This window comes from Vicia villosa, linkage group LG1 (genome assembly GCF_029867415.1).
Source record: "Vicia villosa cultivar HV-30 ecotype Madison, WI linkage group LG1, Vvil1.0, whole genome shotgun sequence".
In the NCBI taxonomy this organism is placed as follows: domain Eukaryota; kingdom Viridiplantae; phylum Streptophyta; class Magnoliopsida; order Fabales; family Fabaceae; genus Vicia; species Vicia villosa.
In genome coordinates, this window is record NC_081180.1 from 91,134,416 (window position 1) to 91,206,504 (window position 72,089).

Sequence of the window (72,089 nt, forward strand, 5' to 3'; positions counted from 1 at the left end):
ATTAATGTAATAGAGAAGAACAATTTAAATAGTTTAAATAGTTTGGATATATCTTCTTTTCTTTTCTTAATTATATGTAGTTGAGTCCATCAATGTGACAATAATTCCTAAGCATTATGAAGTAGACACTATTCAATGTTTTAGGGCATATATCACTTGCAAATTTTTAATTTAAGATCGCCACTGAGATCATTGTAGATAAACTTGCAACCATGGCTCACTGTTTCATAATATCAAAGATGTTATATTTTCTAAAGGGATTATTTTGTAAAATGCCATAAGATCATCATCTAAAAATGTATGATGTAGAATTATGGTATTTTGTAAAGCTACAAGGAGAAATGCAATTTCGAGTAATAATCCTACTTCAAGAATATGCTCAAAGTTCTGGCCAACAGATTAGCCCTAACAAATGCAAGATTTTTGGAGGTGCCATATTAAGAATTAGGGGTGTTCGTGGTGTGGTTTGAACGGAAAAAAATCATCTGAACCGTAAAAGAAAAAAATTGTGCGGTTTGGTTTGATTCGGTTGACTTTAAAAAAAAACGAACCAAAACAAACCAAACCAATGTTGTTTGGTTCGGTTCGGTTGGTTCAATTTTTTACAAATATTTTATTGAGTCATACATACACATATAGATGACAACATAAATTTGTATTTAGTCATTCATACACTATCAAATAACAACAAAGCTTGTCATATTTTGACAACAACTTTTCATTTAATATGTAAAAATTAAATTAGACAAAAGTGGAATAATAAACATAAAATATTAGCATAAAACAATATAAAATTATTATAATGAAACAAAAAAAAATAGAAGAGACGAGAGGTTAGTGAAGATGAAAAAGAAAAAAACAAAAGAGTTGAGATATTAGAGAAGAAGATGTGCGATAAAAACGAAATTGAAATATGGAACATTTGCATAAAAATGAGAAGGTGAAAAAGAAAGAATATAAGAGAGTAGAAATTAGAGAAGAAGAGGGAAGATGTATGTGACAAAGAAGACGCGATAATGCTATTAGAGATTTGAGAAGATCGAGACTGAAATCATATGTGTAAGGATGAGAAAGTTGTTCGTAATCATTAGGCTAAGGTATAATAGGTTTAAGTTTGAGTCGTATGCGAGTTAAGTAAAAGTTAGGTTGTAACATAATGCAGTTTGATTCGGTTAAGTTCGGTTTACAAAATACAAACCGCAAATCGAAATCGAACCGTGCATTTTGTTAAAAGATGACCCAAACAAATCTGAACCAAATGCGGTTTTTTTGTGGTTTCAGTTTGGTTTGATTTAGTTTGCGGTTTTCAATTGGATTGGTTTGGTTTTGAACACCCCTATTAGGAACCAGGCTCAAACATGTTGCAACAATTCTTGAATTCAAATTTGGACATGCTACCTTTGATTACTTGTGTCTACCAATATTCAAATGCAAGCCAATGGCACATCACTTTTATTCCATTGCATACCTGGGTGTGTATGGTTGGTTATTTTTAAAAACCAAACCATAACTATTTTCAAACAATTATATAAGTTTGGATTTAAAACCATAACCACATTTCAATTAAAACTGATTATAAAACTGGTTATAAATTTGATTATCATTATATAACCGATTTTTAAAAAAAAAATCCAATTTTAAAAATATTTATTATTTTGAAAAATAAAAAATTTATAATTGGATTAAAATATTTTGATTGATTTTGGTTTTTGGATAATAACTGGATTATAACTGAATCAAAAAATAACTTAACCGGTTAATAATTATTTAATTATATCCGAATTATATAAATAGATAACCAAATCATTAATAACTAAACCGGCTAATAATCATTTAATTATATTCGGATATTTAAAACAGATTTGAATTTGGTTATGGATTTGGGCCTCACAACCGGATATTTTGCACACCCATAATATCAGATCATGGTTAAGCTAGAAATTGTGAAATGGCGTCTATTGTCTATGATGGGAAGAGTCCAACTAGTAAATTTTTTATACTTGGAATGCTCCTATAAGTTGGTTGTTTATATATGTATTGAAAGATCACCTTAACACGTTTCATCCTAACAAATATTAAAAGAAAGGCACGATTTGCCTCATAACAGGGAACACAATCAAAAGTCCAAAATGGCACCATAATTGTCTAAGTACCTCACTAGGACTAATTATCCACCCTTAAGATGAATGAACCCTTAAGATGAATGAACCCTTGTAGAAGTCCACTATGGGTTAGGAATTCCCTCACAAGCAGATACATAGAAATACGAAAACACATAAAATAAAAAGAAATCCGGAATGACATATACAAAAAAATCGGGACAACATTAATGATATAATGTTCAAATTACAATGAGAGGATAGAGAATAAGTTACACGCCCTACAAAACAGATACACATTATAGAAGACCGAGCATAGTCATCCATAAATTCAAGGCCACAACCAGTTGTTGAGATTGTAATCCTTATGTCGAAATAGCCGTGTGTCAAAGTTGTGTAGTTATCGAAATGTCGAAGTAGTGTTTCTCGACCAAGATTTAGACTTAGGCCTAAATATGTAGGGTTAGAAGAATTGGGTATTTTGGGTTTTTCTTATGGAGCAAGCAAATCCAAAATCTATAAAAAGGGAGTAACCCCTATTGTTGTAATATATAGACTCACTTGCAATTGCAAAGAATAAAATTCAGTTTTTGAGAGCATAGAGAAACTCTATAGAAATTTTTCTTCTTCCCCTTATTTTGTTCAAACCCTAATTCATCTTTCTTCCCAATTCATCTTTCTTCCCAATTCATCTTTTTATTTTCTTCTTCCTCCATTAGTATTGTTCAACAAGAATCATCTTGCAATCAAGGTTGATTGAATCACTTGAGTGAAGAGTAAAGAACAAAAGGGGATTAGATCTATTGATTGAATCTTGTTCATCAAGATTGACTCAGAATTCTCCATAGATTTTGGGGAGATTCCAAAATCTGATATCTAGAGCACTGGATGATCAATTCGTGGGAAGAAAAACACGGTGGCGATGAATCACCCGAACGAACATTTTCCAGCGAGTCTTCCAATTCTGAAAGTTGACAACTATGAGAATTGGTGCAAGCAGATGCATATCATTTTCTATTATCAAGATCTTTGGGATCTTATGAAAGAAGGGGTAGAACCGTTTGCAGAAGACGCGACGGATGAAGAAAAGGCTGAACAAAAATAATTGAAGAAGAAGAATTATAAAGCTCTCTTTATAATTCATCAATGTGTTAGTCCAAATAATTTCGAAAAGGTGAGTGATGTAGAATCTGCAAAAGAAGCATGGGAAATTCTCAAAAAATCATTTGGAGGCGCGAAAAAGGTAAAAGAGGTGAGATTACAAACTCACAAAAGAACATAAGAATTTCTTCAGATGGAAGAAAGTGAAAGCATAACTGATTCCTTCACAAGGATTACAAAACTGGTGAATCAAATCAAGGTATATGAAGAAGTGTTGACATCAGGATCAGTTGTTGCAAGGATCTTGAGGTCATTGGCTCCAAGGTTCGACCACGTGGTAATTTCCATAGAAGAGTCGAAAGATTTAACAAAATTAACAAAGGAAGAACTTTATGGGACGCTTGAATCTCATGAACAAAGAGTGGTTAAAATAGTTGCAGGCAAGTTGAAGAGTGATTTGGCTTTGCAGGCACAATAAAAAAAAGAAAATAAAGGCAAAATAAAGTAGTTCGACAACAAAGGAAGAGGAGGCTACAACAATTCGACCGGTAGAGGAAACCACCAAGAAAGAATTTTGTCGAACCAGAGAAGACCATCTTACCAAAGAACCCAAAGATGTGGTGTTGTTGGTAGAGGAAGAGGTGGTGGTCGAAAACCTGACAAAAGTCACATTCAATGTTCCAATTATCAGAAGTATGTTCATTATTCTAGTGATCGTCCAAAATAACAGAAGAATCAAGAAAGTGATGCAAAGTTTACAAAATGCGAAGAAGAAAAGATGATATTGATGGTTACAACAACAAATGAAGAAAGATTCAAGGATCAATAGTACTTGGACTTAGGATGCTCATCACACATGCGTGGAAGGAAATATTGGTTTGTCAACATAAAGCCCTCGATAAAGAACATGGTGAAATTTGCAAATGACAATACTCTAGCAGCTGGAGGTATTGGCGATGTTCTGATTATGAGGAAAGATGGCAAAAGGTTAGTAATTTTCAATGTATTATCCATACTAGGTATGAAAAATAATTTTCTCAGCATATGGCAGATGGTTGAAAAGAACTACTAGGTGTCAATTGAAGACAAGATGATGAGATTTGTGGAATCAAGTGGAAAGTTAATCTTGAAGGCTCCTATGTCTCAAAATAGAACCTTCAAGATTGAACTTAATGTGATGGAGCACAAGTTCCTTGCAACTACAGCTAGCAGGGATGAATGGATATTACACTATAGACTTGGCCATCTCAACTTTAAAGGCACCATAGATTTGAAAAGAAGAAATGTGGTTTCAGGATTACTAGAAATCGATATTCCAAATGAGCTATGTGAGGAATGTATGCAGGCGAAGCATCACAGGAAAAGCTTCAACAAGGATGGAGGAAGCAAGTCGAAGACAAATGAAGTGATAGAGGTATTTTCCAAGTTTAAATTTATGGTCAAATGACACAGTGGTCGAAAGCTTAATATTCAGAGGACTGATGGTGGTGGAGAGTACGTGTAGAAAGAATTCTACATGTTATGTGAGAAATAAAAGATTATGCATGAGATGGTGCCACCCTACACTCCACAACAAAATGGAGCTCCCAAAAGGAAGAATAGCACCATCATAAATATGGTGAGAAGTGTGTTAAAAGTCAAGCATTTACCTAAAGAAAATTGGGGTGAAACTATGTCGACAATAACATACATTTTGAACAAGTGTCCGACGGATAAGCTAGAAGGAATCATGCTAGAAAAATGTTGGTATGGTGTCAAACCTAGCTTGAGTCGTCTGAAAGTATTTGGATCTATAGCACATAGACATGTGACAGATTAGTTGAGAAGAAACTTGATGACAAGTCGAGTCAAATGATCCTAATAGGATATCATTCGACTAGTGGATACAAATTGTTCGAACGAGTGAACAAGCAAGTTGTGATCAATAAGGACGTGATCATAGCTGAGCTTAAGGAATGGGATTGGACTAAGAATGTCAATAAGGATTCAGTGAGAATCTTATATGAAGAACTAGCTGATGAAGTCGAAAGAGAAGTTTAATAAGAAGAAGTCAGAGGTAAAGCAGGCCCAAGAAGACCTCAGAGAACAAGACACATGCCCTTAAGGTTACAAGAATGTGTGATTACATCAAATGATGCAGTCGAAAATGAAGGTGAGCTAGTACACTATGCTTTCTATGCAGAGGTAGAACTATTCAATGCAGTTGAGGCATTGAAAGACTCAAAGTGGGTCAAAACTATGAATGAGGAATTGAAGTCCATCGAAGTCAATAACACTTGGTCACTTCTTGAATTGTCTCATGGTAAGAAGGCAATTGATGTGAAGTGGGTATACAAGGAGAATTCGAATCCCAAAGGGGAAGTAACTCGACACAAGGTAATACTTGTGGCGATAGGTTTTCTTCAGAAAGAAGGAATCGACTTCAATGAGGTTTTTGCACCTGTTGTTAGAATCAAAACAATCAGGTTAGTTATTGGTCTAGAAAACATGAACAATTGACACATGTGTCAAATGAATGTGAAATGTGCATTATGAATGACCCCTTAGACGGAGAAGTTTATGTTGCACAACCAGTTTGATTTGTGAAATAAGAGGAAGAAAGAAAGGTGTACAGGCTGCATAAAGCCCTGTATGGACTCAAACAAGCTCCAAGATCTTGGAATAAGAAGATAGACAATTTCCTAAGGGATAAGAAATTTGTGAAATGCAAAATTGAGCATGGAGTGTGTCATACCCCAAAATTTGCCCGCATATATTTGTGTATGTCCTTTCATTTCGAATGGTTGACATAGCCCGGTCGGTAAGGAAGTAAGATTTACAAATGCAGGGTCCCGGGTCTGAAGCCCAGTTCTAACATTTTTTCCTGTTATTTAGTTCTAACTTTTTTTTTTACTTATTTCTAACTTTATTTTATTAATCTTTTATTAAAAAAAAATCACAAAAATAATTTTTTTTATCATGTTATTATTAATTTTCGTATTTAATAATTAGGTATTTTTAAAAAATATTTATTTTTCATTTTTTGCCTTTTTAGTCCAAAAATCCTAAAAAAAGAAAATTTTAAATTTTGATTTGTTATTTCAAGCATCTTTTTAGACAATCAAGCAATTTTTGTGATTAATCAAATATGGTAACAAATCAAAATCAAATTATATTTGATTTAATTTTTTATTATATTTGATCAATTACTTTATTTACTTGACCTAATTTTTGTGTGTATAAATAGGCCCTCATTCTAACACTTAAAGGAGGAGGAACAAAAACCCTATTTCTAACCCTTCTCCACCTCTCTCACGAAAACACACATTACCAATCCTAATTTCATACACTCTCTCCACTCACATTCAAAAGTGATCAACCCAATTTCTAACTTCTCTCTAACATCTAACAATTGTCCATTCCACAAACTTTGACTCATTCGCGTTATTACACGCTTTGTACATACTTCTAACCAAATATCATCATCTACATGACAAAGAACCTGTAACATTCATCAACCATAACAATTTCACAGAACCACCATCATCACCATCATTCATATAATCTTACGCCATTAACACTACACTCATGTAACCTTTAATTACCATCTTCAAATTCACCATCCAAACTATGGAATTTCACTACATCAATCCAACACCATGTAACCTGTGAATTGAACATATCACATCAAAACAAAAACTCACAAAGAACTACTAACAATATCAATATATTTTGAGTTTTGTTTTTACAGGTGGAGAAAAGAAGAACAGAATCGGAAATCGACGTTGTACCAAACACCTTCAGCCGCCGGAACCAACAACAGCGTTCACGCTCATCGCACCAAACTGCAACATTGACGTCAACCTTTCCAAACCGCACCTTTGATCGCATCTTCATCAGCAACGTGGGGCCTCCGCCGTGAATCTTCCTAACGAGCCTCCCTCTTCGTGTTTCCGATCTGACGGCAAGCTCCGACCGTCATGATCAGCATGGATGTCACCACCTCTTCAAAACCGCCGCGGATCCACTGTGAAATCAACAACACCCATCGCAACTCCGAATCTGCAAACAACGCAACAACATCATCATGACTCAACAGCGAATCGACATCAATGAATCGCTACAGTAAATTCCTAGAAACACTTTCAACAACCGACGATCTCACCAGACACCACACTCGCGCCAGATGCCAACACCGGACGATGACTCCAAGCGCAACAACGTGTCACAGATCCAGTTCACGTCACCTGCGACCTTACGGAACGACGCACCGATTCGTCAACACCATAGCTTCATCAACGAACAACGTCGGAGAAAAAGAAGAAGAAGAGGGGTGCTTCGCCGAAGAATCATCACATCCACCGAGAAATCATGAAAGAACAGAGAGGTTGTGCATCTGCGTAAAAAAAAAGAGGAGAGATCTAAGTAATTGGTTTCTCTCTAATATGTTATATTTATTCTTTTTTTTTATTACTTTAATTAAATTGCCACATGTCATCATTTAAGTGGTTCCCTTTTTTTTTAGAATAAGTGAAATGTGTTGGTACCGATTTCTCACGTACAACACTTATTAGATACTGTTCTTTTCATTTAAACTTGCTTTTTAGTATTAATAAGTTTTCCTTAAAATTCTAATCATAAAAAACAAATATATACCAAAATATTATGCTTTTAATTGTACATGGTTATTTCTTTTCTTTTATAAATTTCCTTATCAATATTTGTTATTGTTTTGTCATTTTCTCATTCATATTTTTATGTTTTATTACTACTATTTTTTTTTTACTCTTTGCGAGCTACATTCGAGTTGTTTATCTATTCCGTGGATATTCGCAAATTCATCCTCAATCTCCTCCACTGGATCCCGCTAATTCCATATCTAAAGGACTGGAACGCGCTGCTCCACCATAGACCTCCACTACACTAAATCAGTATTAGCCAACCGCCAACCCTATCAGATCAAATGCAAAGCTAAGTTTCTTTTTTATTGATTTATTTAAATCCTTTTTCTTTTTGCTTTATTTAGGGTTAACTGTCTTTTCCTTCGAACCGATAATGCACTCACCCCTTTCTGTTTATTCTATCTTTTTCAATTTTCAGGGTTTGTCGACTGCCAAAGCTACGAGTACTGGTAACCCTAAACCCTGATATCTCTTGTCTTTTATTACTTATGCCAAACCCTATTAGGGATCCGCTGGTTTCATTGTCCCCTTCCCCATATTGCTATTATTACTGTTAATATTAATTGTTGTGGTTAGTAATCTTAGGGAGTGCAAGTCTTGAACTGAATTAGGATAACTAATTATAAGATAATATAATGAATTAACCACGTGATTGGTGCCCACACACCTTTAGGGTAATCCCTCTCGTTGCCTTATTATTGCCTTATTATTGTTGCCTGTTGCCTTGTTGCCTTTAAGTGTACTAAATAGTCAAAAGTCCCTCGATTCCGAGGATACCTAAGCAAAACAAACGTTGCCCTAAGTTCATTATCATCATCAATTATGTCCCTCAATGTTGCCTTATAAGATGATTGTCCTATTGCTAAGGTATCCTCGCATGATGCCTTAAAATGACTATTTTATCCTTCCCTTAGACTACCTGCCCCTCTATGGCATGGGACAGTCTTATGGCAAAGGATGCTTCGACGACCCTTCAACCTCCAAACGAAAGGCTTCCTGCCCTCTTATGGCAAGGATAGACCCTTTCATTCTGAAAGGCTAAAAAGAGACCTATCATCTGAGTTTAAGGTAATTGCCCCTAATTGCTTTGCAATGCTCAAACTTTCATTATATTCTTTCTCATAATTTTTCAAAAGGGCAACGCTCATTTACGAGCTAAAGTCCCTATCTCTTTCATCTACTTTTTCTAAACAAACGAGCAAGCAAAGCAATTAAGAGCCCATGGAAAACCATGGATGCAAAGGGTGCCTTACACCTTCCCTTTGCATAAATTACCCCCCGAACTTAGATTTCTTTTAAAAGGTTTTTTTCTGTTTCTTTTTGCCTTTCCGAATCTGTTTGGATAAAATAAAAGTCGGTGGCGACTCTTGCTTAACCGCGACATTTTCGATTATAAAAAGTCAGTTCACCGTATTACAGAACTGGCGACTCTGCTGGGGACCAAATTTCGATAAAAGAGGGGTTACCTTAAAAGTTTAGGAATCACATAATTGTTTTCTATTGTTTGCTTTGTTTGTTTTATTTTTCAGGGGCGTTTTGGGAAAATTGAAGGACGAATCCTATTCCCGGATTCAAGAACACCTAAGTTTAGGAGTGGCATAGTCATGGCGACCTCTTTCACATATGTGGGAGATGAGTCAATATGAAGTTCACGCTTGAGTTAGGACTCCATAGCATATGCACACCTTTCTCAAATGAGGGGGGTCTATGTATGTGTCTGTGGGTGCGCCGGAGCTCAAGGACCTTTAGTTACCCTTTAACCCATCCTGGCCTTTAGGAACGTAGTGGGGGGACTACTCTTGACAAATGTTGAGAACTAGTCGCTACCCGATGCTACAATTCAGATAGGTCCTCTCTCAAAGTATCATTGCATGATGCAAATGCATCATGTCCGAGGGTGCTTTAGAAGGGCTGACAATTCTGGATAACTTGTAGAACCCGTTGCTGAAATCTCCTTATCCATAGAAATACCCTTGGGAAGGACACCTGATCAGACTCCATGCAAGCCTTAAGCCAAAAAATTGTGTGACTTGTGTGACTTGTTTGTGTTGCTACTAACCTTTGTTCTTTGCAGGTTTTGTTAAAAGGACGTGTGCCCTTACTATCTCACACTATGCCTAATGAACTGCATTCGCATAACATCATGACATCATAAGCATAACATGATTTAACTAACCCTTTCAAGGATCTTAGGAATTTAGGGCGCACAGTTTCAGGTGCTCTTATCAAGGACTGAATTCCTATCTAGGGGCAAGAGGATTTATTTTCCTCTAGCCACATACCTTTCAATTCAGAGACTCAGTACCTATCAAGGGGCAAGAGGATTTATTTTCCTCTAGCCATACACTTTCAAATTACAAGTATCCCGAATCAGAGGCTATGACCTACTCGATATGGTGAGCTTGATTCTCAAAGAAAGACGTTCAAAGACAAAGTTCAGATTTCTTCAGACAAAGGCGCGACCGAATCATTTTCTAATGTTGCTAACTAAATGCCCAAAGATCCTTGAAAATATTGCATTTGCATTCATAACATCGCATAACAGGTTTCTCACAACAGGTATCTCATCCTCTCTTGTTGTTTACTTCAGCATAAGTGGATTTCGAGCGATCAGTCAAACACCTCCAGGCTCGGAATGCCCGATCCCAGACTTTGATTCTGAACTCACCCAAGGGGCAAGAAGAATTGAAGGCACTCCTATTCTTAGGGTACAACTACAATGCGAGATGCGCCTATTATTCGAACAATCCTGGTTATGGTATAAAGGATGGTAGACCGTTAAAGCGTGCGATTAAAGATTTAATCATGACATTCAAATCAGAAAAAACCACGATAATGGAATCACGACAACTGAGTCACGACAACAAAGTCACGACAACTGAGTCACGATAATGGAATCACGACAACTGAACCACGACAATGAAGTCACGACAACTGAACCACGACAATGAAGTCACGACAACTGAGTCACGATAATAGAATCACGACAACTGAGTCACGATAATGGAATCACGACAACTGAGTCACGATAATGGAATCACGACAACTGAGTCACAACAATCAATTCACTCATATGATCCAGACGCTCAGGGCAATCGAGCCAACGAATTCTAACACCTACTATAAACCCAATGCGAGGCGCGCGTACCATTCCAACAGTCTTGGACATTACCCAAACAATTGTTGGACATTAAAGAATAAGATTCAAGATCTGATCAATGACGGAGAAATCAAATCCAACCCTCCTGAAACCCCTGTGGTAATCACCGCTCCTATGCCTAGTCATGGCATGACTGATTAACGTCTCGACGGACGAACTTTTGGATCATTAGTTCTACTTTCATTTGCAAGTTTCTTTTCTGTTTGTTTAAACATTTGACTCATGATAGACATTATCTGTTTTAATAATCATCATCAGTGCATTGCATATGTTTGTCTTGAATAAATTATTTCGCTATCACTCATTTTAAATTATGCCTTTACTTTGCATGTGTTTTGTGATATTCAACTCCTGCTAAAGTTGTATGCCTTTTGAGGGAGGATGACGAAAACGATACCACAACCTCATACAGTATGCTTTTGAGCGGACTATGCTGACGATGTACAGGCATTGTTTCAATTCCTAAACAGTGGAGATATAAGGATGTTAATCCCTCGTCAACCCCTTTGAGCCAAAGAAGTAGAAGTTTCTTTCTTGTACTAATTAAAACCCTTGATCATAACCTGGGGCAGGGTAGTTCTCAGTTAATTTGGCTGTGCATTCTATTTTAAGAGAATCATTCAGTACACCTTTCAACAAAGGTTTCAATCACAAGCGTTCATCCGCACACATACAAGAAGCGTTGGAGATGTCAATCAAAAGCCAATAATGGCTCATCAATCATTAAGCAAGGCAGTCAATATCTTTCAAAAAAAAAACGAATGGATGGAAGAAACATATATACAAAGAAAAGCCTGCTAAGTCAAAAAAGACTTAGGCAAAAATCAAGGCGTCCCGCTGACTGTAAGCTCAAAAGAGACAGTTCAGGCAAAAGTTAGGGATATCAAAAAGATGAAAAAAGAAGTCAATAAATTCTTGAACAACTCAAAGTTATGACTACCAAAAGGAAGAAGTGACTGCCATCTCAAAAGTTCTCTCTGCTTGTGAACCATCATCATTATCAAAGGTGCAAATCCAAAAGTCTCTTGGAACCTGAATGCGTAAGTTGAATTAACTGAGCTTAGGACTGAAGATCATCACGAAGAGGGGTGGGTACAATCAAATTTTGAGCCTTTATCCTTTGTTTCTTAAACCGTGAACCAAGCCACGTTACGACCCTTGAAAGTCCTAACTGAAGCATGGTTAGTTCGAAAGCATACTGTCACGACAAAGGCATCCTGACTCCTTAAGGTTTACCACAAATGCCGAGTTGATATCACGTTTTTACAAACATCACATTGTTACAAATATCATGTTTTTACAAATATCACGCCTTTACATCTCCTGTTTTAACGTTCTTCAAAAAACTCAAGACAAACGTATGCATTGCATCTCATGAATTCATTATTAAACATATTCTGCTACATAATTTCAAATGTTAGCATCAGAAAGAACTTGCACAGGGTACAACTAATGACTGAAAGTTATCCCGACAGACAAGATTACGCCGAGAAGCAATGTATCCTACGTATACAAGGGGCATGACACGTTTTGCCCAATCAATCTGGGGCAATCCAGTCAAGATTATAAGAATCTCTCAAAAGCCAAACAATCAAAGGCATACACCTCAAGTGGGTTTCAAACTATTTGTCCAAACAATCTGGGGCAATCAAGTCAAGTTTCTGAGAATCTCACAAGGATGCCAAAATAATCAGGGGCACGCATCCAAGAAGATCTGAAGCTACTTCTCAACCAACATAGGACATCAGATTGGGCATATGATTACTAGGGGCATGTCTCCTAAAATGCACATCTTATAAAGGCCTCGCAAGGCGAATCTTTCCAAAGTTCCTGCTAACTAGGGGCAAATCTATACAAGTCCAGTTTGACATTTTAAGTGACGTGTCCTAAATCAAGCAGTAGTTACTATAATACTGGGGGCAACTTTCACCCATGTCTCCCCACAAAGCCGGGTTCACAAGATCATATCCCCACAGAGTAATCATTAAGAAGATATCTTCAAACGCTCCCGATAGAGACATGGCTGCCCAACAGAGTTTACATCTTCAACACTGTCGCTCTCCTCCAACATGATTTATCAATATCTTTTATTCCCAATCAGGGTAGATCAAGTTACTGATCATCCCCAAGCAAGAATCATAAATTCCCAGCTGAGCATCTTCAAGACAAGATCAAAACATCAAACTCACAATGACATAGAGATTTATCTTCTCAATCAAGATGCTTCGAGTAACATAAATCATAGCCATACATCATATACATCACATGCATATTCATACATTGTATGCGGTTGTAATTCATGCATAACATACAAAGCGTCCCATTTATTTTTGAGAACTCCATCTCATTCATTACATACATTGCATAAAACTGACATTGTTACCAAGTGAATATGTGACAGGTACATTACAAAGATTCGAATCTTATTCAAAGCAAAGCCTAACGCACGGTTTTCCAGACATCTGAGGATGCAATTGAGAATAGTCTAACGCATGATTTATTCTTCAGCCTAACGCACGGCTCTCCAGACATCTACGGATGCAAATCGGATTAGTCTAACGCACGACTTATCCATCAACCTAACGCACGGTTTTCCAGACATCTACGGATGCAAATCGGATTAGTCTAACGCACGACTTATCCATCAACCTAACGCACGGTTTTCCAGACATCTGAGGATGCAATTGAGAATAGTCTAACGCATGATTTATTCTTCAGCCTAACGCACGGCTCTCCAGACATCTACGGATGCAAATCGGATTAGTCTAACGCACGACTTATCCATCAACCTAACGCACGGTTTTCCAGACATCTACGGATGCAAATCGGAATAGTCTAACGCACGACTTATCCATCAACCTAACGCACGGTTTTCCAGACATCTGAGGATGCAATTGAGAATAGTCTAACGCACGATTTATTCTTCAGCCTAACGCACGGCCCTCCAGACATCTACGAATGCAAATTGAATTTAGTCCAACATACGACTCAACCTAAGTTTATTCCTCAGAAACAGTCCAGCGTACGACGCATTCTGACTCTCAAGCATATCAAGACGGATGACATCTTCAAGCCCATCTCCGACTAAAGTCCCTACTTCAGCTAGGGCAAATTTCTTGGTATTCTAGTGTTCAATCTTCTTCCACCTTCAGATACCGAATGGCATACAAACCACTCTACATCTTCAGGTTTAAGAAGATTGAACAGGGGCAGCTGTCATACCCCAAAATTTGCCCGCATATATTTGTGTATGTCCTTTCATTTCGAATGGTTGACATAGCCCGGTCGGTAAGGAAGTAAGATTTACAAATACAGGGTCCCGGGTCTGAAGCCCAGTTCTAACATTTTTTCCTGTTATTTAGTTCTAACTTTTTTTTTTACTTATTTCTAACTTTATTTTATTAATCTTTTATTAAAAAAAAATCACAAAAATAATTTTTTTTATCATGTTATTATTAATTTTCGTATTTAATAATTAGGTATTTTTAAAAAATATTTATTTTTCATTTTTTGCCTTTTTAGTCCAAAAATCCTAAAAAAAGAAAATTTTAAATTTTGATTTGTTATTTCAAGCATCTTTTTAGACAATCAAGCAATTTTTGTGATTAATCAAATATGGTAACAAATCAAAATCAAATTATATTTGATTTAATTTTTTATTATATTTGATCAATTACTTTATTTACTTGACCTAATTTTTGTGTGTATAAATAGGCCCTCATTCTAACACTTAAAGGAGGAGGAACAAAAACCCTATTTCTAACCCTTCTCCACCTCTCTCACGAAAACACACATTACCAATCCTAATTTCATACACTCTCTCCACTCACATTCAAAAGTGATCAACCCAATTTCTAACTTCTCTCTAACATCTAACAATTGTCCATTCCACAAACTTTGACTCATTCGCGTTATTACACGCTTTGTACATACTTCTAACCAAATATCATCATCTACATGACAAAGAACCTGTAACATTCATCAACCATAACAATTTCACAGAACCACCATCATCACCATCATTCATATAATCTTACGCCATTAACACTACACTCATGTAACCTTTAATTACCATCTTCAAATTCACCATCCAAACTATGGAATTTCACTACATCAATCCAACACCATGTAACCTGTGAATTGAACATATCACATCAAAACAAAAACTCACAAAGAACTACTAACAATATCAATATATTTTGAGTTTTGTTTTTACAGGTGGAGAAAAGAAGAACAGAATCGGAAATCGACGTTGTACCAAACACCTTCAGCCGCCGGAACCAACAACAGCGTTCACGCTCATCGCACCAAACTGCAACATTGACGTCAACCTTTCCAAACCGCACCTTTGATCGCATCTTCATCAGCAACGTGGGGCCTCCGCCGTGAATCTTCCTAACGAGCCTCCCTCTTCGTGTTTCCGATCTGACGGCAAGCTCCGACCGTCATGATCAGCATGGATGTCACCACCTCTTCAAAACCGCCGCGGATCCACTGTGAAATCAACAACACCCATCGCAACTCCGAATCTGCAAACAACGCAACAACATCATCATGACTCAACAGCGAATCGACATCAATGAATCGCTACAGTAAATTCCTAGAAACACTTTCAACAACCGACGATCTCACCAGACACCACACTCGCGCCAGATGCCAACACCGGACGATGACTCCAAGCGCAACAACGTGTCACAGATCCAGTTCACGTCACCTGCGACCTTACGGAACGACGCACCGATTCGTCAACACCATAGCTTCATCAACGAACAACGTCGGAGAAAAAGAAGAAGAAGAGGGGTGCTTCGCCGAAGAATCATCACATCCACCGAGAAATCATGAAAGAACAGAGAGGTTGTGCATCTGCGTAAAAAAAAAGAGGAGAGATCTAAGTAATTGGTTTCTCTCTAATATGTTATATTTATTCTTTTTTTTTATTACTTTAATTAAATTGCCACATGTCATCATTTAAGTGGTTCCCTTTTTTTTTAGAATAAGTGAAATGTGTTGGTACCGATTTCTCACGTACAACACTTATTAGATACTGTTCTTTTCATTTAAACTTGCTTTTTAGTATTAATAAGTTTTCCTTAAAATTCTAATCATAAAAAACAAATATATACCAAAATATTATGCTTTTAATTGTACATGGTTATTTCTTTTCTTTTATAAATTTCCTTATCAATATTTGTTATTGTTTTGTCATTTTCTCATTCATATTTTTATGTTTTATTACTACTATTTTTTTTTTACTCTTTGCGAGCTACATTCGAGTTGTTTATCTATTCCGTGGATATTCGCAAATTCATCCTCAATCTCCTCCACTGGATCCCGCTAATTCCATATCTAAAGGACTGGAACGCGCTGCTCCACCATAGACCTCCACTACACTAAATCAGTATTAGCCAACCGCCAACCCTATCAGATCAAATGCAAAGCTAAGTTTCTTTTTTATTGATTTATTTAAATCCTTTTTCTTTTTGCTTTATTTAGGGTTAACTGTCTTTTCCTTCGAACCGATAATGCACTCACCCCTTTCTGTTTATTCTATCTTTTTCAATTTTCAGGGTTTGTCGACTGCCAAAGCTACGAGTACTGGTAACCCTAAACCCTGATATCTCTTGTCTTTTATTACTTATGCCAAACCCTATTAGGGATCCGCTGGTTTCATTGTCCCCTTCCCCATATTGCTATTATTACTGTTAATATTAATTGTTGTGGTTAGTAATCTTAGGGAGTGCAAGTCTTGAACTGAATTAGGATAACTAATTATAAGATAATATAATGAATTAACCACGTGATTGGTGCCCACACACCTTTAGGGTAATCCCTCTCGTTGCCTTATTATTGCCTTATTATTGTTGCCTGTTGCCTTGTTGCCTTTAAGTGTACTAAATAGTCAAAAGTCCCTCGATTCCGAGGATACCTAAGCAAAACAAACGTTGCCCTAAGTTCATTATCATCATCAATTATGTCCCTCAATGTTGCCTTATAAGATGATTGTCCTATTGCTAAGGTATCCTCGCATGATGCCTTAAAATGACTATTTTATCCTTCCCTTAGACTACCTGCCCCTCTATGGCATGGGACAGTCTTATGGCAAAGGATGCTTCGACGACCCTTCAACCTCCAAACGAAAGGCTTCCTGCCCTCTTATGGCAAGGATAGACCCTTTCATTCTGAAAGGCTAAAAAGAGACCTATCATCTGAGTTTAAGGTAATTGCCCCTAATTGCTTTGCAATGCTCAAACTTTCATTATATTCTTTCTCATAATTTTTCAAAAGGGCAACGCTCATTTACGAGCTAAAGTCCCTATCTCTTTCATCTACTTTTTCTAAACAAACGAGCAAGCAAAGCAATTAAGAGCCCATGGAAAACCATGGATGCAAAGGGTGCCTTACACCTTCCCTTTGCATAAATTACCCCCCGAACTTAGATTTCTTTTAAAAGGTTTTTTTCTGTTTCTTTTTGCCTTTCCGAATCTGTTTGGATAAAATAAAAGTCGGTGGCGACTCTTGCTTAACCGCGACATTTTCGATTATAAAAAGTCAGTTCACCGTATTACAGAACTGGCGACTCTGCTGGGGACCAAATTTCGATAAAAGAGGGGTTACCTTAAAAGTTTAGGAATCACATAATTGTTTTCTATTGTTTGCTTTGTTTGTTTTATTTTTCAGGGGCGTTTTGGGAAAATTGAAGGACGAATCCTATTCCCGGATTCAAGAACACCTAAGTTTAGGAGTGGCATAGTCATGGCGACCTCTTTCACATATGTGGGAGATGAGTCAATATGAAGTTCACGCTTGAGTTAGGACTCCATAGCATATGCACACCTTTCTCAAATGAGGGGGGTCTATGTATGTGTCTGTGGGTGCGCCGGAGCTCAAGGACCTTTAGTTACCCTTTAACCCATCCTGGCCTTTAGGAACGTAGTGGGGGGACTACTCTTGACAAATGTTGAGAACTAGTCGCTACCCGATGCTACAATTCAGATAGGTCCTCTCTCAAAGTATCATTGCATGATGCAAATGCATCATGTCCGAGGGTGCTTTAGAAGGGCTGACAATTCTGGATAACTTGTAGAACCCGTTGCTGAAATCTCCTTATCCATAGAAATACCCTTGGGAAGGACACCTGATCAGACTCCATGCAAGCCTTAAGCCAAAAAATTGTGTGACTTGTGTGACTTGTTTGTGTTGCTACTAACCTTTGTTCTTTGCAGGTTTTGTTAAAAGGACGTGTGCCCTTACTATCTCACACTATGCCTAATGAACTGCATTCGCATAACATCATGACATCATAAGCATAACATGATTTAACTAACCCTTTCAAGGATCTTAGGAATTTAGGGCGCACAGTTTCAGGTGCTCTTATCAAGGACTGAATTCCTATCTAGGGGCAAGAGGATTTATTTTCCTCTAGCCACATACCTTTCAATTCAGAGACTCAGTACCTATCAAGGGGCAAGAGGATTTATTTTCCTCTAGCCATACACTTTCAAATTACAAGTATCCCGAATCAGAGGCTATGACCTACTCGATATGGTGAGCTTGATTCTCAAAGAAAGACGTTCAAAGACAAAGTTCAGATTTCTTCAGACAAAGGCGCGACCGAATCATTTTCTAATGTTGCTAACTAAATGCCCAAAGATCCTTGAAAATATTGCATTTGCATTCATAACATCGCATAACAGGTTTCTCACAACAGGTATCTCATCCTCTCTTGTTGTTTACTTCAGCATAAGTGGATTTCGAGCGATCAGTCAAACACCTCCAGGCTCGGAATGCCCGATCCCAGACTTTGATTCTGAACTCACCCAAGGGGCAAGAAGAATTGAAGGCACTCCTATTCTTAGGGTACAACTACAATGCGAGATGCGCCTATTATTCGAACAATCCTGGTTATGGTATAAAGGATGGTAGACCGTTAAAGCGTGCGATTAAAGATTTAATCATGACATTCAAATCAGAAAAAACCACGATAATGGAATCACGACAACTGAGTCACGACAACAAAGTCACGACAACTGAGTCACGATAATGGAATCACGACAACTGAACCACAACAATGAAGTCACGACAACTGAACCACGACAATGAAGTCACGACAACTGAGTCACGATAATAGAATCACGACAACTGAGTCACGATAATGGAATCACGACAACTGAGTCACGATAATGGAATCACGACAACTGAGTCACAACAATCAATTCACTCATATGATCCAGACGCTCAGGGCAATCGAGCCAACGAATTCTAACACCTACTATAAACCCAATGCGAGGCGCGCGTACCATTCCAACAGTCTTGGACATTACCCAAACAATTGTTGGACATTAAAGAATAAGATTCAAGATCTGATCAATGACGGAGAAATCAAATCCAACCCTCCTGAAACCCCTGTGGTAATCACCGCTCCTATGCCTAGTCATGGCATGACTGATTAACGTCTCGACGGACGAACTTTTGGATCATTAGTTCTACTTTCATTTGCAAGTTTCTTTTCTGTTTGTTTAAACATTTGACTCATGATAGACATTATCTGTTTTAATAATCATCATCAGTGCATTGCATATGTTTGTCTTGAATAAATTATTTCGCTATCACTCATTTTAAATTATGCCTTTACTTTGCATGTGTTTTGTGATATTCAACTCCTGCTAAAGTTGTATGCCTTTTGAGGGAGGATGACGAAAACGATACCACAACCTCATACAGTATGCTTTTGAGCGGACTATGCTGACGATGTACAGGCATTGTTTCAATTCCTAAACAGTGGAGATATAAGGATGTTAATCCCTCGTCAACCCCTTTGAGCCAAAGAAGTAGAAGTTTCTTTCTTGTACTAATTAAAACCCTTGATCATAACCTGGGGCAGGGTAGTTCTCAGTTAATTTGGCTGTGCATTCTATTTTAAGAGAATCATTCAGTACACCTTTCAACAAAGGTTTCAATCACAAGCGTTCATCCGCACACATACAAGAAGCGTTGGAGATGTCAATCAAAAGCCAATAATGGCTCATCAATCATTAAGCAAGGCAGTCAATATCTTTCAAAAAAAAAACGAATGGATGGAAGAAACATATATACAAAGAAAAGCCTGCTAAGTCAAAAAAGACTTAGGCAAAAATCAAGGCGTCCCGCTGACTGTAAGCTCAAAAGAGACAGTTCAGGCAAAAGTTAGGGATATCAAAAAGATGAAAAAAGAAGTCAATAAATTCTTGAACAACTCAAAGTTATGACTACCAAAAGGAAGAAGTGACTGCCATCTCAAAAGTTCTCTCTGCTTGTGAACCATCATCATTATCAAAGGTGCAAATCCAAAAGTCTCTTGGAACCTGAATGCGTAAGTTGAATTAACTGAGCTTAGGACTGAAGATCATCACGAAGAGGGGTGGGTACAATCAAATTTTGAGCCTTTATCCTTTGTTTCTTAAACCGTGAACCAAGCCACGTTACGACCCTTGAAAGTCCTAACTGAAGCATGGTTAGTTCGAAAGCATACTGTCACGACAAAGGCATCCTGACTCCTTAAGGTTTACCACAAATGCCGAGTTGATATCACGTTTTTACAAACATCACATTGTTACAAATATCATGTTTTTACAAATATCACGCCTTTACATCTCCTGTTTTAACGTTCTTCAAAAAACTCAAGACAAACGTATGCATTGCATCTCATGAAAACACACATTACCAATCCTAATTTCATACACTCTCTCCACTCACATTCAAAAGTGATCAACCCAATTTCTAACTTCTCTCTAACATCTAACAATTGTCCATTCCACAAACTTTGACTCATTCGCGTTATTACACGCTTTGTACATACTTCTAACCAAATATCATCATCTACATGACAAAGAACCTGTAACATTCATCAACCATAACAATTTCACAGAACCACCATCATCACCATCATTCATATAATCTTACGCCATTAACACTACACTCATGTAACCTTTAATTACCATCTTCAAATTCACCATCCAAACTATGGAATTTCACTACATCAATCCAACACCATGTAACCTGTGAATTGAACATATCACATCAAAACAAAAACTCACAAAGAACTACTAACAATATCAATATATTTTGAGTTTTGTTTTTACAGGTGGAGAAAAGAAGAACAGAATCGGAAATCGACGTTGTACCAAACACCTTCAGCCGCCGGAACCAACAACAGCGTTCACGCTCATCGCACCAAACTGCAACATTGACGTCAACCTTTCCAAACCGCACCTTTGATCGCATCTTCATCAGCAACGTGGGGCCTCCGCCGTGAATCTTCCTAACGAGCCTCCCTCTTCGTGTTTCCGATCTGACGGCAAGCTCCGACCGTCATGATCAGCATGGATGTCACCACCTCTTCAAAACCGCCGCGGATCCACTGTGAAATCAACAACACCCATCGCAACTCCGAATCTGCAAACAACGCAACAACATCATCATGACTCAACAGCGAATCGACATCAATGAATCGCTACAGTAAATTCCTAGAAACACTTTCAACAACCGACGATCTCACCAGACACCACACTCGCGCCAGATGCCAACACCGGACGATGACTCCAAGCGCAACAACGTGTCACAGATCCAGTTCACGTCACCTGCGACCTTACGGAACGACGCACCGATTCGTCAACACCATAGCTTCATCAACGAACAACGTCGGAGAAAAAGAAGAAGAAGAGGGGTGCTTCGCCGAAGAATCATCACATCCACCGAGAAATCATGAAAGAACAGAGAGGTTGTGCATCTGCGTAAAAAAAAAGAGGAGAGATCTAAGTAATTGGTTTCTCTCTAATATGTTATATTTATTCTTTTTTTTATTACTTTAATTAAATTGCCACATGTCATCATTTAAGTGGTTCCCTTTTTTTTTAGAATAAGTGAAATGTGTTGGTACCGATTTCTCACGTACAACACTTATTAGATACTGTTCTTTTCATTTAAACTTGCTTTTTAGTATTAATAAGTTTTCCTTAAAATTCTAATCATAAAAAACAAATATATACCAAAATATTATGCTTTTAATTGTACATGGTTATTTCTTTTCTTTTATAAATTTCCTTATCAATATTTGTTATTGTTTTGTCATTTTCTCATTCATATTTTTATGTTTTATTACTACTATTTTTTTTTTACTCTTTGCGAGCTACATTCGAGTTGTTTATCTATTCCGTGGATATTCGCAAATTCATCCTCAATCTCCTCCACTGGATCCCGCTAATTCCATATCTAAAGGACTGGAACGCGCTGCTCCACCATAGACCTCCACTACACTAAATCAGTATTAGCCAACCGCCAACCCTATCAGATCAAATGCAAAGCTAAGTTTCTTTTTTATTGATTTATTTAAATCCTTTTTCTTTTTGCTTTATTTAGGGTTAACTGTCTTTTCCTTCGAACCGATAATGCACTCACCCCTTTCTGTTTATTCTATCTTTTTCAATTTTCAGGGTTTGTCGACTGCCAAAGCTACGAGTACTGGTAACCCTAAACCCTGATATCTCTTGTCTTTTATTACTTATGCCAAACCCTATTAGGGATCCGCTGGTTTCATTGTCCCCTTCCCCATATTGCTATTATTACTGTTAATATTAATTGTTGTGGTTAGTAATCTTAGGGAGTGCAAGTCTTGAACTGAATTAGGATAACTAATTATAAGATAATATAATGAATTAACCACGTGATTGGTGCCCACACACCTTTAGGGTAATCCCTCTCGTTGCCTTATTATTGCCTTATTATTGTTGCCTGTTGCCTTGTTGCCTTTAAGTGTACTAAATAGTCAAAAGTCCCTCGATTCCGAGGATACCTAAGCAAAACAAACGTTGCCCTAAGTTCATTATCATCATCAATTATGTCCCTCAATGTTGCCTTATAAGATGATTGTCCTATTGCTAAGGTATCCTCGCATGATGCCTTAAAATGACTATTTTATCCTTCCCTTAGACTACCTGCCCCTCTATGGCATGGGACAGTCTTATGGCAAAGGATGCTTCGACGACCCTTCAACCTCCAAACGAAAGGCTTCCTGCCCTCTTATGGCAAGGATAGACCCTTTCATTCTGAAAGGCTAAAAAGAGACCTATCATCTGAGTTTAAGGTAATTGCCCCTAATTGCTTTGCAATGCTCAAACTTTCATTATATTCTTTCTCATAATTTTTCAAAAGGGCAACGCTCATTTACGAGCTAAAGTCCCTATCTCTTTCATCTACTTTTTCTAAACAAACGAGCAAGCAAAGCAATTAAGAGCCCATGGAAAACCATGGATGCAAAGGGTGCCTTACACCTTCCCTTTGCATAAATTACCCCCCGAACTTAGATTTCTTTTAAAAGGTTTTTTTCTGTTTCTTTTTGCCTTTCCGAATCTGTTTGGATAAAATAAAAGTCGGTGGCGACTCTTGCTTAACCGCGACATTTTCGATTATAAAAAGTCAGTTCACCGTATTACAGAGTGTATGTAAGAACAAGTAAGAGTGAATTGCTTATACTATGTCTCTATGTCGATGACTTGTTGATAATAGGTAGCTGCAAGAAAGAGATCAAAGACTTCAAATGTGATCTTATCAAGGAGTTCAAAATGCATGATCTGAGCTACATTTCATACTTCCTTGGCATAAAATTCTACAAGAGTAGTATAGGATTGATGATGCATCAAAGAAGATATGCAAGTGAAATACTCAAGAGATTTGAGATGGAAGACTGCAATGCGGCTTCAACACCTACTGAACCAAGACTGCAACTGTAGAAAGACTCAGTTGAAGATGATATCGACCCAATACAATACAGAAGACTTATTGAGTCATTAAGATACCTTTGTCACACAAGGTCTGACTTGTCATTAAGTAGACTCATGCAGAAGCCAAATGTATCACATTAATTAGCGACAAAGAGGATACAAAGGTATCTAAAAGAAACTCTCAATTATAGCATTTTGTTTCCTACAGCTGATGAAAGAAAAGAATGTAAGTTAGTGAGTTACACTAACGCAGGTTGGTGTAGTGATGCTGAGGATTAAAAATCCACAGCTAGTTATATGTTTATGCTAAGTGGTGCACCAGTTGCTTGGAGTTTGAGAAAAGAACCAGCATTGACACTATCGTCGTGTGAAGTAGAATACATAGCTTCTTCTCTTTGTGCATGTCAAACAACATTGATGGTGATTCTGGTCGAAGAGATTACTGGGAAGAATCATGGAGCAATTACCATGAAGATCGATAGCATGTCAGCTATCAATATGGCAAAGAATTCGATAGCACATGGAAGAAATAAGCACATCGAAATGAGGTTCCAGTATCTTCGAGAGCATGCAGCAAATGAGAACCTGAACTTGGAACACTACATAGCTGAGATTCAGATTGCAGACATCATGACGAAATAAGTGCAGGTCGAAGTGTTAAAGAAATTAAGATTTATGATGAATGTAGATAGCTTAGACACAATGAATTAGGTGGCATGTTGAAATTTTAATTCCTTGTGTAGAAGTAGGTTGCTCGACAGAAACAAGGTAGTGTCAAAATAACCTAGTATGTGTCAAAGTTGTGTAGTTGTCGAAATATTGAAGTTGTGTAACTTGACAAGAATTTCGACTTAGGCATAATTTTTGTGGTGTTACCAGAATTGAATATTTTTGGCTTTGTATTTTGGGCTTTGTTTAAGCAAACCCAAAAATTCTATAAATACGGAGTAACCCCTATTGTTATAACATATAGACTCACTTGCAGTTGCAAGGAATAAACTTCAGTTTTTGAGAGCAGAGTGTTAGGAGTGAATTATTAGTATTTTCATGTGTTAAAATAACTACCTTTTGATCTGAAGTTGAGCATATCGTATGATTTTTGGTGAGTTTATGGTTAGAATTGAACTCTAGAGGTTTGATTCTAATTGTAGAGCAAATTGAATCACTTTGGGTCTTAGTTGTGCAGATATTAAGGCTGAAAAGTAAGGACGAGGAAACATGAAGGCGTAAGGACACTGGAGACGCAAAATCACAAAAAAGTGGGATAAAGCAGAGGCCGAATCGGAGCAGAATTGGGCGAGACGCGCCAAACCTTCTGGTCCCAGTTCGCGCCTCGCTCCTCCATGCCGCGCCGCGGTTGCTTCGTAAAAAGAAATAGGGCTATAAATAGAAGCCCTAATCCTCATAAGTGAAATATCTTTTGTGAGCAAAGTTCAGAGAGCAGTCTTATTCCAGAGCATAAAACAACATTCAACGGAGAATTCAACATCAATCGAAGACATTCCCTTGATTAAGATGAATCCCTCTATGAAGTTTTGTGTGTTCTTCATGTCTATGGAGAGCTAAACCCCATTGTGTTGAGTTTAAGGTAGTAGTTGACCTATGAAGATGCAATAACTTTAATTAATTCCTGTGAACAATTGTTAAGTTTTATTATCAATAAAGAACCTTGCTTTTAATTTTATATCATTGTTGAGCTATTAATCAAGAGATAGAGTTCATACTTTTGCCCTAGGTTTTTATATTGACTTGTTCTTAATTCACAGAGATGGGATTGTGAATAGGTTTTCATAAATCATCGTGTCTAATTCCCTTTATCTTTATTGTTATTCTGAGAGATCGAATATCATACCGGTAGAGGTGGCTCTAAATTGATCTTAGATATAATATCTGTTTTGAGGATGAATGAAGATAATAGCTTATATAATGGTTCACTTGTGGATTAATTGATCAATTGCATATGAATAGGTTGATGAACCCTAGAACTCAACATATTCATCACCATTGTTACTCACTTTTTAAGCTTTCAGTTTAATTACTTATTACTTTCTTATACGCACTTTTAGAATAAACAATCAAAACCAATGCTTTTTACCACTCATTATAATTCGACTATAGAACGGCAGTAATATTGACTCAATCTCTGTGGATACGATATATTAGAAAATATTTACCCAAAATACTTTCAACACAGAGATAAACTTTGCAAAAATCCTTCTTTTTCCCCTTATTTTTGTCAAACTCTAATTCATCTTTCTTCACAATTAAGTTTTTTTTCTTTTCTTTTTCCTACATTATTATTGTGCAACAAGAGTTATTTTGCAATCAAGGTTGATTGATTCAATCGAGTGAAGAGTGAAAACCAAGAGAGAATTCAATCAATTATGAGGATGGGATCGTTATGATTATGATTAGGAGTACTGTTTGTTTTTAGAAATGAACATGTTAGTTCTGGTTGTTCTCTCTATCTTTTTCAGATTTTCATCGGTCCGGTTCACTATGGATCAAGACTTTCTGGCTCATCGGACCATTCTGATTGTTTCAGATTTTGTTGTTTTTGGTGCGGGGCATTGTTGCATTCTTTTCCTAAGAATTATGTCTTTTGACAGTGATCTTTTCAGTCGTAGTGCATCGCTGGGATCAATAGGAGAGTCTTTGATTTGGGAGCAGTTTGTTAGTAATTTTTTCCCTTAGAATCTTGTTTAGGACACTTTAGTTTGTATCTATTTTTTATTTTGATTTTTGGATTAGGAGTAAAGTTATTTGCTACCTAAGTTTCTTATTTAGGTAATAATACCCTTTGGTTGTGAGGTAGTGCATGTCTCTGTTTGGTTTCTTGATGGGCTGTGGTTGTTATGGCATGTTTCATGCTATCTTACTTTCTTTATATAAAGTTTCATTTACTGTTAAAAAAAATCAATCAATTGATTGAATCTTATTCATCAAAATTGATTTGAAATTCTCTAGATTTTGGGGGATTCCAACACCAACCCCATTGTCCATTCTCATCTAGAATGTCAGCTACTCTTACCAAATTTTAGTCTGCAGAATAGTTTGGCTGAAGGTATGGAGTTTTAACCCTGAGGCAATCCAGCAGTCTATCCAGGCTTTTAGTTAAGACCACTCATAATATTCTAGTAAGTCATTGAATCCAACGTTGGCCATACACTTGCCATTTGTTTCCATATACTTGAGTCTTAATCCTTAGCATTAATCTCCATATTGCAATTGTGGTTCCTTGCATATTTTTTCCATTTCTTGCAATCTTCATCCGCTACTAATGGAATTATTAAAATAAATATTTTTTGTATGCAGCGGCATAAAGCCACTATCAATACCAAAAATAACAACAACAAAAAATGCCATTCTATGCGATAATCAAAAGCACACCCTAACGTATACTAATTTATAATATTGACCTTTTGATGACCGTATTTTTGCCAAGGGAAAAACATTTTCGTAAAAAAAAAAAAAAGTCATTATCAGCAGCTTTTGACCATAGCAATACTTTAAAAAATTAATGATTATAATTGAATTGTTTTTTTCTAAAGAATATTAAAAGGGTCCTTTTTTCACAAAAAAAAAAGAGGAGGTCCTTTTTAGTCCCTTAATATCATTTACAAAAAAAAAAAAATTTTATATAATATTTTGCTAACTATTGGCCCAAAATAATTGTTTAAGAATTTTACTAAAAAGGTTAGGTATTTTAACTTACATTACAAAAATACTTATTATCACAAAAACACTTTCAAGTATTTTGAAAATAAAAAAATATTATTTTAAATTATAAGACTAATGCCGACGTTCATCATAATATTTCAAAAACAAAAGTAACACCTTTTTTATCATGTACTAAAACGTAGAAGACTAAAAGCTTGCTCATTAAAAAGAGCAATTAAAAAACTTTCCCTCAATAAACAAAGACAAACGCGTTGTTGTACACTGCACCTTCGCGTTCCTTCCCTTTATTCACACAAAGTCAAATACCCTTCACGTTCCAAAATAAATATCCCAACATAACATAACACAACACAACACAATCCATACACATAACAAAATTCAACTTCCCCGCCGGCGATCCTATGTCCACGTCATCACCACCACCACCACATCCTCCTCCGCCTCAAACAAAGAACAAACAAAGTTCCTCCGTCGTAACTGGTTGCTCTTTCTTTTTCGCTCTTCTCCACTGCCTCCGCAACGAAAAACGAACTACTCCATCCTCCGACTCAGACTCCAATCCTCCTCATCCCTTCTCCTACCCCCTCCTCCGCCGCGCAACGAACTCGTTCTCCAATATCCTCGGTCATGGCGGATTCGGTCCTGTATATTCCGGTACCCTCCCCTCCTCCGGTAAACTAATCGCCGTGAAGCTCATGAACTCTATTAGTTCCTCCGTCGGCTGCCAAGGTGAACGTGAATATCACAACGAACTCTTCTTTGCCGCCAGACTCAATTCCAACCTCCTTGTCCCCGCAATCGGTTTCTCATCCGATCCAAAACGTCGCCGTTTCCTTCTCGTCTATGATCTCATGAAAAACGGTAACCTCCATGACGCGCTTTTCCGTCGTAAATACCCCGAGTTAACGCTATGGAAAACACGGTTTTCGATAATTCTCGACGTCGCGAAAGGAATTCAATATCTTCATTCTTGCGATCCGCCTATCATTCACGGTGATATTAAACCTAGTAATATTCTTCTTGATCATTCCTTTTCCGCTAAGATAGCTGATTTCGGTCTCGCGAGGTTGAAAACCGTTTCTCCTTTCGAGTTCAGAAAAGAGGAGTTTGATAGTGATGAGACAGAAATTGAGAGTGTAAACACTAGCTTTGAAGAATATGAAACAGACATGGTTGGTAGTGTTGGTGGCAGAATGAAGAAGAATGGGAGTGTAAAGGATTATGTAATGAATTGGATTGGTAAAGAAGTGAAGGAGGAAAGTTCAAAGAATGGTGAATTGTTGGATGGAAATGGAAGTGGAAAGGTAGAGAAAAGCAAGAGCAAGAAGAAAATGGAGTGGTGGGAGTCAATGGAAGAGGGAAATGGAAAGGGTGATTTGAAGAAGAAAGAGAAGAGAAGACCGGCAAGGGAGTGGTGGAAGGAAGAGTATTCTAAAGAGCTCGCCAACAAGAACAGGAAGAAAAAGAGTGGAAAAGATGGTGATAGTTGGTGGAAATGGGAGAGAGATCGCGATGATGTTGATGACGATGATGCGAAGAAGAAAAGGAATAGTAAAAACCGTAGCAGAAAGGATCGTGGTAGTGGTGATTCATGGTTGAGTGGCAGTGGTGAGTTAAGGAGAGTTAATTGGAATAGCTATGATTCATGTAATAGCGGAGAAATTCAAAAGAGTGGTGAAATCAGCAGTACAACAAGTATGCGAGGAACTGTTTTTTACGTCGCGCCTGAAAATGGTTATAGTGGTAATGATATAACAGAGAAATGTGATGTTTATAGTTTTGGGGTGTTATTGCTTGTTATTGTTTCTGGGAGGAGGCCTCTTCAGATGAATGATGATGGTGTGCATGTTTCTGAGTTTAAGAGAGCAAATTTGGTGTCTTGGGCTAGACATTGTGGACGGAATGGGAAACTACTTGAACTTGTTGATCCTTGTGTAGAGATGTTGTTAGAGGATGATAAAGAGCAGGCTCTTTTGTGCATTAGAGTTGCATTGATTTGTTTGATGAAATCGCCTAATCGTCGTCCTTCGATGAAACAAGTTGTGGGAATGCTTAGTGGGGAATTGAAACCACCTAAATTGCCACATGAGTGCTCGCAAACTCGATTCCAATTCAAGAATCGGAAAGAAAGTTTGTGAATGTCGGGGTAGTTAGTTTGATAGTCGTCGACATTCTTAAGATTTAGCTGAAGAGAATCTTCAAGTATGTTGACGGCTATCCAAGTAACTATAAGAAATCAGCGTCCCACGTTTGGGGAAGTTGTGTTCACATGAAAATGAGGTTACTATTTTTTTGGACATCATGTAGGCTCCATTTCTTTGTTTCACTTGTCCTTAGGATTGATTTTTATGTACAGAGAACCATGTTCTTTCACACTGACTTTTAGGCGTGTCTTGAAAATAATGCTTTAGTATAGGGTCATTTTTTGTAGTTCATATAACTTTTGATGAAAAAAATGGTTACCTTTTAAATATCTAGTTATTCTTTTAAGTAGTCCATTATAGTTTGCTGCTTGTGCTAACTTTGACTTAGAATTTGGAATATTTAATTTTTATTAGGTATGAAAACATTATATGCAGTCGTAAGAATCTATTTAAATATTTTTTATTTTGGTAGAGTAAAATTCTGTTTTGATCAGATGCGGATGCATTCAAAGTTGAAGAAAATGTTGATATCCGTCACAATTCATTCTCAAACTTATCCAATTAAAAAGCAAGATTATTATTTTATAAAATATATTTATAATTATTCATTTTATTTAATATTTAATTATATATTATAAATAATCCACTCTTAATAAAAAATATAACTTCAGAATGATTTGATTATATTTTTATTTAATGATTATATTTTTTTATATTAACTATAATAAATATAATAATTTAATTTTATAATGTTATATTGAATTCCGTTTGGAAGGAAGGTGAAATTTTAATGATAAGGAACATTTTAGGCTCTCCTGTTTGTCAAATCTACACAACAAATTTACCAATGCGAACCATCGCCACCATACCTTGATAAGAAGTTTTCTCAAGAATTTAGACGTTACAAGAAAAACTTGGAGTATAGGAAACCACTTACCTAGTGAGCAACGTATATAGCCTGATGCACCAATAGAACTTATAATTCTTGACAGAAAGACTATTCATAAAAAAGAAAACATGCAACACGCTACACCAAGGAACATCATTGTGCGGGAGGCAAAATTTTGAGGTAATCAAGCCGATGTACCTGAGCTAGTTTCTATTTACACAATTGTACCACTAGGAGAGTCCCTGGGGTCACAAGCTTGCAACAGATATAAAAGACACATAGAATTGTCACACCCGATTCTGAAGGGGGAGCAGTAGCCATACTTCTTCTAAGGTTCACCACCCTCGTCATTCACCGGCACATCCTCCCCGAAGAAGAGAAAGATATGATAAATATGCTCACATTATAGAGAAAAAAAGGAACCCGTTCTTTTCCCGAATCCTCAACACAAGATCTCGAGGTCTTTAGAGAATCCTCAAAAGTCGTAGAGCTATGACAAAACCGCAGATCCATACGAATATGTTAAGCATGTTTGATTACTACAACGCCCAAGGGCAATAAAGTGCAATATTTTTGCACTAACCCTGTTTGGAGTTGTAATGATACCCTCCTGGATGGGAGCATCAACTCGTGGAAGAACCTTTGTGATGCCTTCACCTCTAAATTTGTGAAGAAGATGTTCTTCATCTATCTTAGCTTAGTTTTGACGAAGAAAAAGCTTATTAATGAAGACAGATCAAGAAGAAAAAGATTGAAATCAAGTATCAAGATTGCATAAGCTTTGAAAATCAAAGGATTGAATTCGAAGATTGAGGTACCAATGGCATTCTATTTGTGTATATATGTTAGGTGCTAAAACATTTTCATCTAAATCATTCATAGCATTTTTGCATGCATTGTTTCAAAGTTGCATCTCTAACTTGGAAAATTTTCAAAGATTTAAGAAGGTCAATCAATTGGCCCCATTAAGTAAATTGACAGACATTGGTTCTCTAAAACAAAATTTTGAAAAATAAAAGAGGTTAGTCGATTTACCTTTTGATCCAATTGATTAACCATTCCAAATCTATCAATTAACTTAGTTCATTTTCTTCAAATTTTTGAACATTGAGGATAGTTCAATCGATTTACCTCCTTGAGTCAATTGATTTATCTCTGTAACATATTTGGGAAAATTCTGAATCAATATCATACCTCTTCATCACAATTGAACATGATACTTTTCCAAAACATTGCAATTTCTTATTATCATTTTCTCAAACATTGTTACTAATTTCTAGAGGTATCTAGCGACTTATAAATAGTAGGATTTTCATAGTTCAAATTACCTCTTCCCATTTTATTTTTCAAATAATTCATCTACTGTTTCGATGTGTTCATAAATTTTGGTGCATAAATTTCATACATTAGATAAAAGTTTCTTAAACATATTGAACACTTAATATATATATATATATATATATATATATATATATATATATATATATATATATACATATATATATATATATATATATATATTCTTGATTTGTATTCAAGTGAAAGAGAAGATCAAAATTGATATATCTTGGAACTCAAGCCAAGTTGAAAAGATTATTCAAAGTTGTATTCATAATTTGTATTTGTTCAACAAGTGTGTGGTGACATTGCCTGTAAGGAAAGTGGTTGTAATTTATATAGTTGTTTGCAAATATAAAGTGGTGTTCTTTCTGTTTTTTTGGAAAAAAGGTCCTTTTAATTGGCTTGATTCAAAGTTCACCGTAGTTTGATGCTTATGTTAGAAGATTGTAAGAGAGGTCTTGGTGTAAGGCTTGTACAAAGAATTAATATAGTGAAATCTTTCACGGGGTGTAAGGGGACTTGACTACTCTTGTTTGGAAAGGGGAACCAGGAAATATCCTAGTGTCAATTTATTTACTTCACTTTATTTCTCCTGCTTATTCATTCATCTTTTCATCATAGATTTATAGAAAAATAAAAAGAACCATAACATCTCTAAAATAATTGAAAAATTCTTAAAACCTAATTCACCCCCTAGGTTTCATTCTACACTTACATTTGGTATCAGAGCAGGTTAAGGTAACTTGATCCTCGATCCAAAAAGACAGCTTCCGCTAATCCTGTTTTTAGAGATGGTGGCAGTAACAACAAACCTCCATGTTTCGTTGATGAATATTATGAATTTTGGAAAATTTGCATGCAAGCATATCTAGAAGCACAAGGAGAAAAAATATGGGATGTTGTTGAAAATGGCCCTTATATTCCCAAGACGGTCATCAATAAAGTAGAATATGTAAAACTAAAAGGCTCTTGGAATGAAGATGACATGAAGAAAATGCTATTTGACAAAAAGGCAAAGAACATTCTTCAATCACATCTTAGTGTAAAACAACCAATGATATTTGGGATACTTTGGAAGTGACTCATGAAGGTACAATAGAAGTAAAGAGTTCCAAACTAAATGCTCTATCATAAGATGACAAGATGTTTAGAATGCAGCTTGGAAAAACAATTCTTGACTTGCTAAAGAGATTTTCACATTTGACAAATCATTTGAAGGATCTTCGAAAAACATTCACAAATGATGATTTAAATCTCAAAGTCCTTAGATCATTGACAAGATCATGAAAACCAAAGGTGACGACAATATTGGAAAACAAAAGTATCTTCCAAATGTTGGATCCCTAAGTGAGATCCCTGCCGCCCATAGAGGCGGTCAAAACACTGGATCCCTAAGTGGGATCCTTGCCACCCATAAAGGCGATCAAAATGTTGGATCCCTAAGTGGGATCCTTGCCACCAATAGAGGTGATCAAAATGATGGATCCCTAAGTGGCATCTTTGCCGCCCATAAAGACGATCAAAATGCTGGATCCGTAGAGCCGGTCAAAATGTTGGATCCCTAAGTGGGATCCTTGTCGCCCATGGAGGCGATAGAAACACTGGATCTCTAAGTAGGATCCTTTCCTCCCATAGAGGCAATCAAAATGTTGGATCTCTAAGTAGGATCCTTTCCGCCCATAGAGGCGATCAAAATGCCAGATCCCTAACAAGATCCTTGCCACCTCTTAGGAAGGATAAAACATTGGGCTTAGATATAAAAAAATGGAAAATCTCAAGTATTTATTGGATACTCTCAAGATCAATTCTCGAGGAGAGGAGTAGGTCCTTTTGATTTGACCGAATCTCTATAATTCTCAGTGTTTTTCTTCTTCCCTTAAACTCTTTAATTTCCGCATTTTATTTCAATATTTATTTTCCGCTGCTTAGATATATATAAGTATCTTTCAAATTCTGATTTTAATCTTGAAAATGTTTCAAAACCATATTTTTCCAAACCACACAATTCACGTCCCCTCTTGTGTATGAAGTCTCAAGTCCAACAAGTTTGTGTTACAAAAGGACGTGGAAAATATAAGCATTCTTTTGGCTTGGAAATGATATCTTTGTAGGTTTATGGAGAAATCTTGTGCTTTCTCGGCCTATCTAGATAACCATATTCAACATCTGGTCCAATAGTGTTGTGAGTGTCCTTGACCTCCTTCTGTCGTGTTCTTGCTACTCAGTGGTGATTAGTGTGGATTTTCGCATGTCTTTGGCTAGGGAGATCTAGCTTGTGTTTTCTTTTGATGCTCTTGGTTTTTGCCTTCCTACAAATTTTCTATCTTTGTATTGATGTTTTTTTCTTCATTTTTTGATCTTGTTATATTGGTGGTTTTCTTCTTTTTGACCAATGTTTTGTTTTGTTTTTCCTGTTGTTTGGTCTTGTGATGTCGATCAACCTCCTATTATATACTATTAGCATTTAATGCCCCATTATTTATATCTAGTTCTATTTTCTTTAAAAAAATATATACTTAATGGTTTTTTTGTCCCAATATTATTTTTTGATAATCTTAAAAAGATAATTGCTTAAATCAATTTTATTTGTTAGAATTGTGAATTGTTTATGATATAAAATCATGTGCATATGCTAATATATATTTCAAAACATTGATATGTTCCTACCAGCATCAAGGAAAAGTAAAAATTCTTGAAAAACCTTTAGTCTCATTGATTTGGACAATGGTTAATCAAGACTAGTATTGACCCAACAGAGGGAGAACCACATAAAATGTACATGTACAACCAATAATGATAAAGGTGATGTCACCACAAAGATATCAAATGCACGTCATCTTTTGAAATATTCAGGGACTTAAAGAGTAGGCGTAGACCTTCCTAAGAAACCATTATATTTGGACTAAATTATTGTATGGACTGTTAGGCCACATAACAAGTAATATCTTGACACTTGACTACAAGAACAATCTGGATAAAGATCAACAAAGGGGGATTTGCAAAAAACTTAATTAAATTATTATAAAAAGGGCCACTAACGTAAAATTAGGAACAAATTCAAAAAAACCAAAAAAATTTGTTCCTTGCCTCAACCAATTACTAACTTAAGCGTTAGAGTGTCTTTGGCAGGTACCAAGCCTTAGCTCTTCTCTCCGGGTGCCTGTATAATACGGGAAGCAACAAAATGATCATCAAAGAAACTCTTTTAAGATATTTATCTTAATCTTAACCTCTTTTGGAATAACTACCAGAACAAATTGTCAAAGTATTTTAGTCTAGACATATCAGTTGCACCGTATGTCAGAAATGTTGTATACACTAGTTCCATTAAAGTTTAAGACAATATGACAATTCTCAATTATAAGGAAAACCTATACAAACTAGAAGTAGAGTTTCTTGAGAACTCCTTTGCTCATTGGACCCTTTACCATTAGGATTACTTAACCACCGTTTAAGGAAAACATGTGTTATCTTTTTTTGATGAAATGAATCTGTAGATTCCAAAAAAAGAATGGCTATCTCTCATGTCACGTCGTGGATAATTTTCACATGTCTAATAATAAATTTTGCATCCTTACACAAGATTATACACCTCACATAGATTTCAAGACCAACGAAAGATCCCCGTTCTCTTTCTATGATAAGGGATTGCCTGACGGGATCCCCAATTCTCAATAGGGAAAATATAGTTGGCTGAGAGGTCAGAAGAGTAAGGGTAGACCAAGGAAGCTCACTTCATATCATATACGTAGAAGCATATCAAAGGCTAAACACCCATTTGATACTCTAATTGTATTACGATGGAAATATAAAAGGTTTTGAAAAAACGACCATGAGGCCACTTGGTTTTGTGGAACTTCTGGTAGCCTTTGGGACCAGTTATGGCATGAAAATAATCTAAATAAAGTTTATGATAATAGAATGTGACTCTGTTTGTAAAAGAATCCTCAAATGTCATTCCCTTGCTAGTTTAGGATTCATCTCGTAAATTGTGCATTTAAAGATCTAATTTCACACTCTAAAAGACTATCCCTCTGTTCACTATTATAAGAAAAAAAAAGACCTTAAATCTTGGTCACTATTATAAGAAAAAGTAATTAACTTTTAGACTAATTAATGCTTGTATTACTATCATACCCTTGATTTAATTCAAAAGCATGTAATGTTGGTAGTTGATTCATTAAATATAACTAAGGATATTATAGTAAATCTTACTTTGATTGTACATGAAATCAAGAAAATTAATTACAATTAACTAACTTTCTTAATATGTACGAAAGTAGTTATTTTGGCTTATAATTATGTCTGGAGGGAATAAGTTATAGTGTCGGAAGATGATGTGATTTCTACCAGAGTCTTCTTCTTAGCCATCCAAGCAAGACATACACACGCCAAGGATACACGAAAAGAGCACAAGGAAGCACTAGAGTTGGATTCTTGGTAGTAAGAAATGTTCTCAGGGAAAAAAAATGAAGTTAAGCCTCCTAAAATTAGGGGTGGCAAACGGGCATGCCCGCCCCGTTTAGGCCCGCCCCGCAAAAGCCCACGAAAATACGGGGCGGGACGGTGCGGGCTTTTTTTAAAGTGCGGGTCTAAAACCTTGCCCCGCCCCGCCAAAAAGTGAGGGCGGGGCGGGGAAAGCCCGCGGGCATTCGGCTTTTTAGGCCTAAAAATAGTGAAATTCTATGAAAAAACAAATGCCCGCAAAAGCCCACAAAAAAACGGGGCGGACACATTAAAGAGAGCGGGCCTAAAATCTTTCCCCGCCCTGCGAAAAAGTGCGGGTAAAACAGGCTTTCCCCGCGGGCCGGGCCCGTTTTGCCACCCCTACCTAAAACTCCCAAAAGAGGAGAGATTAAGACCCTTAAAGAGTACATTTTCATCTACATTAGAGGAGACCCCTCTAAGACTATTAAGATAATGAAAACCTACCAGATCCTATCCTAGGGGATTTAATAAAATGTCCAAATAGGAACCACAAATTGTTTGCATAGTCATCAAAAGAAATGTCAAATATTAGTCTTGAGGAAGCGTGTCAGACCTTAGCCCTCAAAGAAGACATGCTTTACGTAGCCTAATGCAAACATAAGCAATGACCAGAGAAAAAACTGAAGCCACAAAAGTTGTAGATGAGCTCCTTAAATAAGGATTCATAGAAGAAGCAAGATATACAACTTGGATTTCCGACATAGTATTGGGAAAAAAAAGCCAACAATAAGTAGTGCATGTGTGTCAATTATTTACACATGAATAAATCATGCCATAAGGATTCTTATCTATTTGCCTACATAGATTAACTTGTAAGTAATTCGTTGGGTTTTAAGTTATCTTCTTTTATAGATGCATACTTAGGAAAAAAATCTGGTACCTAAGTTGGTGTTTAGTTAATGCATACAGAAGTTTCTATATGTTATATGGAGTGTGTTTGGATGATAATTTTGCAAGAAACTTACAAGGGAAATGAGAATAGAGGCCTCTATATGCTATATTGAGGTGTGTTTTTAAGTATTGTGAGAGCTAATCAGATTTGGAGTTTGGAATTCATGTTTGGTTGAAAATGAACTTGAAGATTTCATGAGTTCTCCATGGTTTCAACGGATAGCTAAGGTGGTTGACACTTTTAGAGGTGTTGCTTCTGGTGCAAAGGAAGTGTATGATCAGAAGAAGCAAAGTATGAGCTTAATGCAAAGTGATTTGTGATTAAAGTGACTTTACCAAAAACGAAAGTCATGACTTTAAGCTTGAAATGGAATGAAGCTTTAGATAATGATCAAATCAACTGGGCAAAGCCCTTTGGATTTGTGTAAACCTCTGATTAAGGAAAGATTTATAAGCAATAGGACCTATAACTAGCTTATATTGCAGATTTGTAATGGTTTGCAACTTGGTTGGGCATGAAAGTGGACCTCAAGAACAACTTCATGGTGACATCTTCCCAAATTCGATTCTCTAAGCTCAAGTATAATAAATTCACGCTCTTGGATATTTTGGAAAGATGAGATCACATAATTCAACTTTCATGCTGGGCACTTGAATAAGTTCAACTTGGATCCTCCTGAAAAATTGGCCATCAACTTTAGAAAAAAATCTATTTTAACACTTAGAAAAATTTCTAAGTGTTGGAACATTTTGACAACTTTGAAACTTCATTTTGATCAATCCATAACTTCCAACCCTTATGAGATTTTTGATTGATTCCTTCTACAATATTGAAGTCTGATGCATCAACTTTGACTAGAGACCTTGGGCATGAAAAATGGTGACTTAAGGAGAAAGTTACAAGCCTTCAAAGTAGGTCACTTGAGCATGAGTTTTGTGGACAGAAAAATTTCCACTTTCTTCGTCTATGCCTTTTTTACAAGTTATCTCAATTTGTGTGATTTATCTAGATCAAATTCAACCATCAACCATGTTTTCATGATATTTGACTTGAGAAGTTCATATTTGACCAAATACCTCAAAAGTCAAACCTTGGCCTTGAGTAGTTGACTTTTTATCAAATGAATTCCAAATCTTCCAATATCAATGGATCAAGCTTATTTAGCCAATTTAAGGAATATGAGTGGGCTACAAGGAAGCATATAAGAACTTTTAATCATGTTTCAAACCATTAGATCATGTCTTTGTCAAAAAGCCAACATTTCAATGATCTTGGTAAACCCTTATTTGGTACATCAGATGAATTGGAGGATGATGATCTTGAATTGATGCACACTTGAACTTGAATATTGATGAAGGGAAATCACTTCATCCTATGAGAAGCTTGAGTCAATTTGAGGGCCAAAAAATCCTAATCACCTGAGCTCCTTGATTCAATATTCCTACCTTGCAAAAGAAGTAAACAAGCAAACACACATCTCTTGTATCTTGGATGTTAGTGATGATGCATGAATGATATTTGGGTGAGATGATGAATGATGATAGTGATTGAATTCAATGTAAATGAGGTGGGATCTTAGGGTAAAAAATTCGGGTATGTCACATTCCTAGTCAAATTATGATTGACCTATGAAATGGTAGCCAAAACAATTATGGTAAAGTCATATTCACTGCTCGCCACCTCACAAGTACGAGGTGAATATCAAAATAAGGATTGCATATGCAGAAAGAGCTGTCTAACGTAAAATCGGCTATGTAAAAATTTGAGTAGGGGAAATGCACCACATTCCGTAGAGGAAAACACTTAAGCACATTTGTTATTAAAATTGGCCAGTTCTAAGACGAGGATTTAGAATAACATTGTCATTCAGTATATGTTTAGAAACCCTAACATAAACGAGGAGATAAACACGATAGAGGAAGAACTTGAAGCTCTGAGGTGAATAACAATAATGAGAAAATACATCACCAATGGAGATCTCCAGATGATTGGTAGAAGGCGAAAAAAGTCAGAAGGAAGTCTTGCTTGTACTAATTAGTCGAGGGACAACTCTACAAAATGGGGTTCACCAATTCCTTATTAAAATGCCTCACCAGGGAGAGAAGGAATAAAGTGTTGGAGGAAATCCTTGAAGGACAAGCATGCCAACATCTAGGATGGTACGCATTATCTAAGAAGACCCTTAGGGTTGGGTATTTTTCGTTGACCATGAAGGAAGATGCCAAAACAAACATTCAAAAGTGCCCAAATTCCAAAAACATTGTGACATTCACCTCACACCCCAAACAAAGAAGAGCATCTTATCTTTTTCACGGCCTTTTGCGTGCACGGAGAGCGGATATTTTAGGCCATTTCCCACCCGAGAAATTTAATTGAAAAAGGAGGGAAATTATGGAATTTTAGTTTTGTTGAATTTTACTATTCTTAATGATCTTCCTGTCTCTCCTTTTTTTAATGATATTTAAAAGTAAACTATTTGAATCCATTTTTTTTATGAGAATTGTGAACATTTTATGATATAAAATCATGAGCACATTCTAATATAGATTTCAAAATATCAGTATGCTCATACTAGGATAATGACAAAGTAAAACTGCTCCAACAACCTTCAGGCCGGGCCTTGGACCCTGGCTAGTCTAGATTGGTCATGGTCCTAGAAAGGGAGAACCGCGTAAACATACATGGACAACCAATAATGATAATATTGATGTCACCACAAAGATGTCACATGTATGTCATCATTTGGAACATTTTGGGGTCTAAAGAGTAGATGTAGACCTACCCTAAGAAAGCATTGGATCAAGGCTTAAAATATCGTATAGAATGTTACATCACAAGACAAGTCATATCTCGACACTCGACTACATTAACAGTCTGGATAAAGATCAATGAAGAGGGATTGGCCAAGTCCTAATGAAATTCCTATAAAAAGGGACGATTAACGTCAAATCATAGACACAATCACATCTCATTCATTCTTATTATCATATGATCTATATAAATACTATAGTGCAAAAGAGAAAAAAGATACCAATCGTTAGTTGGTCCAGTGGTGATTGACGCTAGACTTGGTAGGGAGGATCACGGTTCGATCCCCCGCAATTGCGATCGAGAAGGGACTGAACCCACTTGATGCTATAACTGACCCCCGAACCGGACTATACCGGTGGTAATAAGCCAAAAAAAAGGAAAAAAAAAGATGAATCAAATAAAGATAAATAAGTAGTCAAGTTTTTTTTATAAGAGAGCCTTTAAAATGAAAATAATTTTCTAAATGTCGTCCTTAAAAAATTTCAATCTATCTTACTTTTTCATTTTTTTTAACACAATATTAAAGAGAATGAGTGAAAGTTGTCTTTGCAAGTAGACCATCGCGCATTCACACACACCCCTTTTTTTATTTGTTTTTCAATACACTAAATTAATTAATTTTTATTAATATAATAATAAAATAATTCTTTTAATAATAAAAAGATATTTTAAATTTTGTATTTTAATTTTTTTAGAGTTTTAATATATTTAAAAGAAATAATATTATATTGTTTTAAAAATAATTTAAAAAATAGATAAAAGAATTATAATAATAATAGAGAAATTTTAGTTATATGAAAAACATATTATAATAGAAAAATGATAGAGGGGGTATAATAGAGTTCTAATTTATATTATTAGTTATCAATATTGCTATTGGGCTTTTAGTAGTATTTGGGTCTTTAAGTTATTACCCATTAGAAGTATTATATATTGTAACCTCATTGAGACATTAGGGTATGAATGAAATCAAAACAAAGTTTATCTTTATCTCTATTTTCTTAGCTTAATTTTAATGTCTTTATCTTTTATTGTTGAAACCCTAGTTCTATAGTCTTGGTAGGAATTTCTTCCTATCAATTGGTGCTTTCATTTCGATCTCATTCTCCCAAATTATATGGTTGTTCCAGAGTTCTATGGAGAAGAAGAAGATGTCTATTGGTGGATTCTATGTTTGGAGAAATTTTTCAAGGAGCATGAAACACCCAAGTCATTGAAGGTTTTAAAAGTTGTTGGAGCATTGAGAGGCTCTGCTTTCACATGGTGGATATGGTGGTCTCGTGTTCATCGCAGATATAATTGGGATACATTTACAACATCAATATTATGGCGTTTCAAGCCGGAATGGAGACCCATTTTACCGCTGGATGATGAAGAAGAGGAGCCACACCAGGAGCTTCAACTCCTACATACGGAACAAGAGGAAGATGAACAAGTTGCTGATATAAACTACAAACTTACAATTTGGGATAAATCAGAAGGTGAGTTGCCTCTAATGTTAAATACTTCAGACATAGTCTCATCCAATGTTAGCAATCTCATAAATGCATCTTTACCCAAGCCAGCCTCCTCTGTTCAAAACCCTAATTTCCTAAATTCCCTTCAACATCCCTCGTCAACACCTTCCACGCCCTTTGTCAAGAATTCTTCTCCAAAATCCATTTGCTTTGAAACAAAACAACAATATTTGGATAACCCTATTCTTCTAATCGATAAAGAGAACTCGCCGCTGGAGCCACCCCTAGCAATGCTTGTTGATCAACCTCCGGTACTACCGCCACCCTTGAAACCACCTGATCAAAGTCTTGCTACAGATCTAAGGCGTGCAACCATTGAGGATTTTTTAGAAGAACCATGAAATTTGTGTAGAACACAATCAGAGCAACCCAATTTGTGTGGAACCCAACAGCCTGTATTCGCGGAAGAGTTGAATTCGGAGTTGCAGTCTTGTTCCACTTCTCCATCACCATTAACTCCGATGAGTGTACTGTCATCTTCTCCGACAAAATTTTTGTTGTCTTCTTCTACGAAACAACTGACTCCAATGTCTCCACCTGCTCAACCAAAACCAAGGTCAGATCTGAAACCACATGACAAAATTTCATGTTCACTTATCGTATCGACCTTACTGCTATCTCTTCCGAAACCAAATCATCACACTGAATCATCACACCGACCATACTATACAGATTCCAAACTTCAGAATTGTGCACCTAAGCACAACCTTGCAGCTTGTGATGATGTCGATTATGAAGTCCCACCAAAACCTCCTGATGATATTTCACCACGTCCTCCCAATACTTCCATAAGTAGTGTTGATGGGTTTGTGTGCTGTGGAATAAGAGAATCAAAAAAATATCGTAACAGTGGCTTCTCAGATGTTGCCCACCGCCTGTTTGTTAAAATACCTCCATTAGACATTCCCTCAATTTATTGGTATTCTGCCCCTATGTTACTTGCAAATCTAATTTTCATTGCGTTTGATTTGGCACATCTCTTGGGGTTTGAGAAAAACAAGCTTAATCCAACTTATTCAAGCACTTATTATAATCCTGCTGATTATCAGACTATTGGAGGTTACCATAACAACAATGGATACGCAAATCAAGTGCCGGTGTGGAACAATAGCTCTTATAGTTCTGGTGCTACAGCAACTTCAGTGCAGTATCAGCAACAATACACATAATGGGCAGACTATTACAACCAAACAGAAGTTAGTTGTGCCCCTGTGACAGAGAACCTGTCTGTCCCAAGTTCATCTACTTTAGGATGTCCGATTTCTGCAGCTACTAGTAGTTATGCAACACTTCAAGCATTGGTCAGGTCTGCAGTGGTGACAGGATCAAACAAAAGAATTGGATTTGAGATAGTTAAGCAATTAGCTGAAGCTAGAATCAAAGTGGTGCTTACAGCAAGAGATGAACAAAGAGGTCTTCAAGCATTGGAAACACTGAAAGCTTCTGGTTTATCTGATTTTGTTGTGTTTCATCAATTAGATGTGGCTGATGTTGCAAGTGTAGCTGCTCTTGCACATTTTGTCAAATCCCAATTTGGAAAACTTGATATTCTGGTTGACAATGCTAGGATTGGTGGAGTTGAAATTAAATATAGTAATTTATTCAGTTCAGCACTCATTACGAACGGGCAGGCACTATCTAATGATGAATTGAGAAGTTCAATGACACAAACATATGAGTCAACTAAAGAATGTTTGCAAATAAATTATCATGGAGCTAAAACAACATTTGAATATCTTCTTCCTCTTCTCCAGTTATCAGATTCACCAAGAGTAGTCAATGTTTCATCAGCATTGGGAAAGATAGAGCATGTATCAAATGAATGGGCTAAAGGAGTTTTCGGTGATGTTGAAAACCTTACAGAAAAGAAAATAGACGAAGTGTTAAAGGAATTTATCAAGGAATTTGAAGAAGGGTCTTTGGAAAGAAAAGGTTGGCCTAGGTATCTGGCTGCCTATACTGTTGCTAAAGTTTCAATGCATGCTATTATGGAAACTAATGTTAATTTTGGCAGTGTTTCCAAAGAAATGCTGAACAATAATATATGTGCCAATGATGCTTCACTTTATGTGTATACTGCTTGTTTTTTTGAAGCAGTGACTGAAGATAAATGTCCGGTTATAATTGTTCAGTTTAAGCAATGGAATCCGGGAGTGATTTTAGAACCTTGAGGACAAGGTTCAAGTGAACCCGGCGGCAATGATAGAGGGGGTATAATAGAGTTCTAATTTATATTATTAGTTATCAATATTGCTATTGGGCTTTTACTAGTATTTGGGTCTTTAAGTTATTACCCATTAGAATTATTATATATTGTAACCTCATTGAGACATTAGGGTATGAATGAAATCAAAACAAAGTTTATCTTTATCTCTATTTTCTTAGCTTAATTTTAATGTCTTTATCTTTTATTGTTGAAACCCTAGTTCTATAGTCTTGGTAGGAATTTCTTCCTATCAAACCAAATCAACAATGTTGTTGAAATAGATGATCGCCCATATCACACGAGCGAGGTTTGGGTTGAAGTTTACCAAACTTAAATTTCGAGTTGAAGGAAATGGTTTAGTGTTCGACAATGAATCTTGGTCATATTATGATGTGTTAGACAATGTATTAATATTATCAAATTCAGATAAAAGATATGGTGCATAATTCAAAACACCATCATCCATGTCTACAAATTGATTTTCGGATTATGTTGGTGTTTGGGCTACTTGATTCAACAGAAAGAATATAATATTCATCATGTGTGGGTGTTGTAGTGTATTGAGAGAATGAATGGTTAAAGTTGTGTTATTGGAGTTGGGTATTTAAGAATATAATATTCATCATGTGTGGGTGTTGTAGTGTATTGAGAGAATGAATGGTTAAAGTTGTGTTATTGGAGTTGGGTATTTGAGTAGTTAAAGTTTTGTTGAGAGATTGGAGTGTATCGAAGGGATGACCGAATTGAGATTTATTGTTGTGGTTGTTGGTAGTTTGTTTGAGGGGTTGAGGTATAAGAAATTTGTTGTTGAAACTAAATGGTATAGAATTTTGTTTGTGTGGTGTTGGAGTAGGGGTGGACAAATTTTATCCGTCCGATTCAAACCGACCGATCCGTTGGTTATTTTGTGTAATCGGATCAGGTCGAATTGGGTGTCGGATTGATTTAGTTGTTTAATTTGAGTATTGTAGGGTTGTTTTGGTCGGGCTCAGATGATTATTTTAAATCCGTCAAAAACCAAATCCGACCGAACTCAATTAATATTTAGTTTATTTATTTTTATTACTATAAAACTAACATATTATAAAAATAAAAGTCACAATATTGTCAAATTTTTAAAATTTTATAATTTAACGATATCGTTGTGTTATCACACTAATATAAGAACATGTCCTATAAAATTTTAAATGTTATTTAGCGTTATCACACTAATATAAGAACAATATAAGAACATGTCCTATAAAATTTTAAATGTTATTTAGCTTGTAGTTTAAAGTGTGATAATGGTTAAAATAATTTCAATAATATTAAAAATGTTATCACATAATAATAATCAATAATAAAAATTGTTATTCATTAATTATTCTAAATGTTTGTTTATTTTGTTACAATTAAAAAATGAATATGTGAAATTTTATAAAAAAATGGTCATTTTAATGAGTTTATTCCAATAAATATTAAATAGATGAAATCCACCTGATTTACCCACTTAACCGATTTAACCCAAACCGACGATAACCAGACTTTTTCGATCGGAATTGAGTCATTCAAATGAAACCGCAGTTTATGTCGGATTTAAGTTTTAGGCCCGATATTGATCCAAACCGACCGATTGTCCACCTATGTTGGTGTATGTTGGCGTCCTTGGAATTTGTTATCCATAAATTATAGGCAATGGAGGAATTTAGTCTAAGTTGTCAAAGAGAAATAAAATAGGTTTGTAAACCTAATGATCTTAGGCATGATCAGGCTAAGGCATGAAATTACGTTCATTACATTCAACTTAACTGAACGCACGCAGCTTGAGAAACCTAATCATAGTCACACATATTAACTTCAGTAAGATTTTTTTTGGCATCAAAAGCACTGACATTACAAGTACAAGTATATATATATATATATATATATATATATATATATATATATATATATATAGTCCTGATATCATAAATTGCACTTGGTTCTCTTCTCATAACATGAAATATATGACTACCTCGACAATAAGATTGCATGATCCAATTTCTTTTGGAGCCTAGCAAGATCAAGTTGTGTCAAGTCTTCCACCTATTCAACAATAATTCATATATACATATTAAACTTTTTTCACTTAAGTAAAATTGTCCAAACTCAGATTAATATACCCTAGAGTAGAGATTTAAGTTTAACACACAGATTAAAATTAATTAAGTAGCTTAAAAACTTAATTAGCTAGGTACTGTACCTCAGACTTAATAGTATGAAATATCTTCCCATTAACATGGTTGGTAACACAGTGAACAACATCACATCCTTCTTGAACTATTATTTTCATTAAATCTGATAAACGCGAACGGCTATCCTCGAAACCAAGGCATATAACAATTTCCACAATAGAAGAATGTGCATCATTGTAGAGACACTACAATAGAATTGTGTTACTGGTAAAAAAGTTATGCGCGAGAACGGAAACGGACGGCGACAGCCGGCCTGAAATTCCCTTGTTCAGGCAGGTTACGGTGGGGTTTTTTGGGGGTTTTGTTTAGGGTTAACTCCCATCTCTTCTTCTTCGGTTTAAATTCCTGGCTTTAGGGTCAGGGACCTTGTTGGAGAGTTGGATTGGTTTTCTCTACCAAAGCCTCGCGAGCTCCATCTTTTTCTTCTCCGATCCGCTTTCTGTTTCTGGTTACGTGCGCAGGTTTTTTAGGGTCTGTTCCAGTTTTGTTTCTTCAGCTGGGTTGGTTCGGTTCCAAATGCAGCGCGGTGGTTGGACGAAAGTTTCGTACAGAAAGCGTTTTGCTCCGAGGTGGGATACGTTTCCTTTCGGTGGGCGTAATCGCAACGCTTCTGACAGGAACGGAGAGGTAACTTCTTTGTTCGTTTCTGAGTTTCCGGAGGCGACTACTGCAAGGGATTTGTTTGAACTTTTTGGTTGTTATGGGACTGTGGTTGAGGTAGCGATCTCCCCGAGGCGAAATTCTTTGGGGAAAAGGTTCGGGTTCGCACGTTTTGTGGAGGTTACAGATGGTAGAATGTTGGCGGTTCGATTGGATAATGTTATTATGGATGGAAAGAAGATTCATGTTAATTTGCCTAGGTTTAGCAGGGATCAATTTAGGGTATCAAAGTTTTCTGGCGGTCCAGTTAGGGGCAACCTGGGATCTTACGGGGCTCGGGATTCAGGTGTGAACAAGCCTCAGGTCAGGCAGGTGTTTGTGAAGAAAAACCGCTCGTTCGCAGAAGCTGTTTGCCCTGTTCTTTCTCCTACCGGCGCGAAGGTGAAGGACAACATTTCTTTGGTTTACCAATCCTCTGCCGACATCAGAGGTAGATTAGCTAAGGCATATGTCGGCAAAGTTTGTGTTCCGGGGTCGGCCCACAGGATTCAAACCTATTTTGAAATGGAAGGTGTGTATGCGATCAAAGTCTCTCCTTTAGGCAGCAACTCTTGTTTGTTAGAGGAATTAGAGGAAGGTTTTATAGAAGACTTAATCGGCGAAGGTGAGGTTTGGTGGAAGAGTTGGTTCTCGGAGATTAAGAAATGGGAGGCGGTTGCGGTGGAAACGAATAGGGACGTCTGGCTTAGTATTTATGGCATTCCGCTTCACGCTTGGAGTCCTAATTTCTTTATCTCTTTAGCGGAATGCTGGGGAAGGTTTATTTGCATTGATGAAGCCACGGCGAAAGGAGATGTCTTCGATGTTGCAAGGATTTTGGTTAGTCTGCCCATCGCTTCTGTGATTCCCGTTTCTATCACTTCTTCTATCGATGGGCAGGATTTCGTGTTGTTTATCAGAGAGGAGGCCCAGGGTCAATTTCGAATTTCGTCCAAGTCTTCGATGGGAAAGTCTTTGGCCAGTAGTTCTTCTGACTCGGGGGATGTTTGGCTGAACGAGAACGACGGTGTGGAGGGAAGCGTGTCTGATAGCATCGAGCAGTTCTCCGTTGAGCATTCTCTGGACGGAAATGGCATTGCTGAAGGTGGAGCGAAGAGGAATTCCGTTGGGGAAAATCATACCGTAGCTGCTGATTTTGTGAATTCGAAGGGCTCTTATGCTGGTAAGGGTGGGCAGTCCGCGACTCAGGCTTTAGGCTTTTTCGATTCTGCTATTAATAATTTCAGGAACCTTCCGCGGGCAGCTGAGCGCCGGAAGGTGTTTTCCGGCAATACAAATCTGTCTTCTAATGGAGTGCAGCCAGCGGTTGCTGCATCTTCTGGTCACAGTGCGAAGGATGAGGAGACGGTTTTGGAACCGTGTTTACCGCTTGTTATGCAGAATGGGCTGAAGGTTCGGGGTAGTGCTAAAGGTGGTTTGGCCAGGGAAACTATTTTCTGTGCTGGTAGTGATGCACAAGCCGGTTTGGGTAATGTTATGGGAGGGCAACCCGAGACTTGTTCTAAGGAGGTGGGGACAATTTTATCTTCTCAATCCAGGGTGCTGTGTTCTTTGGGTGGATTGGGGTTACATTCAGGACATAAAAAGGTGCGGTACAGGCGGGTGGAAGATATTGGGGTCAGCTCTCTGAGATGTAGGCAGGGGGGGCGGAAGTATATTTCAAAACCTTCGGGGCAGCATCTTTGCAAAACAGTAGCGGCTCAGACTGGGACAGTTTTGGTTCGGTGTGCTACGGGAATCATCCGGAGGAATCGGACATTTGTAGGAACAATGGTAGGCAGTGGGATTTCCTTAAAAAGGATGTTGGAGAGAAACTATGGGAGGCTATAGTGGCATTGGGAGTTGTTGATGAGAAGGGAAGGAACAATCTTGTATGTAGAATTGAGGAGTTGGAAAAGGGGCGAGAGGCATTAGTGGATAGAAGGAAGGAGCACACTAAACCGGGACAATGATTATCGGTTCTTTGAATATTAGAGGGGGAGCTAATGCGCTCAAGAGAAGGCGTATTAGTACTTTGATTGAAAAAGGAAATGCGGATATCTTCTTTCTTCAAGAAACAAAAATCACCAATATGGATGAGAACTTGGCCAAGAGTTTGTGGAGACACCCGGAGATAAATTTTTCCTTTTCAAACTCGGTGGGTAGATCGGGCGGCTTGATTACTATGTGGAAGAAGAGTAATATGGACGTTCTTCTTAGCTTTAAAGGTGAAGGCTTTTTGGGTTTGAAGCTTTGTTGGAAGGATGATATTTACTACGTAGTAAATGTTTATTCATCTTGTGATTTACGTAAAAAGAAGGTTTTGTGGGACAATTTACTCGACTTGAAGGATAAGTGTAATGATGGGGAATGGATAATAGGAGGGGACTTCAATGCAACCAAAAATGGTAGAGAAAGAAAAGGGAGAGGAAGTGGTTGTCTCAAGAAGGAGATGGAGCTTTTGAGGAGTTCATCTTCAAGAGTTCTTTGGTTGATATTCCGTGCAAAGGGAAGAAATATTCGTGGTTTAGTGGTGACGGTAAGTCTATGAGCCGGATAGACCGTTTCTTATTATCTAACACCGTGGTGAATAGGTGGGAGGTAGTTGGTCAATTCATAGGGGATAGAGATGTTTCGGATCATTGCCCCATATGGATCATGACGGACAAATATAATTGGGGGCCGAAACCATTCAAATTTAACAATGAATGGTTTTCTTTTGATTCTTTTATCCCTTTTGTTGAAAAAGAGTGGAAATCTTTGAAGGTGGAAGGAAGAGGCGACTTTGTTTTGAAAGAAAAGCTTAGAATCCTAAAAGACAAACTCAAAAGGTGGAATTCCGAAGTATTTGGTAAAATAGATTTGGAGATAGCGGAGGGAGTTGCCGAGATTAACCATGCCGATGATAGGTTAGCCTCTTTATCTAACTCGTTTTCTCCTAATTTTCTTGATGAGAATGTGGACATAAGAAAAAAGGCTACTAGTTGTTTTTGGCGGAACTTGAGAATTAAAGAGAACATGCTTCTCCAAAAATCTAGATTGAAATGGCTTAAGGAAGGGGATTCAAATAGCGGTCTTTTTCACAAAGTCATGAAGAATAGAAGAAGATTTAATCATATTGGTCCGATTTGTGCATCGGGAAGTATGGTGGAGTCGGTGGAGGATGTGAGGGAGGAGGTGTTTAAACACTTCGGGAACAAATTCATTGAAGCGGAGGAGGATAGACCGGTGTTAGAAGGCATTCCTTTCAATTCAATAAGTAGGGAAGAAGCGATGGATATTGAGAAACCTTTTCTTGAAAGCGAGATAAAGGAGGCGGTGTGGGAATGTGGTGATTCTAAGAGCCCGGGGCCGGACGGCTACTCTTTCCTTTTCTTTAAAAAGTGTTGGAATGTTGTCAAAGAAGATTTTATCAAGTTCTTCAACTACTTCTACCTTGGTAGACCCATTGCTAAGGTAATCACTTCATCTTTTTTAACTTTAATTCCGAAATCTAATAATCCTATTGGATTAGACGATTATAGGCCCATTTGCTTAGTGGGATGCCTTTACAAAGTGGTGGCGAAGCTTTTGGCGGGGAGATTAAAAGGGGTGCTTAATTCTATTATTTCACCGTGCCAAAGTGCTTTTGTCCCCGGTAGGTACTTGTTGGACGGTGTGGTGGTGGCTAATGAGGTAGTGGATTATGCGAGAAAGGAAGGAAAAGAGTGCATTTTATTTAAGGTAGATTTTGAAAAAGCATATGATAAGGTGAGTTGGAAATTCTTGAGATTCATGTTAACTAAGATGGGTTTTGGTGAGAGGTGGTTGAAATGGATGGACTCTCTCGTGTTTAAAAGCAACATGTCCGTCTTAGTTAATGGTAGTCCTACGAAGGAGTTCGTGGTGAGTAGAGGGTTGAGACAAGGAGACCCTCTTTCCCCTTTTCTTTTTGTTTTAGTTGCGGAGGGCCTCTCGGGAATTGTTAAAAAATCTATTGAGATGGGGGATTTTCAAAGTTTCAAGATTAATGGTAATTGTCCGGTTGAGTTGCTTCAATTTGCGGATGACACTTTAATTGTGGGTGAGAGTAATTGGAAACACGTGTGGGCTTTAAGAGCGGTGCTTCGGGCTTTCGAGCTTGTGTCGGGTCTTGGAATTAATTACCAAAAAAGCAAGTTGATTGGGATTAATTCTAATCATCACTTTTTGGAAGCGGTTTCTCAATTCTTTTCTTGTAAATTGGAAGAGAGCAATTTTTACTTCCTTGGAATTCCCATTGGAATCAATCCGAGGAAAGAAGCTACTTGGAGTCCTCTTTTGTCTAAGTTAAAGAATCGTTTGGAGGGGTGGTCGAGCCGTTTTTTAAACTTGGGAGGTAGGATTACTCTTCTAAAGTCCGTGCTAAGCTCTTTGGCCATTTTTACCTTATCTTTTTACAAAATTCCGAGAAAAGTGGCAAAGAAGATTACTAGTATTCAAAGTAAATTTTTATGGGGAGGCGTTGAAGAAAGAAGGAAGATTCATTGGGTTAGGTGGGAGGAGGTCACGCTTCCTTTGCATAAAGGGGGTTTAGGAGTCAAAAATATATTCTCTTTCAATTTGGCTCTTCTTAACAAATGGAGATGGCGGATTATCCAAGGGCAAGATACTTTGTGGTTTAAAGTTTTGAACTCTCGGTATGGTGATGTTACTTCCAAAATGTTCGGGAGTGAAGGAGCTAATAAAGCCCTTTCAAAGTGTTCATTTTGGTGGAAGGATATCTTAAAAATTAATTCTTCTTCCTCTCTTGATCCAATTGTTGATTTGTGTAGGTTTTCCGTCCATAATGGTTTTTCCACTCCTTTTTGGGAGGCGAGGTGGTTGGGTGACTTTACTTTGAAAGATGTGTTCCCGGATTTTTACGCCATGACCCGGTTGAAGTTTGTTTCGGTGGCGGCCATGGGAGGGTGGAATGATGGTGTGTGGAATTGGGGGGATTTCGGTTTATCCGAGGTGGAGGTGGAAGAATTGCGGTTGGAGGAGACTTTGGCGGATTTTAAAAGGAAGGTGGCGGATTTTAGCGGTTGGTCGGAGGGAAAGGATTCCGTTGTGTGGAATAATGCCGATGATAAGGTTTTTTCGGTTGCCTCTTGTTACGATTTCTACAACAAACTTCGCTTTCGTTTTGGCCCTCCCATTAGGAACGATGGTGCTTTCATGTTGTTGTGGAAATTGGAAGTTCCTTTTAAATTCAAGGCATTCGGTTGGAGATTATTCCTTAATAGGCTTCCGGTGAAAGATTTGTTGATTTTCCGAGGTATTTCTTTTTCTTTAGAGGATTCTAAATGCTTGTTTTGCGGTCTTTGTTTAGAGACTTGCAATCATTTATTTTTTGGTTGCTTGGTGGTGAAAAATATTTGGAGTGAGGTTGCGTGTTGGGTGGGTAAAGGGGACACGGTAGATGATGAGTGTTTATCGAATTTTATGGATTGGCACTCCTTTTTTAGTAGTAAAAAAGTTAAGCATAGGAAGTTGGGTGTGGTGTGGCTAGCTACCACGTGGATTATTTGGACGGTTAGGAATGGTATTTGCTTTCGGAAGGAAGATTGGAATGTGAATAATACGGTTTGGAACATTAAGCACTTGGTTTGGAGGTGGTCTTTTTGCGGGAAAATTACTTACCCCAATTATTCTTTCTACGAATTTTGCATGGATCCTTTGCATTTTTTGTCGTAGTTGTAATTGGTTAGTAATATTTCTTTTTTGTCGGGTTATCCCGTTTCTCTGTGTAATCAGGTTGGAGAACCCTTAGTTCTCCGTTTTAATATATCTTGCTTACACAAAAAAAATATAACAATTTCCACCCCATCTGGAATTTGATTAATGTTGACACACTTCACCATATTTGAAGGATCTGCTGATAATTCAATATTTGCAGCTTCAATCATTCTTGAACTAATAATTTCTTTGAGCTTATCCCTCTTCACTTCAAGTTCATTAACCTTCTCCTTCAGAAATTGAACATAATTTGCTGCCTCACCTATATGATCTGATACTGAACGCTTTCCCTATAACAATATTAAGATTATTATTACATGATATTAATTAATAAGAGAGAAAAAACTTAAGTTTATGAAAGACCTTAATTAGGTGAAAAGGAAGTGAAGAGCGGAGTGATGAGCATAGAATAGACATTTGCATCCTCCTTTGTTTTTCAACTTCCCTACGAGTAATCTTCTTCTCATCATTGACCAAAGTATTTAATATTTTATGTTGATTCTGATCTTCCGCCATTTTCCTGGCAGGGTTAATCTCCTTAAATGATTCTTAGTTGCCCCAAATCAGATCTTTGTCTATACTAGATCTTTGCTTGATTAAGTGGTATACATATTTGAAAGAGTGATCCTAATTATTGTGTAGCTGGAAAGCGGAAACAAATCAATAATCAACAACCCTACTATTCGGAGAAGACTATCTTAAAGTTCTTTATATTATTTATTTGAGTATTCTTCCTTTTGTTTAGACCACTGTATCCAACCTAAGTGATATTGGTGTCTGTAGTGTGTGAATGTTGAAAACTTTAATTAGTGTAAAGAATTTGATTCCTACTCAATAGTTTGTTTTCCCTTTAGTTTATACTAAATGTGATATTGATTTTATCATCAAGATGCTTCGGAGAGGCACTCCCGATCATCGGGTTCGAGATTCGCTGGCTTCCCTCCTATTCCAAAGTGGGTATCCATCTCAAGTAGATTTAGGGTTTCCTAGTCCGAAATAATTTTCGAGTGTTATTGGTATGCTATGAGGCATCTCGGAGCTGGATTGAGGCTTGACGTTAACTATGAACTTGTGGCATCCGAATGCCATTAACTATGAAGTTATGGTATCTTCTTATGTTGTTGTGGTGAATCGTGTCTCTCTGGAGGGACATACGGGTGATGTTGAGCTAGGAGGTGAGTCGTGTTTCTCTGGCCCGACCTTCATGGAAATCACTTCCAAACCCCGTTGTAGCGGTAAAAATGTGACTCGACGCGATTTCGCGCATTCGAAGTACAACAGAGTCGCCACCGAACTTTATTTATTCCAGGAAGGAAAGGGAAAATATCGATAAAACCCACGAATAAAAAGAAAACGGATAAGATGGTCATCGCAACCAAATTTTAGGTTCGGGAGTCGGTTAAGCAAGGGGAAGGTATTAGCACCCCTCACCTCCATCGTACTCGATGGGACCCATTTAGTTAGTTTCGTGTTTGAGTGTTAGTGTGATGTTTGCGTTCTTGTGTTCTTATGCTTTATTAATCGAGAAAAGATGAAAGAAATGTTTTTTAGGGTTTTTTATTATTGTGAAGAAAAAGAAAAGATTTTTTATTATTATGCTCGCCAAGACGTTTGTATCTTGTGCCTACGTATTCCCTAGTGCAATGGGAAAGTCAGAGCAATCGTAGTTCGGACTAAGAACCACGAAAAGTTTGTGGATTGATTTTAGCGAGAGGTACTCGATCGCTTTCAAATGGAAATACTACGCGCACATGGATATGATATCACTACAAGAATGGATGACTAAATCAAGATAAGACATGATTTTGGCCATCATCGCATTCGAGTGGAAGATGTTCGATCTTCACATGTGGAAGTATGTTCGTATTGAAAATTGGATAAGTGTCTCGTTTATGAAAAGAGTTTTAAAAGCCATAAGGCAAAAAGGGTTGAATGAAATTGAAGATGTGTTTTTAAAGGGACATTTAGAAAAGGACTGAGCATAGGTGTTCACCTAGCGCGTCTTTACCCAAGGTATTGAACAGGAGCGAGCCCCATTGTCACTTGTTGTCCTTGTAAATTAATGTATTTTAATTCAAAAGATCAAGGTATTCGAGAGGTGTGCACCCCTTGTCACTTAACCTTTTGGTTTGATTAAAGTGTTTTGATTCAAAAGATCAAGGTATTCAAGAGGTGTGCACCCCTTGTCACCTAACCTTTTGATTAAAGTGTTTTGATTCAAAAGATCAAGGTATTCAAGAGGTGTGCACCCCTTGTCACTTAATCTCTTGTTTTGGTTAATGTGTTTTGATTCAAAAGATCAAGGTATTCAAGAGGTGTGCACCCCTTGTCACTTAATCTCTTGGTTTGATTAAAAAAGGTTTTTATTTAATGTTTTAATCCAAAAGAATCGAGGTATTCAAGAGGTGTACACCCCTTGTCACACGATCTTTCGGTATAGTTAAGAAAAGGTTTTCAAAAAGAAGAAGCTCGACGTTGGATCGAGAATTATTTGACGTGACTTGGCGTTGGACCAAGGTTTATTTATTTTTTGAATTGAGATTAAATCTAATGTTTTGGGGTTTTAATAAACAAAAGATAAAAGTCTAATTAAAAACATATTTTTGGATTTTTATATAGAGATAATATAAATCTAAATTCTACAAAAAAAAAAGGAATTAACTAAGCAAAATAAATATCTTGGTATTTTTTTTTAATATATATCATTAAGAGAAAAATAAAAGAAGCAATTATTAAAACAAATTATATAAGAAAAAACAACAAATCAAATGGGCTGAGTGATAAACATGGGGGTATAAACGTGGGGTGCTGGCCCATAGGTGATGGCCCAAAACACTCTCAAATCTGCCAGGAGGGTGTAGCGAATTCAGCAGGGGTGTGTACAGCCAGAAATTCGTTGGGTTAATCCAACTTAAGCCCAAAACAACTTAATACAAACAGAACCCTAAAAATATTGAGACACAAAAAAACAGTCGCTCCTGTATCTCTCTTCACGTGTTCCACCGTGAAACTTTCCCATCTCTCTCAATCTCACTCAGTTTTTTCGAACTCGCTCTCTCGGTTCATCCCCTCATGAACACAAAACAAAAACGAACTCAACTCTCTGTCTCTCACGTTAATCCCTCTCTCGAATAAAAAAAAAAACTCTCACCGATCTCTTTCTCGCACTCGTCTCTCTCACTCTCTCTTGAACAAAATCTCTCAATCATCACAAAAAGGAAAACTCAAAAGAAGTAAGACATTTGGATTTAAATGTGTAACAATAAAACTACAGACAACTGCAAGCAATTCAACATGGCAACATAATCAACGAGCGACACAAACATCAATAATAAGGTTGGAAAGGCATAAGAACAAATCGGTTACCGGGTTGCCGATGCGAATCGTCTTCGGAGCTCTTCAGGTATGCTAACTCGAATCTTCTTTTCTTCTGCTTTTTCTGAGTTGTTGCTTGAACTTCTGGTGGGTTGTTCTGATTTGTAAGGATGATGAAGGTGTGATGGGTTTTGCGGGCAATGGTGAGGTCTGAAAGGTTCACGGGGTGGGTTTTTGTGGCCGAGTTTTTTTTCAGTTGTGTTTGAAGAGAAGGTTGTTTATTGAAATGAGGTTGAGGATTTATGGTGGTGAGTATGATTAAGGTTGTGATGGTTGCGGTTTACTGTGTGGTGAGGTTGAAGTGTGTTTTGTGGCTACTGATGTTTTGAGATTGAAGACAGATTTTAACAGAGTTTCATACGTGGTTTTTTCGTGTGGCTCCCTCTGAATCGTTTTCTCTCCTTCCTGTTTTATAGCTCCAGCATATTGCATTTGGGGGGAAAATTGGAATCCAATTTGAACATATTTGTGGACTGTTTCTTATGCTTTTTTGATGCAGATTCTGTGTTGGACAAATTGGTGTAGGAATTGGAGTATTGGGACTGCAAAGTGCAGAGCTTTGTTGTTTTCTGTATGGCTTGTAGGAGGATGATGGTGATATGAGCAAAACGTGAAGGACCATCATGTGCTTTTTTTTTGTCTTATTCTTTTGACTTTATACAACAAAGATAGAGAAATGAAATAATAATAATGAAAATAATAACAATAATGATAATAGTTGGAAACAAAAGAATAAAAAAAATTAAATAAAAAAAAGCAAAATGAACTTTAAAGTTAATAATATAGTCAATTTATTAAAAAAAATAAATCTAACCTAAAAAACAAAATACTATTAAAACTAAAATTAATCTAAACTAAGTCTAAAACTAATTTTTTATTTAAAATGATGATGACAAAAAACTAAAATCTATGGAGTCTAAAATAAAATTTCGAAAACATAGTAATTCGAATAAGAATATAAAAAGATGCGAAATATACGCTATTTTTGTTGACTTTAATAAAAAGTCATTTTTTTCCAGAATATGCAACAATGCGATGTTTAAATGATGAATATACTTGAAATAAAATGGGACAAGCCAACGATGAATGAAATATGCGGGTCAAAAATTGGGGTGCGACAGATGCCCCTATTTAAGTTTCTTCTATCGAAGATGTGAAGAGACTTAAATACAAAGTACACAATTTTTGTCCTTCACATGCAAATGAAATGCAATGCATGGACTCTTTTTTTTGTTGTTTTGAATGCAATATGATATGAGACATATGTTGAACTATGTGGGGAACTAGTGCCACGAGTGACAAACTGTTGATGGAGAAACTTAGAAAAGAGGGATAAAACTCTGGGTAAAAAGATAGTAGGAATGTCTAAGAGTAGCTTTAGACGACACCAAACATCAAAGACATTCAAGAGTGGCTTTGAATGAATCTGAAAATAATCCAAACTCTGGGGAAACATCGGAGACATCCGATAGTAGCTTCGGATGGAAGGAAACCAACAAGACTCAAGAGTGGCTTTGAATGCAAGAGGAAACCTACAAGCTCGGAGATACGCCAGAGACGTCCAAGAGTAGCTTTGAACGAATGGAATCCAAACTCTGAAAAACATCGGGGACAATCCAACAGTAGCTTTGGATAATACGGAAACCAAGGAGATTCAACAGTGGCTTTGAATGCAAAAAGGAAAACTGAACCAGAAAATATATCAGAGTCATCCTGAGGAGCAATAGATGACATGGATATCAATTTTGGAAAATACGAGCGAACATCCAATAGTAGCATTGGATGGGAAGGAAAAAGCAAACTCAAGAACATCCAAGAGTGGCTTTGGATGAGAAAAGAATGGTATTCCCGCTCAAAGATATAAAGATCATTCAACAGTAGCTTTGAATAACACTTTACTATGGATTATGATATCCAACAGTAGCTTTGGATAAAAGGTGAGAAACAACATGTCCAACAGTAGCTTTAGACAGAGGGAAACAAATACAAATCCAAGAGTAGCTTTGGACAAAGAGAAACAAAAGGACATCCAATAGTAGCATTGAACGAAGAGAGACAAATACAAATCCAAGAGTAGCTTTGGATGAAGAGACACAAATACAAATCCAAGAGTAGCTTTGGATGAAGAGACAAAAATCTTTTGGTAGATGCCAAGTAAGTTGGGCTTTGATAACAAGATAAAGTGTTGATAACAACGGGACCTTGAAAGAACGCGAATGAGTATGAATTTTGTTTCTATGCATGATATTGAATTTTCCTATGCATGAGATGTGAATGTAATGTAATGCATTTGGTTATGACAACTGAAGTAGACTCTTTTGTGAGGATAGATTGGAACTTTGATTCCTCGACACAAGCACGTTGCCAACTCGGGTTATGGTTGAACATGGTCTTGTCACACTGATGATCCTTTTGAGAAGGACTGATAAACTGCATGGGGGTCGCTGAAGAAGAATGCCCCTCACTGACTGATCTTTAACTGATTGTTGCTTCAGCTCTTGAAATGAATGTCGGTAATACTTGCCCCCAGTATAACTTTTGAATAACAGGATCTTGAAGTAACGTGCCCCTGATAGGATCACTTATCAAGTTTCTCGACTGTTTGAACTTCCTTGAAGAAGAGTACTTACAAATAAAATGTTCATTAAAAAATGGTAATTTTAATGCAATGATCAAAGCATATTTTGAAATCAAAGTCATTATTGGAATGATGTTATTGATGTAAAGAAGATGAATCAAAGGTCCAAACACAGTTGTCTAGACATTCAAATTGATGGATAAAGCAAAAGGTATGGTAAAACAAACAACTTGCAAAGATCTTTAGGAGTCAGGTTAACGCAACCTTGTTGTAGTATGCTTTCAAAATAAACCTTGCTTCAATTAGGTCTTTTGAAGGTTGTAGCGCGGCTTGGTTCACGGTTTATGAAACAAAAGATATAGGCTCAAAGTATATTTGTACCCACCCCATTCTTCGTGATGATCTCCAATCCTACGCTCAATTAATTTAAATTATGCATTCAGGTTCCAAGAGACTTTGGAATTGCACCTATGATAATGATGATGGTTTAAAGTCCAAGGGAATCTTTGAGATGGCAGTCACTTCTTCCTTTTGATAGTCACAACATTTTATCGTTGTTCAGGAACTTATTGACTTCTCTTTTTTTTTTTTATATATCCCTAACTTTTGTCTGAACTGTTTCTTTTTAGGATTACAGTCAGCGGGATGCCCCAGTTTTGCCTAAGTCTCCTTTGTAGGTTTTGACTAGGCGGGCTCTTTTTTTTTTTTTTTTTTTTTTTTTTTTTTTTGAAATATTTTTTTTTGTATTTGAAAGATAGTGACTGCCTTGAAAATGATTAATGATAACCATCTTGGTCACTTTTGATTAAAACCCTTATTGGAAGGTGTACTTAATGATTCTTTTGAATTTGAATGCACAAATAAACTAACTGAGAACTACCCTGCCCCAGGTTAAAATTGAGGGTTTTTTCATTTAAAAAAAGAAACTCCAACTTCAAAGGCTCAAAGGGGTTGACTAGGGATTAACTTCCTTATTACTCCAGTGTTTGGGAATGGAAACAATGCCTGTACATCATCAGCAAAGTTTTATTTGAAAGCATACAATTCAACAACTTGGGTATTTTGTTTTCATCATTCTCCCTCCAACATAAGTTTGATAGAGAAAGAAGAAGAGATATATATTTTGTTTTTTTTTTTTTGAAAGAGAAAGCATAAAGATAAACACAGTAAATGTAAATGGATTGATTCAAACATGTAATGCTCATTTCATTAAAATTAACATTAAGGAACAAACAAAGTTCAAATGCAGTACACAAAATAACATAAGGAAATTGCAAACAAAACGAAACAAGGCCTAGTGACTAATCAGCGACAAGGAGGAGCTATCCTATCACGAAACACTTGGCTTTAGGGAGGTAACTTGGCTTTCTTTGTCCTCAGCCACTCTTGTCATGCTCAGGCAAAGGATTCTTGACAACATTGGGATTGATATCCTTGAAATATAACATATTTGCCCTCATCAATTCTTGCACTCTAGCCTTCAACGCGAAACAACTTTCCAAATTATGGCCAGCACCACCTTGATGAAATTCACAATGCAGATCGGATCTGAAGCCGGGTGGAAGAGGATTCGGTGGAGTAAAAGCTCTTGTTGTAATCAGACCTTTCTTGACTAGTGCAGGATATAGCTCAGTGTAAGTCATGGGAATAGGATCATAGGTCGTCCTACCACGATTCTGATTCTGAATGGCAGCTTGAGGTTGAGGAGCTTGAACTTGCGGAACCTTGGTCACAGGAGCAACTGTAACTACAATTGGTTGATCATAGTTATTAGTCCTTTGACGAGGTCTTCTTCCTTCATCACTCACAGCATTTGTTTCTCCTTCCTTTTTCTTAAAGAAGTTTCCAAAAGATTTTCTTGCCCCATTGGAGGATTCAGCAGCATTGGCAACCTTGCCTTTCTTGATTCCTTCCTCTAGCCTTTGACCAATGGTCACCAAATCAGTAAAGTTGGAGGAAACGCTTCCAATCATCTTCTCCCAATAGATAGGTGAGAGAGTATCCATAAACATTCCAGTTAATTCTTTTTCAGCCAGAGGAGGTTCCACTTGAGAAGCTAGCTCTCTCCAGCGCTGAGCATACTCCTTGAACGATTCTCTTTCCTTTTGAGACATGTTTTGAAGTTGACGGCGATCAGGAGCCATGTCCAGATTGTACTTGTATTGCTTCATGAAAGCATCAGTCAGATCTTGGAAACAATGGATACGACCCTTCTCCAGTCCCATATACCATTTCAGGGAAGCGCCAGTCAGACTATCTTGAAAGCAGTGAATCAGCAATTTGTCGTTCTTGGTATAGGCAGCCATCTTGCGGTAGTACATGGTCAAATGACTTCTTGGACAAGTGTACCCTTTGTACTTTTCGAACTCAGGAGTTTTGAACTTGGCAGGCATGACTAAATCAGAAACCAAGCACATGTTTTCAGCAGCGACCCCAAAGTAATCAACGCCTTCCATAGCTCTTAGTCTTTTCTCCAAGACTTGATATTGTTCTTTGACTTCATCAATGTCACCAGCTTGGTACTCGAAGAGAGGATTTTCATAAGTGGTTTGGCCAGCAGCGTGCACAATTGGCTGAGACTCAGTCATGATTGGTGCTTGGAACATTGGTCGTGAAGGTTGACCTATCATAGCAGTAGTGGCATGAGGTGGAGAATAATCCGGAGGTAAGCCAAACTCAGGCCAAGTAGTGGCTGGCCTTTGAACAGGAATAGGGTCTTCAACATTGTCGGCGACCTCTTGAATAGCAGTCCTTTGAGGTGGCTCTCCTCTAGCAATCAGAACTTGCAACATCTCGGTGAGCTTAGTCATTCCTGACTTCAAATCTTCAATCTCCATTCTAACTTCGAGATTGTGTTGCTCTTGATCCGCCATTCTTCGTCTGACGTTGGCTCTAGTCTCGTACTCGTGTGGAGGAACCAGTTTGACAGTTGACAGATAACTGAATGAAAGAGACAGTTGGAATGAGGTACTTGCATGATGCAAATGATATGCAATGTCATGCAATGTTGGATGCGAAACGTGATAATAAAAACACTTATTGGGGGAAATTCCTTAAGTTAGGACAGTTCTAAGTTCTTTACCCAAGAATCCCCTCACAAGGTTAGCTCTAGAGTTTTTGGATATAACATAACCTCTACAGATGGAACGGGTTCTAAAGGTCCTTGGAGTTAGCGACGAAATCAGATTTCTGCCATGCGATGGGCGAACCATCTTATGACAAATTTCATGACTAAGTCTCCTCCAAGTGGGGTTCTCGTATTAGCCATTCAAGGTGTTCACCTTGGGGACTAGCACTACACAACCACCTCCTAACTTATGTTTTTCTCTTGTTTTTCAAAAGCTCGGGTTGAGAGCTTCACTCAAGTATCATTCCCATACCCACAAATGAGTATATACAGAAATAAAATAAAAAGCGGTAAAGCAAGAGTAAAGAAACATAAATAGTACAAGAATAAATATAAAGAACATAAGCATAAAAAACACAAGTATAAACAAACAAAAGCAAACACTCAAACATAAAACAAACTAAACTAGGGTTGACTCTCTTAGGATGTCCCCAGCAGAGTCGCCACTTTCTGTAGCGGTAAAAATGTGACTCGACGCGCTTTCGCGCATTCGAAGTACAACAGAGTCGCCACCGAACTTTATTTATTCCAGGAAGGAAAGGGAAAATATCGATAAAACCCACGAATAAAAAGAAAACGGATAAGATGGTCATCGCAACCAAATTTTAGGTTCGGGAGTCGGTTAAGCAAGGGGAAGGTATTAGCACCCCTCACCTCCATCGTACTCGATGGGACCCATTTAGTTAGTTTCGTGTTTGAGTGTTAGTGTGATGTTTGCGTTCTTGTGTTCTTATGCTTTATTAATCGAGAAAAGATGAAAGAAATGTTTTTTAGGGTTTTTTATTATTGTGAAGAAAAAGAAAAGATTTTTTATTATTATGCTCGCCAAGACGTTTGTATCTTGTGCCTACGTATTCCCTAGTGCAATGGGAAAGTCAGAGCAATCGTAGTTCGGACTAAGAACCACGAAAAGTTTGTGGATTGATTTTAGCGAGAGGTACTCGATCGCTTTCAAATGGAAATACTACGCGCACATGGATATGATATCACTACAAGAATGGATGACTAAATCAAGATAAGACATGATTTTGGCCATCATCGCATTCGAGTGGAAGATGTTCGATCTTCACATGTGGAAGTATGTTCGTATTGAAAATTGGATAAGTGTCTCGTTTATGAAAAGAGTTTTAAAAGCCATAAGGCAAAAAGGGTTGAATGAAATTGAAGATGTGTTTTTAAAGGGACATTTAGAAAAGGACTGAGCATAGGTGTTCACCTAGCGCGTCTTTACCCAAGGTATTGAACAGGAGCGAGCCCCATTGTCACTTGTTGTCCTTGTAAATTAATGTATTTTAATTCAAAAGATCAAGGTATTCGAGAGGTGTGCACCCCTTGTCACTTAACCTTTTGGTTTGATTAAAGTGTTTTGATTCAAAAGATCAAGGTATTCAAGAGGTGTGCACCCCTTGTCACCTAACCTTTTGATTAAAGTGTTTTGATTCAAAAGATCAAGGTATTCAAGAGGTGTGCACCCCTTGTCACTTAATCTCTTGTTTTGGTTAATGTGTTTTGATTCAAAAGATCAAGGTATTCAAGAGGTGTGCACCCCTTGTCACTTAATCTCTTGGTTTGATTAAAAAAGGTTTTTATTTAATGTTTTAATCCAAAAGAATCGAGGTATTCAAGAGGTGTACACCCCTTGTCACACGATCTTTCGGTATAGTTAAGAAAAGGTTTTCAAAAAGAAGAAGCTCGACGTTGGATCGAGAATTATTTGACGTGACTTGGCGTTGGACCAAGGTTTATTTATTTTTTGAATTGAGATTAAATCTAATGTTTTGGGGTTTTAATAAACAAAAGATAAAAGTCTAATTAAAAACATATTTTTGGATTTTTATATAGAGATAATATAAATCTAAATTCTACAAAAAAAAAAAGGAATTAACTAAGCAAAATAAATATCTTGGTATTTTTTTTTAATATATATCATTAAGAGAAAAATAAAAGAAGCAATTATTAAAACAAATTATATAAGAAAAAACAACAAATCAAATGGGCTGAGTGATAAACATGGGGGTATAAACGTGGGGTGCTGGCCCATAGGTGATGGCCCAAAACACTCTCAAATCTGCCAGGAGGGTGTAGCGAATTCAGCAGGGGTGTGTACAGCCAGAAATTCGTTGGGTTAATCCAACTTAAGCCCAAAACAACTTAATACAAACAGAACCCTAAAAATATTGAGACACAAAAAAACAGTCGCTCCTGTATCTCTCTTCACGTGTTCCACCGTGAAACTTTCCCATCTCTCTCAATCTCACTCAGTTTTTTCGAACTCGCTCTCTCGGTTCATCCCCTCATGAACACAAAACAAAAACGAACTCAACTCTCTGTCTCTCACGTTAATCCCTCTCTCGAATAAAAAAAAAAAACTCTCACCGATCTCTTTCTCGCACTCGTCTCTCTCACTCTCTCTTGAACAAAATCTCTCAATCATCACAAAAAGGAAAACTCAAAAGAAGTAAGACATTTGGATTTAAATGTGTAACAATAAAACTACAGACAACTGCAAGCAATTCAACATGGCAACATAATCAACGAGCGACACAAACATCAATAATAAGGTTGGAAAGGCATAAGAACAAATCGGTTACCGGGTTGCCGATGCGAATCGTCTTCGGAGCTCTTCAGGTATGCTAACTCGAATCTTCTTTTCTTCTGCTTTTTCTGAGTTGTTGCTTGAACTTCTGGTGGGTTGTTCTGATTTGTAAGGATGATGAAGGTGTGATGGGTTTTGCGGGCAATGGTGAGGTCTGAAAGGTTCACGGGGTGGGTTTTTGTGGCCGAGTTTTTTTTCAGTTGTGTTTGAAGAGAAGGTTGTTTATTGAAATGAGGTTGAGGATTTATGGTGGTGAGTATGATTAAGGTTGTGATGGTTGCGGTTTACTGTATGGTGAGGTTGAAGTGTGTTTTGTGGCTACTGATGTTTTGAGATTGAAGACAGATTTTAACAGAGTTTCATACGTGGTTTTTTCGTGTGGCTCCCTCTGAATCGTTTTCTCTCCTTCCTGTTTTATAGCTCCAGCATATTGCATTTGGGGGGAAAATTGGAATCCAATTTGAACATATTTGTGGACTGTTTCTTATGCTTTTTTGATGCAGATTCTGTGTTGGACAAATTGGTGTAGGAATTGGAGTATTGGGACTGCAAAGTGCAGAGCTTTGTTGTTTTCTGTATGGCTTGTAGGAGGATGATGGTGATATGAGCAAAACGTGAAGGACCATCATGTGCTTTTTTTTTGTCTTATTCTTTTGACTTTATACAACAAAGATAGAGAAATGAAATAATAATAATGAAAATAATAACAATAATGATAATAGTTGGAAACAAAAGAATAAAAAAAATTAAATAAAAAAAAGCAAAATGAACTTTAAAGTTAATAATATAGTCAATTTATTAAAAAAAATAAATCTAACCTAAAAAACAAAATACTATTAAAACTAAAATTAATCTAAACTAAGTCTAAAACTAATTTTTTATTTAAAATGATGATGACAAAAAACTAAAATCTATGGAGTCTAAAATAAAATTTTGAAAACATAGTAATTCGAATAAGAATATAAAAAGATGCGAAATATACGCTATTTTTGTTGACTTTAATAAAAAGTCATTTTTTTCCAGAATATGCAACAATGCGATGTTTAAATGATGAATATACTTGAAATAAAATGGGACAAGCCAACGATGAATGAAATATGCGGGTCAAAAATTGGGGTGCGACACCCGTGTAATCCTAAAATAGGATTTGAAGCCATTCTTTTGCTATATTGTGGAATTCTAGATGGAATAAGAGATTTGGCTTTGGGGGAATTGAGTCGAAAATGGTGTTTGAACGAATCGATCGTGATAGATCTTGATGTTCGTATCTGAACACTTCCTGACTATGAGATCTAAAGAGGCTGCGCGCGGTGAAGTTGAAAGGAAATTGTGAAATCGTGGTAATCGGAAGTTGATTCGCTTTGGATCAGGTCATCTAAGGAGGTTACGAAGTGGTAAATTAGAGATCTAGATTTGAATGGCAAGAATTCAAATATGGAATTTCAGAGTTTGTTTGATGGGGTTTTGCGAAGCGGACGCGGTTTTTTTGGAAAATAAAGGAATCAAAATTCGATATCCATAGACGGTACCACTTTTATGTTCAAGAACCGAATATGAATGTTATAGCGCCAAGAAGGAACAAAATATGAAGATAGTTGGATAAGTGGTGGTCTTGAACAGTGGCTCTCCGATCTCCTTTACGGTGATACGAGATGGACCTGCATGGTTAGCACACCAACACTCAAGTTAATTCAAGATTCTAAATAAGTATAATGTTAGTGGAAATCAGAGATTGTACCTTATTACTCTTCGCATGTGAACTGTTTTTATATATTGGGTGGAGTAGAATGAATTCGAAATGGATTGGATCTTAGTCAATTGGACCTTTGGCTGATCCAAAATAAAAGTTTATCTAGCAAAAGTTGCCAAGAAAAAATCACCACCTTTGAAGGATCCCAACTAACCCTGATGAATAGAAGAATCAAATTCTCATACAAATGAGAAGAAAAAAAGCTAAAAAGACCTAACTTAACACGAGACACATGGGCAATAGAGAACACCACATCTCATGTATGATTCCAATTCTACTTATCCCGATGCACAAAGAGTAGAACGATGAAGCATGAAGAGAAATTTATCAACCAAACATAACTCACGAAGAAAGAAGAGTCTTCTCTACCTCAAATACAAAAAAAGATTCTTGTTTTGCACCTGACCAATCTCTCCCACCAACCCGTTTGGTTGAATAGAAATTTAAAAAAAGTCAAGGAACTAATTCTTTAAGACTTTGTTGGGGAGTTTTGAGGGGAATTAAGGACTTTGAAAAATAATTTTTTTAGCAAAATATAGAGAAATTTTTAATATTTTTTGAAAAAAAAGATTTTTTTAGAATGATAAAATAATATTTATCATTAATTTATTTTTAATTTTTGAAATATTATAGCAACAAAAGTTATATTTTCAATTTAAATTTTGAATTTTCTTAAATTAGAAGATTTTTTGTGTTATGAAGAAAAACAAAGACTCTAAAATATTCTCAACCATAATCTTTCTATTATTTTTACTCTTTCTATTATTTTTACTCATCCTTCCTATCTTTCAATAAGTACTAAAGTTAAAGTGAAAAAAAAGACGGATCAAACATAGATGAGTAAGTAGTCAAAGAGAAATAAAGTAGGTGTGTAAACCTAATGATCTTAGGCATCAGGCTAAGGCAAGAAATTAGAAATATGAAACACCAGTACTAACATTCATTACATACAAATCAACTGAAGGCCGCTTGAGAATCCTAATCATAGTCACACATATTGACTTTAGTAAGAAATGTTTTGGCATCAAATGCACGGACATTACAAGTACAAGTTAATCAAAGAAGGAAAATACTGATCATATTTTTATGTATAGTCCTGATATCACAAATAGCACTTGGTTCTCTCCTCATGACATGCTATACATGACTACCTTGACAATAAGATTGCGTGATCCAGTTTGTTTTGCAGCCTAGCAAGATCAAAGTGTGTCAAGTCTTCCACCTATTCAATAATTAATATGCTCATTATTAGTTAAATTTTTTGCACATAAGTAAAATTGTTTAAACTCAGATTCATATACCCTAGAGTAGACTAGAGTAGTGATTAACAGACATATTAAAATTAAATAAATAGGTTAAATGTTAATTAGCTAGCTACTGTACCTCGGATTTAATAGTATGAAATATCTTCCCATTAACATGGTTGGTAACACAGTGAACAACATCACATCCTTCTTGAACTATTATTTTCATTAAATCTGATAAACGCGAACCGCAATCCTCGAAACCAAGGCATATAACAATTTCCACCCCATCTGGAATTTGATTAATGTTGACACACTTCACCATATTTGAAGGATCTGCTGATAATTCAATATTTGCAGTTTCAATCATTCTTGAACTAATAATTTCTTTGAGCTTATCCCTCTTCACTTCAAGTTCATTAACCTTCTCCTTCAGAAATTGAACATAATTTGCTGCCTCACCTATTTGATCTGATACTGAACGCTTTCCCTAAAACAATATTAAGATTATTATTACATGATGTTAATTAATAAGAGAGAAAAAACCTAAGTTTATGAAAGACCTTAATTAGGTGAAAAGGAAGTGAAGAGCTGAGTGATGAGCATAGAATAGACATTTGCATCCTCCTTTGTTTCTCAACTTCCTTACGAATGATTTTCTTCTCATCATTGACCAAAGTACTTGATATTTTATGCTGTTTCTGATCTTCGGCCATTTTCCGGGCAGATTTTTATCCCCTTTAATAATTCTTAATTGTTCCAATTCAGATCTTTGTCTATAGTAGATCTTTGCTTGATTACACGATATATATTTGAAAGGAGTGATCCTAATTATTGTGTAGCTGGAAAGAAGAAAAAAAACAATAAACAACAACCCTACTATTCGGAGAAGACTATCTTAAAGTTCTTTATGTTATTTATTAGAGTATTCTTCCTTTTGTTTAGACCACTGTATCTAACCTAAGTGATATTGGTGTCTGTAGTGTGTGAATGTTGGAAACTTTAATTAGTGTAAAGAGTTTGATTCCTTCTCAATAGTTTATTTTCCCTTTAGTTTAGACTAAATGTGATTTTGATTTTATCATCAAGATATTTCGAGTTAACTTAAGTACCTTTAGTTACTCTCAAATATTATCAATTTTCTCTTACTAAAATCCTTTAATTTTCAAAATACTTGGGGGATTATGATTAATTTATCATGAATTGAAATGATTTTTGAACTATATAAAAGTTACAAATTTTGTGATTTTTTAATATCAAATCTAATTGAAAAAAGACACGAATTTAGAAATTTTTTGTTGTATCTTAATATTTTTAATTCACAAACTATATTGCTCGAGTACTCTGTCAAAAAAGCAAGATCTTTGCATAGCTGTCTGGGTGCACTGAAAAATAAATAAGTTTTCTCATATTTTCATGGAAGAGTGTGGAAAAAGAAGTTAGTTCAAGAGCGTAGGATTCGTTTTGGACTGTGGAATATAGGTACAGTCATTGAAAAATCTATGAAAATAGTTGAAACTATGGTTAGGAGTAAGATCAAAATCATGTGCTTACAAGAAGCTAAATGGCCAAGTGAAAAGGCAAAAGAATTAGAGAAATTGGGATTTAAGCTTTGGTACACTAGACAAATTAGATCAAAAAATGGGGTGCGAATCATTTTGGACAAAGAGTGAAAGAAGACGTGTATGTGAAAAGAATATGAGATAGAATCATAGCCTTGAAATTTATAGTCACTGCTACAAAAAACACATTTAGCGTCGGACGTAAAATGCGTTTGACCTCGGCTGCGAAAGCGAGGTAACGAAGGGCGTCATGAAAAGTTACCCCTGATGACCTCGAATATTAAAACGTCGAGGGGTAAAGTTAACTGCACATGGATTTGATTCCCAACATCATCATTTTTATTATTTTCAAAACTCGATGGTGCACCCAATATTAACACTCGGTATTTTGAAGAATCGAGGTAATAGATCAATGTTTTTAACAACAACAACAGTAATGGAGAAAAACAAGAACAAGAAGAAGAACAACAAGAACAATAGTAATGAAGAATAACAGCAAAAACAAGAACAATAATGGAGGAGAACAACAGCAAGAAGAACAACAGTAATGGAGAACAACAACAACAACAACAACAACAAGAATAACAGTAATGGAGAACCACAAGAACAACAGTAATGGAGAACAACAAGAACAAGAACAAAAGAACAACAGTAATGGAGAATAACAACAAGAACAAGAACAAAAGAACAACAGAAATGGAGAACAACAACAACAACAACAAGAACAATAATAACATCAATGACACAATTCTTTTAGGAACCAAACAACCTAAAATGTACACATCATTACATCAAATTACGCGTAAGAAGGAATGGAAGGAATATCAAAGAAGGAAAAAAGAAATTTGTTAAGAAAAAATATGTAATCATTCAACAGCTTGAGGTAACTAGCTAGTAAACCAGAAGATCTTTCCAACTACGAAGAGAAGAAAATATGGAGAATTATAGAAGCAATAATTAGAAGGAAACTTGACATGCGTTAAATCTTTTGGCTTTTTTACTTTCAAAGATCAGAGAAGAGGAAGAATCAGAAGAACCAATATAAAAGCAGAAAACCTCTTTGAACAAAAACACAAAAAGAACTTCATCCAAAGAAATCAGAGAAGAGGAAGAATCAAAATGGGTACTTCTGCTGAAACGTCATCCAAAGAAATCAGAGAAGAGTAAGAACCAAAACACAAAATGAGTACTTCATCAAATGCTGAGAGAACATAAGTTGTTGTGGCTGTAGAGGTCCAAGTCGTTGAAAGAAACCTTGCACCAAACCTTTGAGACCTAGGATAGCTCTCAGGAAGAGGAGATAAAGAAGAAGAGTGAAAATTCAAGTCATTAGCAATTCTGATGATGATGAAGCAGATAATACTTGGTCGAACTTTCTCTCAGTCAGAGGATTTAGATATGATTAATAAGAAAATGATCTTTTGTAAGTTTACTTATAATGAAAGTTTTATTCTATGGTTTCTTATCTTTCAACTTAGGGTTACAACTATTTTAATGCTTTTATTCTATGGTTTCAAGGAATTCAAGAACTACTTTCTCACACACACTAATCTATCAGCTTTCATCCTATGACACACTAGTGGAGAACAACAATTGCAGCAAAACAAAAATAAAGGATATGTGAATGACACACTAATGCTTCATACACAAAATCTAAAACATAGAATTTATAACTTACATTAAATCATCTTGTTGTCTTTCCCATATTCCTTCTTGTTGTCTTTCCCAGATTCTTGATGCATAGTCTTCAAGGCACTTTATACGTTAACCAAGATTTCTTCTTATAAAAATAGGCGTTTGCATAATCATCCAAAACACCAAAATCAAAACCTAAAACAATCCAAAGTTATTGTCACAAAATTTGAATAAGAATTGAACATAGCGAAGAGGCTTAGCTACGATTCATAAAATAAAACCTCTTAACAACAACAACAACAGTAATGGAGAACAACAAGAACAAGAACGACAATAATGGAGAACAACAAAAAGAAGAAGAATAATAAGAACAACAATAATGGATAACAACAACAATAAAAACAACAAGAACAACAGTGATGGAGAACAACAACAACAACAACAAAAAGAACAATAATAACATACCAAAAAAGAAGAGTTTTTAGATTAATGGTGAGAGAATATTTTTGTTAGGTGGAGAATTAGTGTTCTTTCGTTAGGGCTCCTTCAAGAAGAAGTGTTCTTTCGTTGGATGGAGAAGCATTGTTCTTTCGTAAGGGCTCGGAAATTGAATTAGGTAGACATTAAGGGAATAAAAATAAAAATAGTATTTATCGCGCTTAATCAAAAACACCAAGGTAACATAGCCGATGTAAAATCTATAAAAAATAAAGGCGCCTTTTCGGTTGCAAAAAAAATTAGGGAGTTTTTATCTCGATTTTACAGAAAATTGAGGTAACATATCCGTCGTAAAATCTAAAAAAGGTTAAGATTCCATTTTAGTTCCATATAAAACATTAAATAGCAGGAGCTGAGAATCGAACCTAAAACTCTGAGCATATATTTATGTCGTTTTTATTTAAATCTGAGGTAACAGATTCATTATTATTACTTTTTAAATTAAACAAGGTGCTCCGGTCACATGTACCTGCGGTTTTTTCATTGTACATGGTGAAAGCTTCGTCATAAAAAATATTATTTGTTATAGTGAGTGGATTATGACACTTTTAATGTTATCACTGTTTGCGCACTTAGGTTGGGAGAACACCTTAAAAAGGTAAATGTTTTAGAGGATTTAGAAGGCTTAATTGAAGATATACAGAAGGGCATAGTAGACTCATAACATACAAGGCCTGATGGATAAACCGATTGTGATACCTACTATGTGACACCCGAAAACTCAAATTCTTTTTTTTCTTCTTTTTATATAAAATATAAGACATAATATTGCAGATTGTTTATTTCTTATAACAAACAAGGTATCACATTGACACAAAATAACAAATTTTTTCTCATGAGGAGGGATCAAATTACACTCGAAGAGTTACACCACGAGTTACTATCATATACATCATACCTATAAAATTTGAGATTAATCTATGATGATTTACTATGTCAATGAATTACATCGAAATTAACGTTATATGATCTATATGATATTATGTTTCAATTCAACGGTTGATTTTTAAAAAAAATATTAATTCAAAATGAAGTTATGAGTGAGTGTAGGTGTAATTTGATCCCTCATATATATATATATATATATATATATATATATATATATATATATATATATAACATGAATCCCGACCCCCGATGTTACAATACCAAAGCTTTTATTATAACCAAACGTACTAGCTGACTTAATAGTTTATCAAACAATAACATGAAAGAAAAATATTGAAGAGGTCTTATACACCATCCTCGATAAAAGTACTGCAATATTCCTCAATCTCGATATGAGGATATCCTGCACATAGATTCAACCATGGAGACATATAAACAAACAGGTGAGGATACATTCTACAATTCTATTGTATAATAGCATTAAAGGGTAGCATAAATCA

At 36.5% G+C, this 72,089-nt stretch overlaps 3 protein-coding genes across 3 annotated transcripts; 2 read left to right on the forward strand and 1 right to left on the reverse strand.

Moving 5' to 3' along the window:
• The first annotated feature begins 27,767 nt into the window (after positions 1–27,767).
• On the forward strand, positions 27,768–29,917 carry LOC131612104 (receptor-like serine/threonine-protein kinase At4g25390). Its single transcript, XM_058883922.1, has one exon. The coding sequence runs from the start codon at positions 27,859–27,861 to the stop codon at positions 29,593–29,595; it is 1,737 nt and encodes a 578-aa protein (XP_058739905.1). The 5' UTR covers positions 27,768–27,858; the 3' UTR covers positions 29,596–29,917.
• A 12,791-nt stretch (positions 29,918–42,708) lies between these two features.
• Positions 42,709–43,731, forward strand: LOC131649083 ((+)-neomenthol dehydrogenase-like; the record flags this gene model as incomplete). Its single annotated transcript, XM_058918829.1, has 1 exon — positions 42,709–43,731. A coding segment is annotated over one exon (1,002 nt), but the record flags the coding sequence as incomplete, so codon positions are not given.
• A 22,923-nt stretch (positions 43,732–66,654) lies between these two features.
• LOC131612111 (transcription factor bHLH36-like) lies at positions 66,655–67,901 on the reverse strand. Its single transcript, XM_058883934.1, has 3 exons — positions 67,570–67,901; positions 67,146–67,496; positions 66,655–66,984 (listed from the first exon to the last, which is right to left on the reverse strand). Exons 1-3 carry the CDS (start codon positions 67,720–67,722, stop codon positions 66,910–66,912), a joined length of 579 nt encoding a protein of 192 aa, XP_058739917.1. The 5' UTR covers positions 67,723–67,901; the 3' UTR covers positions 66,655–66,909.
• Positions 67,902–72,089: the final 4,188 nt, after the last annotated feature.

What these genes read in the sequence shown, in the direction of transcription:
- LOC131612104 (XM_058883922.1), top strand. Translation starts at nt 27,859, where the DNA reads ATGTCCACGTCATCACCACCACCACCACATCCTCCTCCGCCTCAAACA.
- LOC131612111 (XM_058883934.1), bottom strand. Translation starts at nt 67,722, where the DNA reads ATGGCCGAAGATCAGAAACAGCATAAAATATCAAGTACTTTGGTCAAT. An exon ending in TTCCTTTTCACCTAATTAAG is followed by an intron (nt 67,497 to 67,569) that starts GTCTTTCATAAA and finishes ATATTGTTTTAG; the next exon opens with GGAAAGCGTTCAGTATCAGA. An exon ending in TTCATACTATTAAATCCGAG is followed by an intron (nt 66,985 to 67,145) that starts GTACAGTAGCTA and finishes ATTATTGAATAG; the next exon opens with GTGGAAGACTTGACACACTT.